Genomic DNA, 72,089 nt, shown 5'->3' on the forward strand with positions numbered 1-72,089 from the left:
GCTTTCATCCATGCTTTTAGTGGATCAGTTAAGTTTCATTATCATATCCCTCGGTGAAATTCTATCTCAAGTAATTAGGATGAGCCTATACTTTTTTATATCCTCACTATTTTTTGATGGAGTTACCCTATTGAGATATGATTTCATCCATACATATAGTTGATTGGATTGGTATAACCACTTCTGATCATCAGTGGAGTTTATTTGACCTAAGATGTTTGGTTGATGCACACATCTTTTGAGTCATCTGATCACTTCATCATTGGAGACAAATATGATGAGTTGGTATCATTTGGTTATCTCCATGATTTTGCATTAGTTGCCATACTAGGACATATTCCTCTTTCTTTTGTTGAGATGAGATCACAGGGGAGCATTACCTTTGAGCTTGAATATTTTCATGGATTAGAGATTCTCAATGGAGTATTTTGTGATGACATTAGTTTTGATGGAGTATTTTTTTGAGATTATGGTAGTCATCATGATTCCTTAGCAGAGTGTTTCTAAGGTGGATTGGTTCGATTGTTTTACATTCCAGTTCCTTAGTGAAGCATTTTTGAGATAGATCAGTTGATTATTTGAGTTGGAGATGGTCCTTAGTGGAGTTATCTCCCTAAGTGACCGATTGGCCATATTGATTTCTTAATGGAGTATTGATGAGCTAGTGGCATTTTGGTCCCTTAGAGTATTTTCGAATAACCTATCCTCAGAAAATTCTGGATGTTATGGTATTTCCATACTAGCAATACATAGACCTTGCATACTAAGGCATAATTTCTCACTCGTTAAGGTTATTGGGATCATTATTTGTTCAGCTTTTAGAGTAGAGGCATTCAGTGTCATCTTTTAGAGTACTGATCATGTGATTGATCAGGGGTTTGTGTATCACATTCTCCTTCATGACCGATTTATCAGCTTTCAGAGCAAAAACATTCAGTGTCATCTTTTAGAGTACTGATCATGTGATTGATTAGGGGTTTGTGCATCACATTCTTTTTCACGACCGATTTATCAGTTTTCAAAGCAAAGACATTCAGTGTCATCTTTCAGAGTATAAATCATGTGATTGATTAGGGGTTTGTGCATTACATTCTCTTTCATGACCGATTTATTAATTTTCAGAGCAGAGACATTCAGTGTCATCTTTCAGAGTACTGATCATGTGATTGATTAGGGGTTTGTGTATCACATTCTCCTTCACGACCAATTTATCAACTTTAGGGCAGACGCATTCAGTGTCATCTTTCATAGTATAGATCATGTGATTGATCAGGAGTTTGTGTATCACATTCTCTTTCATGGCTGATTTATCAATTTTCAGAGTAGAGGCATTTAGTGTCATCTTTCAGAGTAAAGATCATGTGATAGATCAAGGGTTTGTGTATCACATTCTCTTTCAAGGCCGATTTATCAGCTTTCAAAGCAAAGACATTTAATGTCATCTTTTAGAGTATAGATCATGTGATTGGTTAGGGGTTTCTGTATCATATTCTCCTTTATGGCTTCTTTATCAGCTTTTAGAGTAGAGATAGTTAGTGTCATCTTTCAAGGATACTTTCCAGATTAGCTTTTAGAGTCACTCTTATTAGTTTAGCATTCTAAGTTGCTTGGCTACCAGAGTCATCTTTTGATAAAGAGTTATGTTTGTAGTTTCGACACTCAAAGTCTTTGTATTGTCGTTCTAGTGTTCAAAGTCATTTATCTTCTTAGTATTGAGCATTCTCAAATTACTTCTATGATTTTATTGCCTATGATCTTTCTTTCTTGATTGTGTCTTTCAGAGTCATTTGGCCTCATTTGTTCAGTGTTTTGGATTCAGTGTTATCTCTACCTTCTTACTCTTTGATTTTGCTTGTCAGTTTATTAAGTCATGTGTCAGGGCAAAATTTTAGGATTTTTTCTATTCTTCGATATAGTTCACTTGGTTTCATTCATTTTTCACATGCTCATGATTAATTCATTATACTCGTGACTTTTATTGAAGAGGGGCATATTTGTAGATCCCTTATTTTACCCACGACACATATAGGCTACTATCTAAGTAAATCATTGTAATTCATCAACTTGTAGTCTCCGATTCTTCTTTGGAAGCTTCTTAGAGGATAAATTACGGAACTTTGATGTGATCACCTAAACCTCTGAATTTGTAACTTAAAGTTTTCTGATTATTCGAACTTATCATTGACCATAAACTAAAACAAAAATATTAAATAATTGTTTTAAAATAAAATAAAATAAGTTGTCTTCTTAAACAATAAACATGCCAAAATACTCATTTATTTATTTATTTTCTTTAATAATCCATAACCAAATAAATAATAATAATAATAAAAATTTAATAAATATAAACGAAAATAAAATATAGCAATGTTAAAATTCAAGTTTATTACTACTATCTAATTCATGTTTTAAAATATAAACTAAAAATAAATCTTGTTTTTTTAGTAATGAACAAATATCATGAACCTTAAATAAAAATAGACATTTGAGTCCATAATAACTAGCAAAATTTACACTTAAGATAAATTATTTTTTTAATAAACACAAAATTTATATATTTTCATATATTATTCTATAGTTACCATTCAAGGTTTTTTTTTCTAACTCATGCACCACTCATCTTTATCTTTATATATATATATATATATATATATAGCACCCCATCAATGTTATCATATCTCTTTACCACAAACCAATTTTGGCTACCTAAGACCACCTCAACACACATCCATCAACCTGTCCTATCCTCCATGTCGTAGCCATTCTTTTAGTTGCCCAAGACACACCTCAAATCAACCCCACCAAGCTGCCCATCTCCTGCAATAGTTTTTTTGTCTGCCCAAAAAACCCATCTCTATCATCCTCACTTTGTCCTTTATTCCTACCATAGCCATACTTTTTCTTAAGCTACCAAAACTACATCAACTCACTTTCTAGCTGGCCTACCCCACTATATGTGAACCATTAGCTCATCTCTACCAGTTGTAGCAGTCGTAATCAATAGCTCCTCCATGTTTAGCTTGTAGATTAATTCTAAAATATCCTATCTAAATTTTCAAAAGCCCACACCCATGCCTCTAGTCTTTGCATTAGTCATCATAACTTCACCGAATCCTTTACTTTCTCCAAACTAAGCACTTCCATCATAGTTGCCACTTTCCTTTCTCAAATCCGAGCACCATACAACACTATGTACCCCTACGACAATTTCATCTTCTTCCTACCACCAAACCGTTGCCCCACCTTACCATAGGCTCCACGATGACTTCATTTTCTTTCTTCCTTTAAGCTAAACATCACAGTGCACCACACGACCCACTACAACTTTGTATTCTCCTTTTCTTCAAGCCAAAGACCACAACAATTTCGATGTGTAGTAAGATGGCTCAAATATGGCTACCATGGAGAAGAGTGTCGGGCTTTTCGACAAAGAAGATGTTCAGATGACACCACTAGTGATTACTCCACATGCCTCGTCACCCTTGAAGTCCAGATAATTTGTTGTTGTTTATTTGTTTTCTTGTTGTGTTTGGACCCGGGACATGTATTTTTTATGAAGGCCATGTATGGTCATGCTTATTTTGTATTTATTTTGCTTATTTCATTTTTTGTTGCTTCGGTTTCATTTTTATTATATGTATTTAAGTTATATGAATATCAAACATTTTAAATTGGGTAGACATAAAAGGGGCAAGAAAATTAGTTTTTGACTAAGGCTTGTTTGGCCGAAAAAAAGGGGAATGATTTTGGAAGTTTAGGAGGTTTGCATTTGGGTGAGAGGGTGAGTTCATGTGAGAGGAATGGGTCGAGAGTCTTGGAAGAGAGGGTATAAAATCATATGCTCATTTTTTGTTAAAGGGGTTAGCATTTTTTGGAGAGCCTTTTTGAGATCTCTGTGGAGTTGAGAAAAAGTGAGAGAAAAAATAGAGAGAAAAGAAAAAAGAAAGAGGTAATTGGAAGGCTATGAGTTTTTTTTTTTTTTTTTCATTTCTTGGTTGATAGAAAGTTGGGGAAGAGAAGTAAAGATGGAGAGTTCCAGTGGAAGTGGCACTACCATTGAACTTTAGATCATCCGATTTCGCGAACTGCATTTTTTTCTCAAAAACGCTTGGAATGCAAATAAGGTATGTCTTTCTTTATTAAATTGATGAATTGTATTGATGTGCTTATTTAGTTTATAGTATCTATAAATTAACTAATTAATCCTCGCAATTATTTCATTTTACTTAGTAGAGACCTAACTTTTAGGGCTTAGAGGGGTGCTACAGTTCTTCACTATACCTTCCCGATAAGTAACCTAATCCCTGGACTTAGACTCAGGTTTTCAAAGACAGACTTTTCTAAAGAAAAATGAGTCATTTTTTAAGGGTTTTTCCTTCTTATTTTGTTTGCCCTTTTAAAAAATAAAACAAAAATAAGTAGTGACTCCGTTATTTATAAAATTGGTTTGTCACAAACAAAAAGCGAGTCTTGCTATCGAGTGAGAACGCATGTGAAAATGCGGGATCACATTTCCCAACACAACCAAAGGGAAACTCTATCTTAATCTTATGAGATATCATGGTACCTCTATTGAGAATACCTATTATTACCAACTTACTTCAATAGTGACCCAAACTATAGGGAATATATGATCATCTTACAATTTCATTCGTAGGTTAATTAAAACCATTGCTAACTTTAGCATAAAATTAATATTCTCTCAAGGTTGAGAGACAACATAATGAAGCAGCTTGGTGAATTCATGGCTACTTGATAACCATGTATGGTTACACATTAGATAGAACCTATGGTGAGTCATGATGTAAGCTGTCGGTTTGTTATAACTTCACTAAGCTACTATGTTATATTATCTCTTAACTTTGAGAGACTCTTGAGTCTATGCCGAAGTTAGTAATGACTATGAGCTATATATGAGATACTAAAATGATGATATATTCCTTATTGATTTGGTCACTATTGATAGAAGTTGGTAGTAATGGGTTATTAGAGCCAAAATATGTGCTCCAATCACACAAATATGACATGATTTATGTAACATAAAAAGCTCTAACTATCCAAGTTGACTCAAATTGATGCTAAGACTTTAACTATGGATATAAATTCTATTTTAAGCCTAATTCCAGGTTTATGGGATGAAAAGAATGCTAAGTGAAAAGTCATTTTCAACCAAGGAAATAGAAGAGGTTAAATATGCATAAATGAGAGACTTGGGACTAGTGAACTATGAAGAGTCCAAGAAGTGGCATTATAAGAAAACCATAGGCATGAAATACTAGCAAGGGGTGTTGTGTATTGAGATAGAGGGCAAGCAACCATAATAGAGGAGGGAAGCACATGCAATCAAGTTCACATGGAAATTTAGAACTCAAAATTTGGCTACAACATATACTTTGATTTTAAGGTAAAATTTAGAGCACTTACTAATGTCATTTTTGGGCATGCTATATATCATTTCTAAGCTCAAGAAGTCAAGAGTTCAATGCTTTAAAAGGTGTGCAAATCAGAATTGCCATGATAAAGTCATGCACGTTAGAAATAAACTAGTAGTGGGTGAGTTCAAAATTCACCGTGAATTTTGAACTCACCATGGTGATTTCGAATTTGGCACTTTTCCTCCACTTATGAGTTCAAAATTGATTTGGAACTCATCCCAACTTTAAACTTAGCTATTGATGATTTTGGGTTTTGAGCTCCAAAACATGTCAAAACGAGTTTCAAATGCCTTCATCTAATTCGGAATGCATGACACTTATTTAAAACTCGTAATATTTTCAATCTTTTAAGTTGTTTATGACTTTTCTTTGTAATAAGTGGCCAATGGAAGTATGCACATGTTAGGTTATTGAATTTATTATATAAACTCCTTTAGCTCTAGGTTTAAGGGAGAGAAAAAAGGATAAAATGTAGAGAGAGATTGATCTATTCTCTTAAAATTATTTAATAAAGTTTTAGGTTTTCTTTTCTTTTCTTTCATTTTTCAATCTTTATTTTTTATTTTTTTGGTAATTAAATATAGGTTGTGAGAAGAAACCCACCACCATGTTTAACTAGGTTGATTGATTTAGAGATGCTAACATGAAGGTGAAGAATCCAAAGGAGTGACAAGAAATGATAATGTATTAAATGGTTTGATTACGTTTTCCAGTTTTCACTAATAGGAATATATCTTCTATGTCAAATCACCTTAGATAAATTATATAGGATTCTTATCAAGATACTAGTAATTCTTGGGAAGACTTTGATTACTAGTTACTATAGTTTGATCCTACTGTTAACGAATCTAAGGGTTGAATCTATAAAGATGGATATGGAATTTTGATTGAATAAAATTGAAAATCAAAATAAACCATCATATCTAATTGATTTAGGAATTATGATAATGAGATTAATAATTGGTTGGGTTACAAATTATGAATATTTTGTCTTATCCTTGTAAGTTATACTAGGGAATGATATGGTAGGTTATTACTAGATACTAATGATTCTTGATAACTCTTGATCATTAGTTATCTTGGTCTTCCAAATCATTATTTACCTCAAAACAAAGCTACAAGTAGTAAGAAGGGTTAAAAAGCTAAACCTTAAATCAATAATTAATCTCATTCACTTGATGTTTTAGGAATCTATTTTAAGAAGGAAATATTAAGTTCTCAATGCAATATTGGTCTTAAGTTTTAATTTGGTTGCAGATTGACTTTGATCCTAAATCCTAGATTTGATAATTTTCTCTCTTTCTAAGGATTTGACATTGGATTGTGAAATTCTCTAAAATATTCTTTCTTTTATTGATTCATTTCATTAAATATTTTAGGGAATTTTTATTCATATTTATCCATATTTATTTAAATTAAGATTTCTTTATCTTTAGCAAATAATTACCCTTTTTCATCTAAAAACAAATAAACAAATTAGAGTTGATCCCAGAAAACGATAACCCACAACACTGCAAAGTCATGGTAACTCTATCTCTAGTTTTTCTTAGCTAGAGTTATCATATATTTAAGCTTAATTATTTTAATTACAATAGAGATTTGCAGTGAATGAGTATTCTCAATAGAGACACTATGATATTTCACGGACTTGAAGACAATATATGCCCTTGGGTGATCCTAAGGATATGTGTTTAGATAAACTATGGTTATAGTAGTGCCTTAAGCTCTTTGTGAGATAGGACATGTCAATTGATTACGTAATAAGAGGATTTGTAACTTAAGGATGGTAGAAGTAATCTTAAGAGGATGATAGTTTTTACCTTGTTAGATTATAGACATCAATTCATTGGGAGACTATATATAGTGTATAGTAGGTCACGAACCCGAACACTTATTGTCTTGTTGTAATATGCATAAGGTATTATAGTATAGTTAACTCAGTATAATGGGATATTGAGTCAACTTCAAAATTGAATTATGAGGGAGTCGATACCATCCTAGCAGTTCCAATGGTCCTCATTCAAACTCATATATCTTGATGACACTTTTTATGAGGGTTGAATTGGCTTTTGGTTCATTCATAAAGATGTTTTGGTAATTACGTTAGGTTGCCTGAGAATTAGCGGACAACATCTCTAGAATAAGTTAATTGATTAATTGGAGTTTTGATGGATTAATTAATCAATTAAGACTCTTTTTTGGGCTAGATTAAGTGACCCAAGCTCAAGGTAGGTTCAAGTCACTTAAGCTTAGTAGAAACCCTATAAATACCCCTTATAAAATTAAGGTTTCAAGTCTTCTTCTACCATTCTCCCTATGTTCCAAAGAGAGAACCTTAACTTCCATGCTCATGACTTCCACCATTTGTGTTCTTAGTTTCAAGAAATAGTCATTAGGTGGAAGATTGGAGGTTTATGAGATCACCTTTGACTACCACAACATCAAATAATGATTTCATCATAACGATTCAATCTACAAACATCCAAATCTAAGGTAAATATTCTAAACATGTAATCTAGATCTTGTGAATAGTTTTAAATGTTATATTTTTACTATGCATAGGATCTAGTTGCCCTAGTAGTAGTTTCATGCTCCTAACCTGATCCTTGGACAGGGAACAAAGTAATCAAGATTTCCCATCAGTTGGATGACCTTGTTGAAAAGAAAAATTGTTTTCATGCCTTGAAAGGTATGTCTTTCTAGGAAGCGTATGACCACTGGTATGGTGTAGTGATTATGTATGGTGAAAAAAAATTAAAAATAAATAAAATAAAATAAAAGAATGCAGTGGGCTGCGAGGCTACATAGTAGTGATTGTGCTGTTGGAAGAGATGATAATAATTTGGTGATGGTATAGATTATTGGGAGAAGTGAGAGTAGTGAAGTAAAATAAAATTGTTATATAAAACAATAAACAAAAACACAATTATGCTGGGCTAATAGCAATAAATTAATCAAATGGAAACTAAAGGAACATGACAACGGAATCTGAAGCAAAGACATGAAGAACAATAAGAAACTAAAAACATGAACCACCTTCCACACACGACACACTCAACTGCAAAACCCTAATTGGTAGAAATTAAAATTGAACCTAAAATGGGAACCATGACCACAACAAATTCAAGGGAAAGGATGAGAACTAGCACCACCACCAGGACCACCACCGGTGCCCACTCCACCGCCTAGGGTTCCGATACCACCGGTGCCACCCAAGCTGCCGATCCCTCCTGGCCCATCAAGTCCACCTGCGCTACCGATTCCTCCGGCAACTCCGCTGACTCCACCTAGCCCACCAAATGGCAGTCCAGAATCACCTACTCCTGCAAAGCCACCGAGCCCGCCAAAGGTGACGATGTTCTTTTGGTCATCGAGACCAGCATCACTAGGCACAGTCCTTGCAGTGGTGTGAGCCACTGCTAGGGCAAGCACTGCCATGATAAACCACTTTGCCATCTCTCTCTTTTCTCACTCACTCACTCACTCACACTCTAATGCTTCTTTTTGAGTGTGTACTCTGTTGCACCTGAAGGGTGTTGCGGGTCTCCTTTTAAAGGCCTAAAGGGAGGTGGGGGACAGTTGCAAGTAGTAAATGAAGTTAAATGCTGATCAGTCCACAGCTATACTCAGTCGATGGAATTGAACAGGATTTGTTGCGACTATGCTCCGAGCCTCAGGGCCTCAAATTGATCAACATCTAACAGATAAAAATGAAAATCACTTGCGTATCATCATGGCTTCCATACAGATATTATGCAATATGTATGGCTGTGCTGGGATTCAGAAAAATGCCCCTGCCAATATTTGCATGACAGAAAACCTAAAGTACATGAATATTAGGGGTTTCTTTTGACGTATGTAAAATTTGAATGACAGGCCACAAAAAATGTCTCTTTCTCTGGTAATTCTTTCGCGTTTTATTTTTCATATCCTGAATTTTTCAGATGATCTCTAAGAGAATGTATGGAAAAAATGAATAGCAAATTAGATAAATTGATACCTAATACTATATTAATACCTCTCTGGGGTGCATTTCGTCTTTTTGGGCTTACCATATGAGATAGAAAGGGATGCAAAATAACATTATAAGATGGAGAATTTAAGCCTTTGTTTGTATTATTTGATTCTTTTTAGTTAAAAAAAAAAAGAGTTATGCATGATGTTATTTATTTTGACTGGAATGGAGACTAAGTATTATATATATATATATATATATATATATATATATATATATATTTCCATAAAATTTTACTTCAGGGTGTAGGTAAGAAGATTATCAATCCACCAAACTGCTGATAATCTTTCAATGTTATGTTGGAATCCATCCAGTGTCTGGCTTTGTCATTATAGATGTGTCATTGTGAGATGGAGAATTAATCAAGCCTTGGTTTGTATTATTTGATTCTTTTTAGTTGAAGTCTTCACCAAAAAGAATTGACAAACTTTTGAGAACGTTATATATAATCATAATGCAATAAATAAATAAATAAATAAAATTATAGCTACACCCGTTTAATCAAATTAAGATTTTTCTTGTTAATTTGGAGTCATGAAAATTATTAGAATTTTTAGATAAGATGGCTAAGTACTTTATCCAAATAAAAATTAGTTAGGTCTCGTTTTTCTAGTCTGATGAACATGATGAGAATTTGGTGAGAACTGAAAGATAAAAGGGTTGCTGAAGCTCCACTTATTGGGCAAATACTAAGAGAGAAGGAGAGTGAGGTGATCAGTGGGGTAGGGAGAATCAATAACAGCTCCTCCAGCTGCCCTTGACAGGACTAGGGCTGAGGATGCTGACCTTGGTGGAGGAGAAAGTAAATGCATTTGTGGGGACGGTTTGTGGACTCCTATTAGGTCCCAAACAGATTTTTATTTTATAAAACATCAAATAGTAGTTTTAAAAAACTGTTCAAAAAAATTGTTTTCAATACTGTTTTTGAAAACAGTTATCTAACAAGGCTTAAGTATATTTTTTTGTTTTTTATTTTTAAAGTTAGAAAAATAGTGGGAATTTTCATGTTAGAGACAAGTACTTTTGGAAATTAATATTAAAAAATTAACAATTTTAAATTTGTTTAAAGATTGTAAGATATTAATAAAATTTTACTATTGAAAAATTTTAAAATACATATTAAGAATAGATATCAACAAATCCAACAAAATTGAAAAACTATACGGCATATAGTACTTCCACAAATCAAGACTTTTAAAAATGTGGAAAAAGAAATTAAAAAAAAAAAAAAACCACCACAGATACCTCTCCTTATACTGGTTTCCCTTGAGACTCCTAAATATAAATAATAATAATAAAAAACCATACCAGAAAATACAAATCACAAAAAAAAAAATCAGCATTAACTTTAAGATTTGACTTTCATGTGGATTGGATAAGTTGTTTTCCAAAAATGTTATTCAACATTTTGAAAGTTCCAACAACCGTGAAGTGATTGGTAGGGAAACACACTATGTTGGTTATGAAAAGTATTAAGGAAAATATATATATATGTTGTCGTATAAAAATGAGTAAGAAATTTATATATTTATAAATTATTTAATTTTTATGTGTAAGAGTTAAATAAATGAAGAAATGAGTTTGATGTATGATATAAAAATAATTTATTGACTTTAAATTTACTTTTTATTTTTCTTCACCCCTTTTTTCGTTCTACTTTTCTTCTTTATTTTCTTTTCTTCAGATTTTATGGAACCAAATGTATACTATATGACCTTTTAATGTAAAAAATGAGTTTTTCACGAGAAAGGTATTTCCCATCAAAAATTTTTATTTTTAATGATGAAAAGTTTGTTTATGATGAAAAAAAAATAATACATGTGATACATAATTTTTTTTTATTTATAATTTTTAGTTATGAAATTAATATTTATAGCAAAAAAAACATATTTAAAAACAATATTTATTAATTTTTTTATTTAAAATCTTTTTCAATAAATTAATTTTTAGTTTATACCAATAAATCCCATTTATACACAAAATCAATTTGTAATAAATGGTTCTCTATTTATAAAATATTTGATAATTTTTTTTAAAGAGATGAAATGATCAAATTGACAATAAAAATATTGTTTTACAGGTGAAATTGGTTAAACATGAGGATAATGATGGCGAAAACAGTTGAAGAATTAATAGAACAATATTTAACTGTACGTGGGGGATAATAAACTAAGATAATGCTCGGGCAACTTGTCTATACTTGGCCATTTGTTGGGATTAGATGCTTACATCTAGTGAGATGTAGGCGTTTGTATTTATAAATGTACATATAAGATGGAACAGCATATGTTCATCTAATTGTATTTTAGAGTGGAGAGACTAGTACCAAGCATATTGTTCTCTATTTTGCTTTCATTGGTGCGTAGTTAAGCTTGTCAATGAGTTATATATGGTAAAAAAAAAACATATTTTACCATGTGAGTAAAAAATAGTCTTTAAAAATTCATAATACTGTTTGACTATTGTTCTCTATTTATGATTTTGAAAAACAAGTGAAAATAAAGAACAATTTTTAGAGAATAAATAAAAGTTATTTTCATTAGTTTTTAAAAATAAAAGAAAAATATCAGGAAATTTTAAAAAATCATAAAAAACTAAATAAAATTGAACATCATATCCTTCTTTTTCTTTCTCACATATCTAATACTAATATTGAAAATATTTAAATATTATTTTCTTATAAATTACACTTGTTTTTCTAAATTTCTTTTAACTTCTCTAAAATTTTTCATTCAACAAATAAATTCTAAATCAAATTACACTTTATATATAACATTTATTAATTGTTTTAAATAATTTAAAACTCAAAAATTGATATAATTAGTACTAAAAGGTTGTAGAACTTAATAATATTAGAAAGTCATATACCAAAATTTATTTTAGGACATAGTTTCTTCTCTACATATATCATATTTTTACTAATTTTTTCATTCAACAAATAAATTTCAAATTAAGTAAGACCTATTGAGTTGGATTCATGAATGAGTTTAATAATTTTTAAAAATAACTTAAAACTCAAATAATGATCCAACAAATATTAGAAATTGATGGATAAAAAATTGGTCTAAAATGACTCTATTATTATTATTATTATTATTATTTTACATAGAATTATTATTTTCTGATTTTGTTTTATTAGGCAAATAAATTTCAAATTAAATAAGACTTAATGCATTAGATTCATCAATGAGTCTAGTAATTTTTAAAAATAACTTAAAACTCAAATAGTGATCCAATCAATACTAGAAATTGATGTATAAAAATTGGTGTAGAACGACTCTTATTTCACTTTTACATATAATTATTATTGTTCAATTTTTTTTTGCTAGGCAAATAAACTTTAAATTAAACAAAACATAATGCATTGGATTAATCAACAAGTCTAGTAATTTTTTAAAATAAATTAAAATTCAAATAGTAAACCTATTAATATAAAAAGTTTATGGATAAAAATTCGTTACAATGACTATTATTTCTTTTCTACAGATAATTATATTTTTATAAATTCTCTTACTAGAAAATGAACTTCAAATTAAGTGACGCTTTATATTAAATTTATTATTGGGTTTAAAAATTTTTAAAAATAATTTGGAACTCAAAAAATAGATCTAATCACTAAAAAAAACTAATAAATCAAAATTGATATATTATGAGTCTTGATTTTACTATTTCTCTATACACATAACTATATATATATATATATATATATATATATATATATACACTAATTTTCTCACTAGGAAAATAAATTATAAATTAATAAGACACAATTAATAATTTAAATTCTTTAATGAATTTTAATTTTTTTAAAATAATTTGGTTATTTAATTTTTAAAAATAATTTGGAATTCAAAAAACCAATCTAGTTAATTTCAAATTAAATCAAAATATCTTAGAATATTATGTTCATGATTGAATACTGTGTATGTAATAAAAAACTTGGATCATTTACATGTTAAAAAATTAAACTTTATTCATGATTCATCTTAAATAAAATATTATTAATAATTATTATTTTAAAATTATTGTTGTTCCCTTTTAACAAAAAAATTATAAAGATGTAAATATCCTTATATTTCTAACATGTACTATAATATTACTATTCATGTTTTACTAAAAACTATTTATTTATTAATCTATTTATAATTACAAAACTATTTTCGGTTTTAATAAGATTTAGAATAAAATTTAATTCATATTATATAAATTGAATTTACAATATTTTTACCATGTCAAAATAGAAAAATTATTTTAAAAAACGACTAATCCAAATAAAGTTTTTGGTTTTTATTTTTAAGAATTGTTTTTAAAAGCAACTTGCCAGACATGCTTATTTTTATAAAATATTAAAAAACTATTTTTTGTTCTTCAACTTAAAAACAAGTCTTTGAAAACATGGCAAATAAACCCAAAATTTGCATATCCACAACTTACATGAAGCCTTTTCATCAAGGATATCAAGGCCATTTTGCTTTATACTTGTTTTCTCTATTAGGTTGTGAAGAAAAACTTTGGAAGTGTACTAGGCTTTTCTTTTTTCTTTTTTCTGTTTACTTATTTATGGAAGTGGTTTTCTGTAACACCCCGACCTAGAATAAGGGCTATTTATGGAATTTAAAAATTAAGCAAAAAATAGAGAGAAGATATTTTTGGTTCCTATAACTACTTACTGTCTTTATCTTGTTATGGTTTTTTTCCTTTCCAATTCTTCATCCTTGTTATTAGGAACGATAAAAAAAATATATAAAGAGAATAGAGTTTTTATGATTAATCTTTCAAGGAAAGAATCTAACCTATAAATTTAATATCCGGTTCCATTTTCTTGGTTGTGTAAAATAAATAACCTTGAATCTTTTAGGTATTCTCTTGAAAAGATTTGAATTTAGGATTAATTTATTTTTTTTAAAAAGGAATATAGATAGGTTGATTTATTCATGGAGATAGGAAAATTGTATAGATCCAAGTCAATTAAAAAAATAAAATAAAAATCTATTGCAACATTAATTAGAAGAAAAAGTACAAACTTGATGGCCTATTGGTTTATTGTTACATGTTTGAAAAGAAAAAGAAAAAGAAAAAGAAAAAGAGATATTTTATGGGTTTCAAATTTTATGCCGTTAGTGTTAGGATAAAGACCTTAAAAACATGACATGATGTAATAAATTTGGAATTTATTATTTATTTAATTATATTTTAGTTGCACTTTTATCTATCCTTGTTCTATGCTTTATATTTTGAGTGTTTTAACCTATATTTCCTACATTTTACATGACTTGAGTGCATTAAGAGTTGCACAGAAGATCCAATCCATGTGTTTTTTGCAAGTAAATGATTTGTTCACAACTGAATTGATTCCACGTGATAAAGTTGAAAAATGAAGTCACAAGAAGTACAATAAACGAAAGTCTTCCACCCGATGACTTGTACCTTGATCTTGACACACTTCCGATGGGGATGGAAGAGAGGGTAGAGACTATGACCCTCTCTCTCTCTTTAGGTGGAAGACAACTCTCTAGAAAAAACTATGGAAACTCTAAACCCTAAGAAAGGTATTTATAGGATTTCCCATTAGGCTTAAGTAACTTGAGCCCACTAAGGCTTAGATCACTTAACGGGTCCTAATTAATTAATTAACCCAATAGACTCTACAAATTAATCAATTAGCCCAATCTAGAGACCTCATTCACTTACCCTTGTACAACCTTGCATAATTACCAAAATGCCCTTATGCACAAAAGTGAACTTAGAGTCAATCCAACCTTCATAACCTATGCCAACAAAGTATATAAGCTCAGAATGGGGACCATTAGGACCCATAGGAGTAGTGGCTCCCTTAAAATCCAATTCTGAAGTTGATTCAACATCCCACTACAGAGAATCAATTGAGTTCCAATATCCTATGTAAATAACAATGAGACACTATGTGCTTGGGTCTGTGAGCTATTATCCGTTGCATTCAATCTCCCTATGAAAATATATCCGTAGTCTAACAGGTGAAAGATATCAACCTTTCAAGATTACCTTTACTATCTTTGAGTTATAAACCTTCTTATTGTGTGTTTAACTTACATATCTTAGCTTTCCAAGAGCATGATGTCAAGTTCCACTTAAGAACTACTATGACCATAGTTTACATGAATGCACCTCTTTAGGATCAACCAAGGGGCACTCTGTCTCAATCTTATGAGATATCATGTTGCCTCTATTGAGAATACCTATTACTACTAGCTTTCTTCAATAGTGACCCAAACTATAGGGAATATATGATCATCTCATGATTTCACTCGTAAGTTAATTAAAACCATTACTAACTTTAGCACAAATTTAATATTCTCTCAAGGTCGAGACACAACACAATGAAATAGCTTGGTGAAGTCATGGCTAGTTGATAGCCATACACATTGGTGCAATGTGTAACCATACACACTAGTGCACTCATAATGGGAAACCCATGTCGATAACCAATACTAGTCATCCCTCTAATAAGGAGGTGGTGCACTACAAGCTTTAATGGGTTGTCTAAACCCCATGAACCAATTATGAATGAGTCATCTATTTACAAGGAACTTGTGACTTGGATCTTCTGTGCAATTCCTAATGCACCCAATTTACGTATAATGCAAAAGATGCAGGTTAGAGTGCTTACAAAGTATAATGTATGGAAATAAGATAGTTAAAAGTGAACTAGAACTTTATTAAACAAATAATAAAATTCAAGAGTTTATTACATCATGTCATGCTTTTAAAGCCTTTATCCTAACACTTAGGTCATCCATTTGAGGTTGTAGTACACTACGTACCGCTGTTGGGATTGAACTTCTAAACGCAAAACATGATGTAACAGTTAGACTTAACTATCCCCTTGCTATCCTTTTTGGTGTATTGACATTGATTCGAGCATTCAACTCATGTCTCTTACATTGTATATGACTTGTATGCATTAGGAGTTGCACGAAAGATACAAGTCATTGGTTCCTTGTAAGTAGATAAGTTGTCCATAGTTGGTTCATGGATTTGGGCAATTTAATAGAGATTATAATGCATCACCTCCTAATTTGAGGAATGACTTGTCTTGGTCATCAGGATGAGTTTCCCATGTTGAGTGCACTAGTATATGTAATGCACACTAGACAGAACCTACAATGAATTATGACGCAAGTTTATCAATTGTCATGATTCACCAAGCTAATATACTATATGGACTCTCAACCTTGAGAGGATATTGAGCTTATGCCAAAATCAATAGGAGACTTTGACCAATGGGTGAGACCCTAAAGTAATCATTTATCCCTATGGATTTGGTCACTATTGATGGAGGCTGGTGACAACATGTATTCTCAATTAAGGCACTATGATATCTCATGGGATTGAGACAATGTGTCTTTTGGGTGATCTAAAAGACATGTGATCATGAAATCTATGACCACCGTAATTCCTTTAGTGGAATTTGACTTATGCTCATTGGAGTTAGGCTATGTTAGTTGATCATATAATCAGTAAGATCTGTAACTCAAGGATTTGAGATGTAATCTTGATAGGTGATAACATTCCCTTGTTAGATTACAAACACCAATTCATAGGGAGTCTACATGTAATGAATAGTAGGTTATGGACCGAACTTTGTCTCGTTGTTATTTAAATAGTGTACTGAAGTGGAGTTGATTCTCTTTAGTGGAATTTTGAATCACATTTAGAATTAGATTATGAGGGAGCTAGTACTCCTATGGGTCCTAATGGTCCTCGCTCTGAGCTCATATACCATGATGACACAGTTTATGAGGGTTGGATTGACTCTAGGTTCATTCTTGTGCATAAGGGCATTTGGTTAATTTCGTAAGGTTGTATAAGGGATAACAAACCAGGTCTCTAGATTGGGCTAATTGATTAATTAGATGACCCTATGTGGTTAAATAATCAATTTGGGCTTGTTTTGGACTAGATTAAGTGACCCAAGCCTTGATAGGCTTAAGTCACTTAAGGCCAATGGACAACCCTATAAATGTAAATATTTGGCCATTTAAAACTCAAAAATCAATATAATTAGTACTAAAAGGTTGTGAAACTTAATAATATTAGAAAGTCATAGACCAAAATTTATTTTAGGACATGGTTAGTTTCTTCTTTGCATATATCATATTTTTACTAATTTTTTCATTAGACAAATAAATTTCAAATTAAGTAAGACCTATTGAGTTGGATTCATGAAAGAGTCTTATAATATTTAAAAATAAGTTAAAACTCAAATAATGATCCAATCAATATTAAAAATTGATGGATAAAAATTGGTCTAAAATGACTCTATTATTATTATTATTATTTTTTACATTAAATTATTATTTTCTGATTTTGTTTCATTAGGCAAATAAACTTCAAATTAAACAAGACTTAATGCATTAGATTCATCAATGAGTCTAGTAATTTTTTTAAAAAACTTAAAATTCAAATAGTGATCCAATCAATACTAGAAATTAATGTACAAAAATTGGTGTAGAACGACTCTTATTTATCTTTTCATATAATTATTATTTTTCAATTTTTTTTGCTAAGCAAATAAACTTTAAATTAAACAAAACATAATGCATTGGATTCATCAACGATTCTAGTAATTTTTAAAAATAAATTAAAACTCAAATAATAAACCTATTAATATAAAAAATTTATGGATAAAAATTGTTTACAATGACTATTATTCCTTTTCTACAAATAATTATATTTTTATAAATTCTCTTAATAGAAAAATGAACTTCAAATTAAGTGACCCTTTATATTAAATTTATTATTAGGTTTAACAATTTTTGAAAATAATTTGGAACTCAACAAATAGATATAATGATTAAAAAATGCTAATAAAACAAAATTGATAAATTATAAGTCTTGACTTTACTATTTCTCTATACACACAACTATACATATATATATATATATACTAATTTTCTCACTAGGCAAATAAATTATAAATTAAGTAAGACACAATTAATAATTTAAATTCTTTAATGAATTTTAAATTTTTTAAAATAATTTGGTTATTTAATTTTTAATAATAATTTGGAATTCAAAAAACCAATCTAGTTAATTTCAAATTAAATCAAAATATTTTAGAATATTATGTTCATAATTGAATACTAAATATGTGCATGTAATAAAAAAAACTTGGCTCATGTACCTGTTAAAAAATTAAACTTTATTTGTTATTCATTTTAAATAAAATATTATTAATAATTATTATTTTAAAATTATTATTATTCACTTTTAACAAAAATTTATAAAGATGTTAATATCCTTATGTTTCTAAAATTTACTATAATATTACTATTCATGTTTAACTAAAAACTATTTATTTATTAATTTATTTATAATTACAAAACTATTTTCGGTTTTAATAAGATTTAGAATAAAATTTAATTAATAGTATATAAATTGAATTTACAATATTTTTACTATATCAAAATAGAAAATTATTTTTAAAAAACAACTTATCCAAATAAAGTTTTTGTTTTTTATTTTTAAGAATTGTTTTTTAAAAACAACTTGTTAAACACCCTTATTTTTATAAAATATTAAAAAAATATTTTTTGTTCTTCAACTTAAAAACAAGTCTTTGAAAACATGGCCAAATGAACCCAAAATTTGCATATCCACAACTTACATGAGGCCTTTTCATCAAGGATATCAAGGCCATTTTGCTGTATACTTGTTTTCTCTATTAGGTTGCAAAGAAAAATTTTGGAAGTGTACTAGGCTTTTGTTTTTTGTTCTTTTTTTTTACTTATTTATGGCAGTGGTTTTGTGTAACACCCCGACCTAGAATCAGGGATATTTATGCAATTTAAATTTTTTTTAAAAATAGAGAGAAGTTAGATGTTTGATTCCTATAAGTACTTACTATCTTTATCTTGTTATGATTTTCTCCTTTCCAATTCTTCATCCTTGTTATTAGGAACGTTAAAAAAAATATATATATATAAAGAGAATAGAGTTTTTATGATTAATCTTTCAAGGAAAGAATCTAACCTATAAATTTGATATTTTGGTTCCATTTTCATGGTAGTGTAAAATAAATAACCTCGAATCTTTTAGGTATTCTCTTGAAAAGATTTGAATTTAGGATTAATTTATTTAAGAAAAAAAGAAATATAGATAGGTTGATTTATTCATGAAGATAGAAAAATTGTATAGATCCAAATCAATTAAAAAAATAAAATAAAAATCTATTGCAACATTAGAAGAAGAAGTACAAACTTGGATGGCCTATTAGTTTATTGTTACATGTTTGAAAAAAAGAAAGAAAAAGAAAAAGAAAAAGAGATATTTTTATGGGTTTCAAATTTTATGTTGGTGGTGTTAGGATAAAGACCTTAAAAACATGACATGATGTAATACATTTGAAATTTATTATTTATTTAATTATATTTTAGTTACATTTTTATCTATTCTTGTTTTATGCATTATATTTTATGAGTATTTTAACCTATATTTTTTACATTTTACATAACTTGAGTGCATTAGGAGTTGCACGGAAGATCCAATTCATGTGTTTTTTGTAAGTAAATGATTTGTTCACAACCGAATTGATTCCACGTTATGAAGTTGAAGAATGAAGTCACAAGAAGTATAATAAACCTGAAATCTTCTGCCCGATGACTCGAAGTTTGATCTTGACATACTTTCGATGGGGATGGAAGAGAGTGTAGAAACTATTACCCCCCCTCTCTCTCTCTGTAGGTGGAAGACAACTCTCTAGAAAAAACTATGGAAACCCTAACCCCTAAGGAGGGTATTTATAGGGTTTCCCATTAGGCTTAAGTAACTTGAGCGTACTAAGGCTTAGATCACTTAATGGGTCCTAATTGATTAATTAACCTAATAGACTCTACAAATTAATCAATTGGCCCAATCTAGAGACCTCGTTCACTTACCCTTGCATAACCTTACGTAATTACCAAAATGCCCTTATGCACAAAAGTGAACCTAGAGTCAATCCAACCCTTATAACCTATGCCAACAAAGTATATAAGCTTAGAACGGGGACAATTAGGACCCATAGGAGTAGTGGCTCCCTTAAAATCCAATTCTAAAGTTGATTTAACATCCCACTTTAGAGAATCAATTGAGCTCCAATATCCTATGTAAATAACAACGAGACACTATGTGCTCGGGTCTATGAGTTGTTATCTATTGCATTCAATCTACCTATGAATTGGTATCCATAGTTTAACAGGTGAAAGCTATCAATCTTTCAAGACTAACTCTACTATCTTTGAGTTATAAACCTTCCTATTGTGTGTTTAATTGACATATATTAGCTTTCCAAGAGCATGATGTCAAGTTCCACTTAAGAACTACTATGACCATAGTTTACATGAACACACCTCTTTAGGATCAACCAAGGGGCACTTTGTCTCAATCTTATGAGATATTATGATGCCTCTATTGAGAATACCTATTACTACCAGCTTTCTTCAATAGTGACCCAAACTGTAGGGAATATATGATATTCTTACAATTTCACCCATAAGTTAATTAAAACAATTGCTAACATTAGCACAAATTTAATATTCTCTCAAGGTTGAGAGATAACACAATGAAACAACTTGGTGAAGTCATGGCTACTTGATAGCCATACACACTAGTGCAATGTGTAACCATACACACTTGTGCACTCATAATGGGAAACCCATATCGATAGCTAATGCTAGTCATCCCTCTAATAAGGAGGTGGTGCACTACAACCTTTAATGGGTTGCCTAGACCCCATGAACCAATTATGAATGGGTCATCTATTCACAAGGAACTTGTGACTTGGATCTTCCATGCAACCCCTAATGCACCCAAGTCATGTATAATGCAAAAGATGCAGACCATGGAAATAAGATAGTTAAAAGTGAACTAGAACTTTATTAAACAAATAATAAAATTCAAGAGTTTATTACATCATGTCATACTTTTAAAGGCTTTATCTTAACACTTAGGCCATCCATTTGAGGTTGTAGTACACTACCACTACAAGGAAAAAGCTACATGGTGATGTTTGTAATGAGTCACCATAAACATAGGATGTCACTACAACATAGCGCATCAGTTGATCCACTAACACTGTAAAGAGTACCAATTGGTGATGTACTTGGAAGTGATACCAAAGTAGATAAATGATGACACATTTAGAAGCGACACCATATATTTTTGGTGATGATTATTTTGTGTTGTGTGAGATATATAGGGTGTCACATTAAATGCATCACCTTTGAGTTATGCTATCACATTAAATGTATCACTTTTGAGTTATGGTGTCACATCATTGTAAATGATTGTGGAAGATATGGTTGCTTTTGGTTGATTAACTATTTGTGGATTTTTGTAATGCTTATAATTAACAAGTAAGATTAACCCATGTATATTTTATCCATAAATATAATAATCATATTAATACATCGCATCATCTAATAATATTTGTATATCAAATGTTCACAAAAGAGTAGTACATCAAACATGTCAAACCCACCAAAATTAAAAAGGAAAAGTGAATACATACTAAAACATGATTTAGAAATGTTAAACATCCCAAAATAAATGTATACCCCATTTCATAAGCATAAAACCGGCTAACTATAAAATGACACAAATTTTTTATTTAAAAACCTAAAATTTTCACTATCAATTAAAGTAATATTTATGTCCTACAATGTATGATATAAGAATCACATTTAAAAACCCAAAATCTTGTTGTCTTCTTTCTTTTTATTCTCCATTCCATCCTCCCAAGAGTGTATACCTGCATTTTATAGTTTAATGAATTTTAGAGTTTTTATTGAAAATAAATATGAATTGATGTTATCATAAATGAATAAACCTAAGAACTATTTTTTTTCTTTCTTGTTTTCAAATAGAAACATTATTAAAAGAATAAGTAATACTATACAATGCATATGAAAAAAGTTCATATAGTAGCTAAGGGACTCACCATGCATGATCATGCTGCATCAACATGATTCACGATTAATTGTAACACAAAAATAGCCCATTCTCATATAATTTCATCAAATTCTACTTGAGAATATGTTTTTTTTATCACAAAATTGAAATCAAATAAGAAAATAACATTAATATAAACAACAATTGGAAGCCTAAACTATGTACAATTCACTAAATGAGTAATGCCTTTGACACAATAATTATAGGATCAACAATTATCTTTTTAATGAATCTCATAACAAAGTAGCCACATTTGATACCTCCTTCTTGTCTTGGATACTGTTGAGTTGAATTGATTTTTTCTTTGTAATATGTTGAAGCTATCCTTGTAAAACATGGGCTAAGGCTAAATGGGTTGAGTCTTATTGTTAAATGGGTTTTAGGGTTAGGGTTGGTATATGATAACTAGAACTCTTGTAAACTCTATAAATAGGTGGCTTGGGAAAACGTAAAAAGTGACTAGAAAAGGTGCATGAGCCGTCTTTCAATAGTGAAATAGAATTGCTCGCTCTCTGCCTGTGGACGTAGATCACTTTGATCGAACCACGTAAATATTGTGTTTGTTCTTGTGTTATTGTTTTCTTCCATTATTCCGCGATTCTATTGCTTGCTTACTTGACAAGTGGTATCAGAGCCCACAAACACCTGGGTTCAGATCTGCAGAAGGAAGATGTCTTCACAGAAATTCGAAGTTGAGAAGTTCAATGGGTCGAATGATTTCACCTTGTGGAAGCTGAAGATGAAGGCGCTTCTGGTTCAGCAGAAGTGTGCACAAGCAATAGAAGGGGAAGAAACATTACCTATAGGATTGACAGCAGCAGAGAAGGAGGAAGTTGTGTCTAGGGCACATAGTGCGATTCTGTTGAGTCTAGCAGATGAAGTTTTGAGGGAAGTAGCTGATGAAACTACTGCAGTTGGCTTGTGGAGGAAGCTTGAAAGCAAGTACCAGAAAAAGTCACTGACCAACAGGCTTTATTAGAAAAGACGATTGCATACTTTGAAGATGTTAGAAGGTATGCAGGTAAGAGATCACCTTGACAACTTTAACAGAATTATTTTAGACTTGAATGGAGTTGGTGCTAAAGTTGAGGAAAATGATCAAGCCATGATTTTGTTATGTTCTTTGCCTAGCTCTTATGAAAATTTTGTAGATACTATGATGTATGGTAGGGATAGTATCTTGATAAATGATGTTAAGGATGCTCTACAGTCTAAAGAATTGCAGAAATTAGTTTCTGGTTCTGGGGAAGGCAGTGTGGAGACTGGGTTAACTGTGAGTAGGGGCAGGAGCATGGAACGAAATGGTGGAGGACGTAGTAAGTCGCGTTCTAAATCAAATGCTGCAATGAGATGCTTTCACTGTAAAGAGAAAGGGCACTTTAGAAAGAACTGTCCACAAAGGCAGAAGGGAATTGGTCAGGGGTCGAATGGAAATGCGCAGGTTGTAGTAGCTCAGAAAGATTCTGAAAAACAGGATAGTTCTGACGAGGGAGAAGGAGGAGATGTTTTAACTGTTAGTACATCTAGCTCTGCAGAATCATGGATCTTGGATACTGGTGCTTCGTATCACATGGCTTATTCACAAGATCTGTTCACTACTTTTAAAGAGTGGAATGGAAGTGTAAAGTTGGGAGATGATGGGGAGCCGGGTGTCAAAGGCAGTGGTTCTGTGCAGATTAAAATGTATGACGGATTGGTTAGGACATTGAATGCTTGGTATGTTCCTGGACTGCGAAAGAATTTGATCTTTGTGGGTACACTGGATAAAAATGGGTACACATTCTCTGGGAGTGGTGGAGTTCTTAGGGTGTCAAAAGGAGCTCTTGTGGTGATGAAAGGCAGATTACAGCATGGGATTTACACATTGATGGGAAGTTCAGTGTTGGGAACGGCGGCTATGTCAAGCTCCATGGCTATTGATTCTGTAGAGAAGAAAGATAATTGTACTGAGTTGTGGCATCGAAGATTGGGACACATGAGTGAGAAAGGGCTCTCTATCTTGAGTAAGCAAGAGTTGATAAGTGGTGCTGAGACCGGGAAGCTGAAATTCTGTGAAACTTGTGTTATGGGTAAACAGCGTAGGGTGAAGTTCAGTATGGGTAGTCACACTACTAATGGAGTTCTTGAGTATATTCACTCTAATTTATGGGGTCCTTCTCCGATGGAGTCTCATAGTGGATGCAGGTACTATGTTACTTTTATTGATGACTTCTCTAGAAAGGTGTGGGTGTACTTTCTGAAAGCAAAGGATGAAGTGTTTGGGAAGTTCAAGGAGTGGAAGACTATGGTGGAGAAACGGACTGGAAAAATAGTCAAGACACTCAGAACAGATAATGGGTTGGAATTCTATAACAAGGATTTCAACGAATTCTGCAGAAAAGAAGGTATAGTGAGGCACCGCACTGTACGACATACGCCACAGCAAAATGGAGTTGCAGAACGGATGAACCAAACACTTGTACAACGTGCTAGATGCATGAGGATAGACGCTGGGTTGTCAAAAAAGTTCTGGGCTGAAGCAGTTAACACTGCTGCTTATCTGGTAAATAGATCGCCATTGACTGCAATTGATTTTAAGACTCCTCAAGAGGTATGGTCCGGTAAACCCTCTAATTATTCTGGCTTGAAAATATTTGGTTGTCCTGCATATGCTCATGTTAGTGATGGCAAGCTGGAGCCTAGGGCAATGAAATGCATATTTCTAGGGTATGCGACTGGGGTGAAAGGTTATCGTCTGTGGTGTACTGAAGATAGAACCCCAAAATTTATTATTAGCAGAGATGTGACCTTTGATGAATTTGCTATGTTTGGCCAGAGGAAGGAGTTTGGTGATCTTGCAGGTACTAGTAAAACTGATCTGGGTGCTAACCAGAAGGTGGAGTTTGAGGTCGATGCTCCAATGGAAAATGGTGTAGATGACACATCTGAAGAACAGCCCGTGATCGACCAGAATGATTCACAGAGTATAGCAGCACATAGACCAAGAAGGGAAATCCGGAGACCTATGAGGTATGTGGATTGTGTTAGTGCTAACATCACTAATCCTGTTGCTTTTGCTTTAGCAATGGCTGAAGAGATAGGAAGAGAGGAACCAAGGTCGTATAAGGAGGCGATGGAAAGTAAAGACTCGAAAAAGTAGCTAAGTTCCATGAATGACGAGATGGCATCATTGAGAAAGAATCAAACTTGGGAGCTTGTGCCTTTGCCTGAAGGAGTGAAACCTGTTGATTGTAAATGGCTTTTCAAAATAAAGGATGGGATTTCAGAGGATGAACCACCTAAGTACAAATCAAGGCTTGTGGCGAAGGGTTTTTCACAAAAGGAGGGGATTGACTACAATGAAGTGTTCTCACCTGTTGTGAAGCATAAATCTATTCGGGTCCTCTTAGCGATGGTAAGCGTTTTTAACTTGGAGCTTGATCAACTTGATGTTAAAACTGCTTTTCTACATGGAAATCTAGAAAAGGAAATTTATATGAAACAACTTGAGGGATTTGTTGATTCTGAAAAGTCTGATCATGTGTGTTTTTTGAAGAAGTCCTTGTATGGGTTGAAGCAATCTCCTAGGCAATGGTACAAGAGGTTTGATGCATTTATGGTTTCTCATGAGTTTATGCGAAATTAGTATGATAGCTGTGTTTACTTTAAAACATTGCCTGATGGTTCATTTATTTATTTGTTGCTATATGTGGATGACATGTTGATTGCAGCTAAGAATCGAGCTGAAATTAACAAACTGAAACAATTGTTGAGTAGTGAGTTTGAGATGAAAGATTTGGGTGCAGCTAAGAAAATCTTGGGGATGGAGATTTGGAGAGACAGAGATGCAGGCTTGTTGTATGTCTCACAGCAAAAATACATTGACAAGTTAATGCAGGCTTTCCATATGGATCACTCTAAACCGGTGAGTACTCCATTAGCTCAACATTTTAAATTTGATCATAGTACATTGCCTAGCACTGATGAGGAGGTGGAGTACATGAAGAGTGTGCCTTACTCTAGTATGGTTGGTAGTTTAATGTATGCTATGGTGTGCACTAGACCAGATCTTGCTTTTGCTGTTAGTGTTGTAAGCAGATTCATGAGTAACCCTGGTAAAGATCATTGGGAAGCCGTCAAGTGGATTATGCGTTATTTGAAGGGTTCAAGTAGTGTATGCTTGGTGTATGGGAATGGTGATGTATCTAGTGGATTGGTTGGGTTTACTGATTCTGATCATGGAGGAGATCTCATGAAGAGAAGATCATTGACCTGTTATATTTTCACTCTGTTTGGGTGTGCTATTAGCTGGAGAGCTTCTTTGCAGCCAACAGTTGCTTTGTCTACAACTGAAGCGGAATACATGTCCTTGACAGAAGGGGTGAAAGAAGGTATGTGGTTAAATGGTTTTCTTGGCAGCTTGGGTTTGAATTTGTCTAAGCCGGTTATCTATTGTGATAGTCAAAGTGCTTTGTGTTTAGCAAAGAATCCTGTTTATCATGAGAGGACAAAACATATTGATGTTAGGTTGAACTTTATTCGTGATGTGATCGAAGAAAAGTTATTCTCCATTGAGAAGGTTGCCACGGAAGTTAATCCTGCAGATATGTTGACTAAGCCAATTACTACTGAAAAGTTCAAGCATAGCTTGGACTTGGTGAATGTTTGCAAAGTTTGAGCTTGAGGCCCTTCGGGGCGTAGCAGATGAGTAGTTCTATATTCTGAATTGAAAGAAGAAAGAAAACTTAATTCAAGGTGGAGAATTGTTGAGTTGAATTGATTTTTTCTTTGTAATATGTTGAAGCTATCCTTGTAAAACATGGGCTAAGGCTAAATGGGCCGAGTCTTATTGTTAAATGGGTTTTAGGGTTAGGGTTGGTATATGATAACTAGAACTCTTGTAAACTCTATAAATAGGTGGCTTGGGAAAACGTAAAAAGTGACTGAAAGGTGCATGAGCCGTCTTTCAATAGTGAAATAGAATTGCTCACTCTATGCCTGTGGACGTAGATCACTTTGATCGAACCACGTAAATCTTGTGTTTGTTCTTGTGTTATTGTTTTCTTCCATTATTCCGCGATTCTATTGCTTGCTTACTTGACAGATACTAATTGATCAATTATAAAATAACATTAGTACTCTTATATATAAACGGTGCAAATTCATAATTTGAATATGTAAAGCAAAATTTTGGATCTCACTTGCAATAATTGCCAAGATGGCTCCCTTTTAAATGTTTTCTTCGCAAATATTCGAAGAGCCCTTTATTAAATAAGTTCAATGGTTAGTTTTTTAAAATAGGTAAATGTTACATGTTTTAATATATAGAAATAAAAATAAAATGTGTTTGATGTGAATGTCATTTTAAAAAAAAAATGCATGATTCATGAAAAACATGGTGCTATGAAGCCTTTTAGCTGAGTTGGTGGTTAATATATGGGGTGATGTCATATGGCTGGATGACTTATTGTGATGGTCGCATCACATCTAAATTTTTGTGACCATATTTTATATGAAAAGGACATTAAAAAAATATTATTTTATTATTTTAAGAATAATTAATAAATCACTTTATTCTCAAATTATCTAAACAAAAACTTAATAAAAAATATTTCATCCCAATTTTATTTTCAAAACTTTCTTATCGACAATTATCTCATATGTAAATTATTTTATTATACAAAGAAATTCTTATTCTATTTGTGAGAACAATATAGAAAAAGTCATCTTCATTATAGCGTAAAGCAAAACAACAATCTTCTACATTGAAAATTAGAGTTCAAAACAGAGCAAGAGTCTTCCATGTTTAATACACCTTTAGTGATAGAAATTGGAAGTCTAAAATTCAAAACTCATTAGATAATAATACGAAGAATTTTTCTACTTTTAATGCTCATTTATTTATAGTTTTCTTACTTAATACTTACAATTATTATTTAAAAGTTTTATATATGATTAATGTTAAAACCTGTAGCAAGTACAAGTTTAAGGGATAGTGGATAAGTGCTATGGTAAAGGTTTTGTCAATTGAGCCAAAAAGTCAAAATTGTATATGAAAACAAAAATTAAGCTTTAAAAAATAAATTAATTAACACAAATGATTTTATGTAAACTTGTTTATTAGACATATCAAAGAAGTCTATTTTTATATTATTTTTTAAATCCTCTTATTTTCATATGAGAAATTTTCATTTATACTTAAATTACTTTTAAAAAATTAATCATTGCAAAAACATTTTATTTTTAAAATTATTTTCAACATTCTTATTAAAAAAAAATTTATCATTTGATTATTTTCAAAAAAGATAAAGCCCTAAAAAACCATTTATAGCCCAATTTAAACTCAAAAATTATTCCCAGTATTATTATTTTTTTACTCTTAAATGCTTTTCAAGCAAAATAACAATTATTGATACATTGGTTCATTTTTAAATACTTTCACAAGAATATATTTTAACTATAAGTTATTTTAATTTATTAAAATATTTTCAGGAAATGAACTATTATCCATTTATTACTATCCTATTTTTTAGAAAATATTTTCAATCATTTCATACACGTTTTCAACTACTAAAATGATTTTTTTTATAGAATAAACAAAGAAGCATACACTTCTCCTCCACTCACTAAGTCAACTATTACAATCGCGCACCCTAATATTTTATTCACTTACCAATATTTCATTCCATTTAGGTGACTCTCAACAAAATCATATCTATAATACCCTTTACTCTCTTATGATACCGAGTATTTTATTCCATTTAGGTGACTCTCAACACAAAGAAAGTGGGGAACGTCTTCTTATGTTAATTGAACAAAGACCTTTTTGTTTTTGTTTTTGTTTTTTACTTTCTAATATGTATATAAAAAAAATTATTTATTACAAGGAATGTGATAGAAAGATCATTTTATTTTTAAAGATTTTTTTTTAGAATTTCTTAAGCATTTACAAATAATAGAACCTAACAATTTTATTTCTAAAAAAATGACCAATTAGAAAAAAAAAATATTATTTTAAGAAAAGTTAATAAATCACTTTATTCTTGAATTATCTAAATAAAACTTACCAAAAAATACTTTATCCCAAATTTATTTTCAAAACTTTCTTATTAATAACTGTCACATACATAAACTATTTTACTATACAAACAAATTCTTATTTTATTTTCTTTAGAGAAAAACTCACTTGTTTATTAGACATCAAAGAATGTATTTTTATGTCTATATATATTTAAATTCTCTTATTTTCATACAAGAAATTTCTATTTATGCCTAAAATACTTTTAGAAAAATCATTGCCAAAAACATTTTATTTTTAAAATTATTTCCAACATTCTTATTTAAAAAAAAAAAAGAAGTTATCATTGGATGATTTTCAAAAAAAGATAGTCCTAAAAAAATTAATCATTTATAGCTCAATTTTAACTCAAAAATTATCCCCAATATTATTTTTAAATTCCTAAATTATTTCAAACAAAATAACAATTATTGATATTTTGGTTCGTTTTTAAATACTTTCACAAAAATATATTTTAACCATAGATTATTTTTATTTATCAAAATATTTTTAGGAAAGGAGCTATTACCCATTTATTACTATCCTATTTTTCAAAAATATTTTCAGGCATTTCATTCATGTTTTAAAATTTCAAACACTAAAATTATTGTTTTTATAGAATAACAAAGCATGCAAATTTCAACTACTAAAATTATCGTTTTTATAGAATAAACAAAGCAACATACACTTCTCTTCCACTTACTAATTCAACTATTACAGTCATCTCAATATTTTATTCACCTACCAATATTTCATTCCATTTAGGTGACTAAAAAAAAATCATATCTACAATACCCTTTACCACTATATGATATCCAATATTCTATTCCATTTAGGTGACTCTCAACACAAACAAAGTGGGAAGGTTTTCTTTGGTTAACTAAAGAAAACCCTAAACAACTTAAGTGCTTTTGGATTAATTGGGCGTCATCTTGTAGCACTAGCCAATATGCTATTGTTAGACTTCATCCAAAAACTCCTAGCATGGTGGAAAAAAGTACCAAATGTAGTCAAGTCTTCAATAAAATATTTTCACATGTGAAAAATTACAACCAATACACTACAGTCAAGTCTTCAATAAAATATTCTCAAATGTGAAAACTTACAACCAACTAGTGTATCTCTCATTCTCAATTAGACAAAAATTTTAAAAATCACTCATTTTTCTTGTTTTCATTCGTTTTGGGTCTTATTAGCAATGAAACGAAAAATATGTTAGAATGTTAAACCTAGTTTTTACTTTCCTAAAACTCAATAAAAAATGTCATTCACAAAACCTACATCATAGATATACTAAATCAAGCAATATAAAACAATTATACTAATAAAGATTTTTGTAGTAATAAAAAATAAATAAAGATGATAGATAAGGGATTTTGACTTACTCGAGATTTTACAAAGCAAAGAATATCAGTTATGGGTGTGTCGACCGTGGGTGTGAGAAAAAGGAGAAGAAGACGATAGTTAGGGTTAAGATCTTTTATATTAGTTAATGTATATATGGAAACAATGGACTTTTCATAAATTTTTCCTACTCACTATTTTAAAAAAGGACCCATTGAGTTATAAAATTAATTTTTTTTTATATTTCATATGGTGTCACTTCCAAAAAATGATACCATTAATATAAAATTAGCATCATCTAACTACCCCAATTGAAGATTTTTTATATGATGTGTTGCCTTTATAAATTTTAAGCATTGTGGTGTCATTATTTTAAATGTGACACCATAAATTATTTTATAGTAGTGTACCTCTATTGGGATTGAACTCCTGAAAGAAAAACATGATGTAACAAAGTTAGACTTAACCATCCCCTTGTTATCTTTTTGGTGTATTGACATTGATTCGAACATTCAACTCATGTCTCTTACATTGTACATGACTTATGTGCATTAGGAGTTACACGAAAGATACAAGTCATAGGTTCCTTGTAAGTAGATAAGTTGTCTATAGTCGATTCATGGATTTGGGCAATCTAATAGAGACTGTAGTGCATCACCTCCTAATTGGAGGGATGACTTGTCTTGGTCATCGGGATGAGTTTCCCATGATGGGTACACTAGTATATGTGATGCACACTAGATAGGATCTACAATGAATTATGACGCAAAGTTATCAATTGTCATGATTCACCAAGCTACTATACTACATGGACTCTCAACCTTGAGAGGATATTGAGCTTGCTCCAAAATCAATAAGAGGCTTTGACCAATAGGTGAGACCCTAAAGTAGTCATTTATCCTTATGGATTGGGCCACTATTGATGGAGGCTGGTGACAACAGATATTCTCAATAGAGACACTATGATATCTCATGGGATTGAGACAATGTGTCCTCTTGGGTGATCCAAAGGACATGTGATCATGAAATCTATGAACACTGTAATTTCTTTAATGGAATTTGACTTATGCTCCTTAGAGTTAGGGTATGTTAGTTGATCATATAATAAGTGAGATCTATAAATCAAGGATTTGAGAGGTAATCTTGATAGATGATAACACTACCTTGTTAGATTATAGACATCAATTCATAGGAAGTCTACATGCAATGGATAGTAGGTTATGGACCGAACTTCGTCTCGTTGTTATATAAATAGTGTACTAGAGTGGAGTTGATTCTATTTAGTGGAATATTGAATCAACTTCAGAATTAGATTACGAGGAAGCTAGTACTCCTATGGGTCCCAATGGTCCCCACTATGAGCTCATATACCAAAATGATACAGTTAATGAGGTTGGATTGACTCTAGGTTCATTCTTGTGTATAAGGGCATTTGGTTAATTTTGTAAGATTGCATAGGAAATAACGAACAAGATCTCTAGATTGGTTTAATTGATTAATTAGATGACCCTATGTGGTTAAATAATCAATTAAGGCTTGTTTTAGGCTAGATTAAGTGACCTAAGCCTTGATAGGCTTAAGTCACTTAAGCCCAATGGGCATCCCTATAAATACCCTTTTATCGGTTAGGGTTTTCTAATGACTTTTGGTGAGAGTTGTTTTCCACCTCCAGAGAGAGCATAGTCTTCTCATTTCCAAAACCCATACTTTAGAGTGCTAAGATCGTGGTTCAAGTCATTAGACAAAAAATCTTGGGTGTACGAGACCTCCTTGGATGAAGGGCTACAACATTGGATGTGCACAAGTCACATACACGAGAAGCTCACAGGACATGGGACATTCACAAGCCCCATGCACGGGAATCACACGAGACATGCACATGGATAGCAGCATGAGGAGATAGACTCTCTAGTTTTTTCAAACATGTTTTTCAGCAAATGAATTCTATCTAGGAACATCCAGATCACAAGTATGAGTTTTGTATCTTTAGATCTTTATTCTAAAATGGTTTTAAAGCTATTATTTTTCATTTATGTTAGATCTAGAGAGCCCTGGGGATAGATGCATGCATCCTACGAGATCCTGGACACAGGAACAAAGTAATCCAAGGTTCCTAACAACCTCCTAATTTGAGGGATGATTGACCTTGACCATCGAGAAGAGGTCCCCATGGTGAGTGCATTAGTATGTATGGTTACACATTGGACAAAACCTATGGTGAGTCATGATGTAAAGCTATCGGTTTGTTATAACTTCAATAGGCTACTATGTTATATTATCTCTCAACTTCGAGAGAATATTGAGCCTGTGCTGAAGTTAGTAATGACTTTGAGCTATATATGAGATCCTAAAGTGATCATATATTCCTTATTGATTGGGCCACTATTGATAAAAGTTGGTAGCAATGGGTGATTGGAACCAAAATATGCACTCCAATCACACAAATATGACATGATTTATGTAACATAAAAAGCTCCAATTATCTAAGTTAACTCAAATTGATGCTAAGACCCTAACTATGGATCTAACTTTTATTTTGAGCCTAATTCTAGGTTTAAGGGATGAAAAGAATGCTAAGTGTAAAAGTCATTTTCAACCAAGGAAGTAGAAGAGGTTAAATATGCATAAATGAGAGACTTGGGACTTATTAACTATGAAGAGTCTAAGAAATGACATAATGAGCAAACCATAGGCATGAAATACTAGCAAGGGGTGTTATGGATTAAGATAGAGGTCAAGAAACCATAATAGAGGAGGGTTGAACCACATGCAATCAAGTTCACATGGAAATTTAGAACTCAAAATCTAGCTACAACATATTCTTTGATTTTAAGGTAAAATTTGGAGCACTTACTAATGTCATTTTTGGGCATACTATATATCATTTTGAAGCTCGAGAAGTAAGGAGTCCAACGCTTTAAATAGTGTGCAAATCAAAATTGTGATGAGGAAGTTATGCACGTTAGAAACAAACTAGTAGTGGGTGAGTTCAAAATTCACAGTGAATTTTGAACTTTCATGTTTTCACTAGTAGGAATAGATCCTCTCTGTTAGATCACCTTAGATAAATTATATAGGATTCTTATCAAAATACTACTAATTCTTGGGAAGACCTTGATTGCTAGTTACTATAGTTTGATCCTATTGTTAACGAATTTAAGGGTTGAATCTATGAAGATGGATATGGGATTTTGATTGAATAAAATTGAAAATAAAAACAAACCATCATTTCTAATTGATTTAAGATTTACAATAATGAGATTAATGACTGGTTGGGTTACAAATTATGAATGTTTAGTCTCATCCTTGTAAGTTATATTAGGGAATGATATGGTAGGTTATTACTAGATACTAATGATTCCTAACAACTCTTGATCAAGTTATCTTGGTCTTCCCAATCATTACCTGCCTTAAAACAAAGCTACAAGGAGTAGGAAGGGTTAGCCTCATAGCAATGCTACAAGGAGTAGGAAGGGTTACAAAGCTAAACCTTAAACCAATAATTAATCTCATTTACTTGATGTTTTAGGAATCTATTTTAAAAAGGAAAAACTAAGTTTCCAATGCAATATTGGTCTTAATATTCAATTTGGTTGTGGATTGATTTTGATCTTAAATCCTAAATTTTATAATGTTCTTTCTCTCTCTCTAGGAATTAACACTAGATTGTGAAACTCTCTAGAACATTCTTTCTTTTATTTGATTTATTTCATAAAATAGTTTAGGAAATTTTTATTCATGTTTATCCCTATTTATTTAAATTAAGATTTCAGTATTTTTAGCAAATAATTACTCCTTTTCATCTAAAAGAAAATAAACAAATTAGAGTTGATCCTAGAAGACAACAACCCACTACACTACAAAGTCGTGGTAACTCTATCTCTAATTTTTCTTAGCTAGAGTTATCATATATTTAAGCTTAATTATTTTAATTACAATAGAGATTTGCAGTGAATGGGTATTCTTAATGGAGATACTATGATATCTCATGGACTTTAAGACAATATATGCCCTTGGGTGATCTTAAAGATACGTGTTTAGATAAACTATGGTCATAGTAGTTCCTTAAGCTCTTTGTGAGATAGGACATGTCAATTGATTACATAATAGGAGGATTTGTAACTTAATTATAGTAGAGGTAATCTTAAGTGGATGAAAGTTTTTACCTTGTTAGATTATAGACATCAATTCATTGGGAGATTATATATAGTGGATAGTAGGTCACGAACCCGAACACTTAGTGTCTTGTTATAATATGTATAGGGTATTAGAGAATAATTATCTTAGTATAATGGGATGTTTTGTCAACTTCAAAATTGAATTATGAGAGAGCCAATACTATCCTAGAAGTTCCAATGGTCCTCGTTCAAACATATATACCTTGATGACACAGTTTATGAAGGTTGAATTGACTTTTGGTTCACTTATATGCAAAAGGATGTTTTGGTAACTACATAAGGTTGCCCAGGAATTAGTGGACAACATCTCTAGAATAGGTTAATTGATTAATTGAAGTTTTGATGGGTTAATTAATCAATTAAAACTCTTTTTTGAGATAGATTAACTGACTTAAGTCGAAGGTAGGCTCAAGTCACTTAAGCTTAGTAGGAACCCTATAAATACCCCTTATAAGATTAAGGTTTCAAGTCTTCTTTTATCATTCTCCCTATGTTCCAAAGAGAACCCTAACTTCCATCCTCATGACTTCCACCATTTGTGTGCTTAGTTTCAAGAAAGAGTCATTTGGAACATTGGGGGTTTGTGAGATCACATTTGACTACCGCGGCATCAAATAATGATATTCACCATAAGGATTCAATCTAAACATGTAATCTAGGTCTTGTAAATAGTTTTAAATGTTATATTTTTGCTACACATAGATCTAGTAGCCTTAGGAGTAATTTGATGCACCTAACCTGATCCTTGGACAGGAATAAAGTAATCTAGATTTCCCATCAGTTGGATTACCTTGTTGAAAAGAAAAATTGTTTTCATGCTTTGAAAGGTATGGTTTTCTAGGAAGCATATGACCACTGGTGTGGTGTAGTGATTATGTATGATGAAAAAAAATATATAAAAAATGAATAAAATAAAATAAAAGAATGCAGTGGGCTGCGAGGTTACATAGTAGTGATTGTGCTGTTGGAAGAGATGATAATAATTTGGTGATGGTATAGATTATTGGGAGAAGTGAGAGTAGGAAAGTAAAATAAAATTATTATATAAAACAATAAACAAAAACACAATTATGCTGGGCTAATAACATGACAACGGAATCTGAAGCAAAGACATGAAGAACAATAAGAAACTAAAAACATGAACCACCTTACACACAGACACACTCAACTCCAAAACCCTTACTGGTAGAAGTTAAACTTAAACCTAAAATGAGAACCATGATCACAACAAATTCAAGGGAAAGGAGGAGAACCAGCGCCACCACCAGGACCACCGAGTCCACCACCGGTGCCCACTCCACTGCCTATGCCGCCTAGGGTTCCGAGACCACCGGTGCCACCCAAGCCACCCAAGCTGCCGAGCCCTCCTGTCCCACCTAGTCCACCTGCACTACCGATTCCTCCGCCAACTCCGCTGACTCCACCTAGCCCACCAAATGGCAGTCCAGAATCACCTACTCCTGCAAAGCCACCGAGCCCGCCAAAGGTGGCGATGTTCTTTTGGTCATCGAGACCAGCATCACTAGGCACAGTCCTTGCAGTGGTGTGAGCCACTGCTAGGGCAAGCACTGCCATGATAAACCACTTTGCCATCTCTCTCTTTTCTCACTCACTCACTCACTCACACTCTAATGCTTCTTTTTGAGTGTGTACTCTGTTGCACCTGAAGGGTGTTGCGGGTCTCCTTTTAAAGGCCTAAAGGGAGGTGGGGGACAGTTGCAAGTAGTAAATGAAGTTAAATGCTGATCAGTCCACAGCTATACTCAGTCGATGGAATTGAACAGGATTTGTTGCGACTATGCTCCGAGCCTCAGGGCCTCAAATTGATCAACATCTAACAAATAAAAATGAAAATCACTTGCATATCATCATGGCTTCCATACAGATATTATGCAATATGTATGGCTGTGCTGGGATTCAGAAAAATGCCCCTGCCAATATTTGCATGACAGAAAACCTAAAGGACATGAATATTAGGGGTTTGTTTTGACGTACGTAAAATTTGAATGACAGGCCACAAAAAATGTCTCTTTCTCTGGTAATTCTTTCGCGTTTTATTTTTCATATCCTGAATTTTTCAGTTGATCTCTAAGAGAATGTATGGAAAAAATGAATAGCAAATTAGATAAATTGATACCTAATACTATATTAATACCTCTCTGGGGTGCATTTCGTCTTTTTGGGCTTACCATATGAGATAGAAAGGGATGCAAAATAACATAAAGAAATTCTTGGAATTATTATGTGTGGACCCCGCATTTCGATCGCTCGAATGCGTTTCCCACTCGATGGCGAACTCGATTTTTATTTTTGAAAAAATTGATTTTTATTGATTATTTGAAAATGACTTAGAGTCGCCACTTATTTTTGTTTTATTTTTAAAGGGTAAACAAAATAAGAAAGAAAAACCCTAAGTGTGACTCCTTATTTTGGAAAAGGTGGTCTGTGAAAAACCGGATCGGGTTCGGGGGTCAGGTTACTTATCAGGAAGGTACGGTAAAGACCGTAGCACCCTTCTAAGTCCCTAAAGTCGGGTCTCTACTAATGAGATGAAACTGACATGGCAATCAATGAGAAAATCAATAAATACTCGAATCAATCATGCACATATGAGTATCAGAATATGCAATAGAGGATAACTAAAGTGAAAGTGGATGCGTACCTGATCAGCAAACGGCAACGCGCTATCACAAAATGAGATTAGTGCATAGTAATGAACATAAAGTACATGTCACCAAAACAGAGAAAGAAGCACCAATAGCACGCATGATATTTCATTCAAAATTCATTGTTATTTTTAAAGCAAATTTATTTGATGTCGGGCCCCCACCAAAGCCCATTTATTTTTGCATGAATTAATTCCATAAATTCTATTATTCGGAATTACGGAATTTAATTCATACTTATTTTAAAACATTTTAAAACAAAAGAGATGTTGAAATTGTTTGCCAGAAGGAAAGATGGCAACCAAGTTTTATTAGAAAAAGAGACTTTGGAACCTAAGGGGTTCTAAGGATGAAGGAGGAGAGTTGAAATTTATCGGAAAATCAAAATTTGAAGAGTTGTTTACAAAATGGAAATTGAAAAATTATTTTTGAGGAATGAGAGTGTGAGAAATTATTTTTTAAAAATAGATGAAAGGAGGAAGTGAGAAGGACACATGGCCAAAGTAGTATGCCCGAAGGTGGCCATGTGATACATGCCCTGGAGGTTTGACTGGATGCCAGAATAGTCACTGAATCAGGCCACGATGCTATGAGCCTTGCTTGCCCTTTAGACCCCATCTTCAACTATTATTGACTTGGCGTGCCGAGCATAGAAATTCTTACTCACAACCAACCGACATATTCCCATCCATCTTTTCACAACAAAAACTCAAAACTCTATGGCAAACTCGCTGAACAGCATGTTATCCAAGAAGCTTGAATCGTAGTGACTCTCCTTTGAATCTCTGTAGCCAGCTTTCTCATCCTTCTTCCTTCTTACAGAGGTTATTTTGAGTCTGAGTGGCACAAATGAGAATCCCTAGGCATATTGAAATTGCCTTAACCCCAAAACCTGAGCCTCTGTTCTCAGCAAGTCTTCAGTCTGGGTCTGTCCGTGTTCGATTAGGTCGACTCCATCCTCTTTTGATTGTGCAAGCATGATAGTGATGAGTGTGTTGGCGGCACCTTGATATTCCCATTTTGATGCTCTGATATAGAGAACGTCCAGATCAGCCCTTTCTTTGGCTACAGTTATTCTTCATGCAATGACACCTTTGAACTAGTTGAAAAACTCCACAAATATCTATCAATGCGCCACGTGACGTCTACCTTGGAGTTTCCACGATTGATTTGTCTCTTTGCTGAATGCAGGAGAGTGGCATAAGCATGACATCACCCACAATCTCAAATGAGACTCTAAATGATAGACTTATCCCAAGTGACTTAGCACATTCCCTCACCTGTATCTTTTGAAGCAAGCGGATTCTTATCAAATCTAAATAGCCGGGATCACTTACATTCGGATCGGTGTTAATATTTCATAGCCTGCAGCTTCCTTTCACATAAATACCTTCCCATATTGATGTTACGATTTGTACAAACTAGAATAACAAGCTGCTCTGTGTCATAGACTACACTCGTCATCATATCTGACTAGTTCGCGCTGATCAAAGAGGTTTCTCACCATACTCACAGCTTCATTGTGACGAAGGCAGCAAAGAAGAATCTCATCACATGTGGCCAGTCAAGCTCTAGGCGCGCCAAACATCTCCGTGTCTTTCAAGAAGGTCATGCATGCGTTAAAACGATCATGCATATGGGTATGGTCTCCTCAATCGATGAGTGGACTGGGTGGTGGGGTTTAGTGAGAGAGATGGGGCAACGGTTTGAGTATAGATAGGTGATGGTGTAGAATCTATAAAGGTGGTATAGAAACGGAGTGGATTTGTAAGGCATGGTGACATGGGTATGGTAGCAGCTTCTTGGATTCCTCGGCATCTTGTTGAGCATTTCCTCATCGCCCTGATCATCAATCTTCTTTGCATCAGGATCTGCATATGGCTTAGACCTTCTGTAGGCAGTTATCATACCCAAGCATCCATTCGTATACACTTCCACTGAAGAGTAGAAAGCACCAGAAGCCCTATCCTCTGAAACGTCTTCACTTCAAACACATATTTTATCTCCTCCACCTGCAGGTCCAAGAGAAGAGAAGCATCGGTTTTACTGGAGCTTGACTTTCTCTTCTCACGGGCATTTTCTTCATGGGGACTCTCTATCTGATCTGTTGCTGCAGCTGCACTTTCTCCCTCATTCTCATGGCATTCTAATCTGCTTCCACGGATGCTGCAACTGACACCACGGCCTCTTGAATGCGAGTGGAATCCAGCTGACGATGGACCTAATGGAGGTCTCCCAATGGGTTTACTTTAAGAGCTTCTTGAGGGCTCAAAGGATATTGCAGAATCTTGGACTTAGGACGCCATCTGGAGGGATTATCATGATATAAAAGGAACACGTGGCAGTTATGCTGGATAAGCTGAAAGTTCCATGGCTTGAGGCTGCAATTTGGTGTCATTCTTGAACAGAGGAAACACTGAATCTCTTACCAATTAGATACTTTACATCAGAAACAGTGTTGATGGGGTCATAGGTATTTGACCGCTGAGATCACTAGACATCAGCTGAAGATTGATCCAACTATGAATACTTGAGAGCTAGTGATGGATCATTCCAATGAGGTTGTCCTGATTCGAAGTCAAAACCGCAGCTGCTTAAGATCACCAAGGCCAGATGCCATTTCGTCTATTAATCTGTCACTGCTCGAATGTAAGGTGGTCAGGTTCTCCGTCATGAACAGTCCAGCATCAAACATCCTCCAGAAATTCTTTTCAGTCAGCTCAGACGCTGCGTATTGTGGCTGGAATCCAGAGTTTTCAATCGATCAGTTCTCTATTCCGCGAACTGCTTCTGCACCATCAAACTGAGTTGTATTCTCTCCAACGAGATTGACAAGGACTCAGCAAACCATCCTTATTCTTCCTTGCTTAGCTCCTCTCCTTACTCTGCTTGTAACAACTTCAACCAGAGAAAACTCCCCTTAACAATAAACCCACTGCTATTTGAACTATATCACCACCTCCGGTTCCGATGGCTGTGAGGAATTCAGCCCTGTGTGCAAGTGAAACGCCTTCACCATGGCTCTCCTACTGGAACATAACTCAGATTAAGAGCAACTTTAACTTGCTCATAGGTGGCAAAATATGGGAAGGAAAACCATAGAGGACATGGGTTAAATGGGAAGGAGGCAGTAGCATTAACCACTACTAAAAGTCTCTCCTCTGGCAGGGTAACAAGCCTTGAACCAATTTCTATGAGCAGGACCTCAAATTCACTAGCCAAATGGGCGTGCTTGCTTCTAAGAGCCTCTGGGATATCCTTGACAGCGTCAAAAGCACTGGCAGCAGAAGATACCAAACCAAAAAAAACACCATTGCGCCTTAATGCATTTTGACCACCTTCATTAATGGTTGAAGAATTCTGTTGCATAGGTTGGTCATTCCCAGCATGTGCACTGCCATCAAATTCATGTCTCATATTCCACAAATACTAAGACAAAGCTTTCAAAGAATCAGGAATCATTGGTGGCTGTAGTTGCTCTAGAGTAGCATCATTTGGAAGCAAAGAAGCACCATTGAGAGAAACAGTTTGATTAATTGTAACAGCTTGGTTAAGTTGCTGTTCGCCAGAGTCTCTCAGGCCACTTAAACTAGAAGTTCCTATGCCCCTCTCTGAGACAGGATCCCAAAATTTTGAAGAGGATTTATCTTCATGTGAAGAAGAAACAGGGCATGTAGCATCAGTGAAGTCCCTAAACCATACAAGCCCATCCTCTGTACCACAGCTAGTAGTGATAACTCTTTGCATCGTCCTCAAATCGATTATGGAAACATAGGAACCAGCAGCAACAAAGAGCAATGATTCATAACATTTCATGTCCACAGGTGCATCAAGAACAGAAGTCATTCCCACGCAGCATGAAGAATGGATATTCATCTACTCCGGTCTCAATGTCTTCAGCTATTAGTCTTTCCAGAAGGTCCCTCATGCTGATTCTGGTCATTCTTGGAACCTCGGCTTCCAGCTATTGCTCTGACAGCGAAGCCAAAGCAAAAATAGTAGCCTATCTTATTCTTCACCAGACTGTAGAACCAGCAACTTTTCTCTGATGGGAGTGTGCAGCCAGACCTGGATATACCCTTTCAAAGCCATTGCATTGAGCAAGGCATAGAAACAAATAGTGGCCACAACAAAGAAGAGTCCATAGAAAATAGAACACAAAAGAAAATGAGTAAAGGGGATCTTCAGAGGCTTCACTTCATGGGTCATCAGTGAGCCCTCTGATCAGGTGAGAAAGACCATCTCAAATGCAACTATGAGCATTTTCACAATAGGAGCAAAACATACTAAGATTAACAGTGGTAAACATGTAGGCATGATTATGTTTCAACAAGCAATAAGTGGCCTTCATTATCCACCCCAAGCAAACCAACAAATATCCAGATATCAACAAGAAATGTAGAGGGATAGCAAGGATCCGAAATCAAACAATATACCTGTTGTATTCATACCTGAGAGTGCCCTTCTCTTGCAAGGTTCTGTTCAGCTTCAAACACCTCAAAACCTCTGTCAAAAAGCCATGAAAAACCTCCCTTTGCAGCTTCCAACTTCTTCCGTAGCAGCTTGCTCCTCCTTCTAGCAGCTTCCTCTCTCTTGCTTGCAACCCAAGCTTTTCTTTCTAGCTCTGTAACCAGTAACCTCTCCCAGAAAAAATACTGTCCAAAGCTCCCGGAGTCCCTCTCTCCCCCTCCAAAAAATCTCTTCTTTCTCTTTTTCTTTTCCTCTACCCCAAAATAACCAAACAAAAAAATCCTCTCCCAAAGATCTCTGCAGTCTTCCCCTCTAAAGATCTCTGCCCACTTTCCTCTAACGGCTGAGCCTCTCTCCCCCCACTACTCTGCACCACTACCTTGCTAATAACAGAAGACGCTCCTCAATACAACGGCCTGCAGATCCTCATGCCACTTGTCAACCTTCCATTGGCATCCTAAAAGCATCATCTGATTCTGCACCAGCCTCTCAAGAGAAGACACGTGGTGAAACAAGGCTCTTCCACGTGGCAAAATGAGCAGCTGCCCGAATGGCCCCAAATGGGGGGTCTACATTATGTTTTAAATAATTAAAAAAAAAAAAAAAAGAGTTATGCATGATGTTATTTATTTTGACTGGAATGGAGACAAAGTATTATATATATATATTAACTTTATTTGTTTTTTTCCATAAAATTTTACTTCAGGGTGTAGGTAAGAAGATTATCAATCCACCAAACTGCTGATAATCTTTCAATGTTATGTTGGAATCCATGCGGTGTCTGGCTTTGTCATTATAGATGTGTCATTGTGAGATGGAGAATTAATTAAGCCTTGGTTTGTATTATTTGATTCTTTTTAGTTGAAGTCTTCACCAAAAAGAATTGACAAACTTTTGAGAACATTATAATCATAATGCCAAAAAAAATAAAAATTATAGCTACACCCATTTAATCAAATTAAGATTTTTCATGTTAGTTTGGAGTCATGAAAAGGCTAAGTACTTTATCCAAATAAAAATTAGTTAGGTCTCGTTTTTCTAGTCTGATGAACATGATGAGAATTTGGTGAGAACTGAAAGATAAAGGCCAAGGGTTGCTGAAGCTCCACTTATTGGGCAAATACTAAGAGAGAAGGAGAGTGAGGTGATCAGTGGAGTAGGGAGAATCAATAACAGCTCCTCCAGCTGCCCTTGACAGGACTAGGGCTGAGGATGCTGACCTTGGAGGAGGAGACAGTAAATGCATTTGTGAGGACGGTTTGTGGACTCCTATTAGTTTCACTTGTTCTTAAAAATTCATTTTGTGACCTACAACTCTGATACACACATATTCATGCTCATGTATAATGCATGCGAGATATCTATCCCATATGCATCTTCTTAACTAAGCCTATTTAGCAACTGTTTTCTATAACAATTTTTGTTTTCTGGAAATGAAAAATAAAAAAAAATATTTTACAACTAGAAAACCATTTTCTATTTTATGTTCGAAAGTATAAAAAATATAATATTTTTAGAAAAATATCTTTTTAAATATTTTCGGTTGATTTCCAAAAATTACTTTATAAAATAATTATACAAAAATGTAAAATAATAAAAAATAAAGCATTAGATATAAAAATTATTTTTAAAATATTAAAAATAGGTTAAAAACATATTAGGTCCTAAACACATTTTTATTTTTCAAAACATCAAATAGTAGTTTTAAAAAACTGTTCAAAAAAATTATTTTTAAAATTGTTTTTGAAAACAGTTACCAAACAAGGCTTAAGTATATTTTTTGTTTTTTATTTTTAAAGTTAGAAAAATAGTGGGAATTTTCATGTCAGAGACAAGTACTTTTGGAAATTTATATTAAAAAATTAATGATTTTAAATTTGTTTAAAAATTTTGAGATATTAATAAAATTTTACTATTGAAAAATTTTAAATATATATTGAGAATATATATCAACAAATCCAACAAAATTGAAAAACAATACGGCATATAGTACTTCCACAAATCAAGACTTTTAAAAATATGGAAGAAGAAATTAAAAAAAAAAATTACCACCACAAGATACCTCTCCTTATACTGGTTTACCTTGAGACTCCTAAATATAAATAATAATAATAAAAACCAGACCAGAAAATACAAATCACAAAAAAAACCAAACATAACATTTAGGATTAAGTGTCAAATGAGAAATAAAAATTAAAAAAATTCAAAATAGATCACTAACAAAGATTTTGGAAATTGGCGGCTAGTTTGGCCTCAGTTCAAATTAAGAAATATACCATTTGAACCCAATCTAATCTCAAATCCAAAATACTTAATTCAAACCCAATTCAAACTCAATTTTTAAACTTTAACTAAACTTTTATTAATTGGATTAAGCTTGAGTTGGTTTGATTATATGATTTAAAATACATGTAAGAAAAAAAAATGTATATATTTATAGAAAAATGAAACAAGTATATAATATAATTCTAATTTGATATTTTTACTCAAAAATCTAAAAAAAATAATAAAAATGAATATTATTATACAATATATATTAATTCTAAATATTCAAAAAATATTAAATCAAATAGAAAAATGAAACAAGTTGTGGACCCCGCATTTCGACTGGCTCGAATGCGTTTCCCACTCGATGGCGAGCTCGATTATTTATTTGGAAAAATTGATTTTTATTGATTAAGAAAAATGACTTGGAGTCGCCACTTATTTTTTGTTTTATTTTTAAAGGGTAAACAAAATAAGAAAGAAAAACCCTAAGTGTGACTCCTTATTTTGGAAAAGGTGATCTACGGAAAACCGGATCGGGTTCGGGGGTCAGGTTTCTTATCGGGAAGGTACGGTAAAGACCGTAGCACCCCTCTAAGTCCCTAAAGTCGGGTCTCTACTAATAGAATGAAGCTGACGTGGCAATCAATGAGGAAAACGATGAATACTCAAATCGATCATGCACAATATGAGAAGTAAAGCATGTATAAAGAATAGGCGAAATATGAATAGATGCGCACCCGGACGGCAAACAGCAACGCGCTATCATGGAACAGGGTTAGTGAATTATGAACAGATATAATTAAGCGCATATCAAGAACAGAGCAAATCAATCATGCCGGGAAAGCCAATCAACTAATCAGTAAATCAATCAAACAATCAATCAATCGTCAATTCACATATGTGGGGCCCCCACCAAAGCCCATTTATTTTTGCATGAATTAATTCCATAATTTCCATTATTCGGAATTACGGAATTTAATAGATGCTTATTTTTTAAAACATTTTAAAATCATGGAAAATTCGAAAGTGGCTCGCCAAAAAGAAAAAGGCGACCAAATTTTATTGAAAATGGGATTTTGAGTCCTAAAAACTCTAATGATGAAAGCTTTGGAAACTTGAAGTTATTTAAAAACCGGAATTTAGGAAATTATTTACAAAACGAAGCTTGGAAAAATCTTTTTCAAAATCAAAGAGGATTGGAGAAAATGGAAAATGACACGTGGCCCCTTGGTTGCATGCCAAAGGTGGCCATGCAAAACGGGTCATGCTTGTGGGTCCAGTGCACAAGTGGGATAGCCATCTGTAGGTATCACTGATAGGGGTCTGAAGAAATCATAACCTTTCCTCTCCAACTTCTTCTACATGTAGTCCTTGCTATGCACAACTGACTTACACAAGGCCTGAATTACAGATGGGTCTCTTTCTTTATAAGGGAATCACCAACGTAGCAATGGAGCCCGGGTCCCACATAGGGATTGGTCAGGCAGCTGACCTGCGGAATGTTTAGTCTACTTCCATAGGGTGCTCGTCATATGAGAAGGTAAAGGCAAATGAGCAAGGATGCCATGAATTTCAGGATCATCATTAGTTTCTTCCTTAGGATCAGGTTTGCTACCCTTCAACTCTGAAGTCTTTATTTGATGAATCATCTCCATCGTTGCAGGTATGTCCCCAATCCCGTGTTCATTGATGGAGTATCGCCAGTACTCTCTTGAAGAAATTTTCTTGTCGACATGTTCCCTAGAAACCAAGCCACGAAAATTTCCAAGGAAAACATCATACCCTTGGTCAAGCCACTCCACCAGATTCTATGGCGATAGATTTTACCGAAGACATGAAGAGCGATGACGAAGCCAATAAAGCAAAGACTCATCACAGGCGCCACCATTGGAGTAATCTTCAAGCCATTAATCTAATCTCCCACTTTTTCATTTGGCCCGACGTCTCTGCCACCTCAGCATCAAAATCTGCCCAACTCAATGCCAAAATCTGCCCAGCTCAATGTCCCTGTCATCTGAGCATCTACCTTGCCCAGAACCTTTCTTCCTTTGACTGAGATACACCACCATGTAGTGCATAAAAGTTTGATGGACTATGCACTTACTACCCTGGACTTTGATGTATGCGTAGAAAAGAATTGCTTGGATTGAAGCCTTCAGCTGGGAGCCAGGAATCTGACTTGACTGCTGTAGCTTCTTCATGCTCAAGCATGGAGGTCGATGGTGAGGACCCTTGTTCAGAAACATCCCTAAAGGCATTCCTGAAGACCCTCCTTTGACTGAAACTGCATTTCAATAGTTGTAACTGTGATAGTCTCTACTGAATCTGTATGTCTTCTTGTTAGTGTTGGCCTTGCTTCGGTTCCAGATGGGGACTTGGTCTGCTTGTGATGTGGGCAAGGATGTAGCACCTGGAGCTCCTTGCTGCTGCTACTTTTGGTTCAAATACACACAAATTAGAAGTCACCAAAATCAACCCAGAATACATCGGAATGCCTTGTACTCCAGTTGAAGACTCACTCCATCAGATTGAATACAAAATCCACTCTCATAACATCCTCCCAGTTTGAGTTTCTGACACTGCACTAATTGCAACACCCAGTAACAAGGCTTTCATCACCAATTTCCTCATTGACATGCTCACCTGTTGCAACTTGTAATGCTCACGGAGAAAACCCCTTGAATTGCCCTAAGTGCACTTCTGGGTCGTCTTCAGCAGATACATCAAAGAACTGTTCTTGTGGCTTCCTCTGCCGCCACCATGCAAAACCAATTGCTAGTGCAGCAAACAGTAATGCAGCATCAACAACCCTTCGCCTATCATCCGGGAACGAACGGATAGCATATAGTACCGTCGCAGCCTCTTTCTCCTCTCTACTTTGCTGAAGAAAATATTGCTGCTCGTAGTGGTCACCAAGGCAAACTCCCATACAGTAGGATCAAAGTATTTTGCTTAAAAAAACACCGGAGTCGAATGTTGGTGCGACTGCAGACCCAGATGGAACTATGGCGAGAGCCAAAGCATTGCTTTCCTCAACACAGTCTCCATTGAAATCACGTGAATTGGGACAGTGCCCAACTACAAGAAACGGGTATGAATATTCGAGGGTGATGAGCCCGGAGATGGGTTTCGGGTGGCCTTTGCATGGTGTGGAAATGGGTATCAAGAAGTGGAGGCAGGGTGTTGAGACTGGGTGAAGTAAATTTCATATGTCGAACCTGAAGAATGGGATGATGATTGGCGAGGTAATTGCATGGGAATGGTGATAAGGTTTATGAGCGATGGGATGGAGATGATTATGACATGTGATGCATGGTGGTATGAGGCATAGTTGATGGGTATAGGACATAACAGAGGTGACCATTATATGAGATATTGGAGGATAGGATGGGTACACGGTGAGATGTGGAAAATAAATGAGGACCATAAGAAAGTCCGCTAATAATGCCATTTTTACCCCTCTCTCAATCTGAAATCAACCCAATGCAGGATGAAACAAAACCATGCTTATGAACTGCACAGCAACATGCAAGCATTGCCATTTCTAATAAATCCCAGGAATGGTCGTGCTTGGCATGGGCACTGCTAACCACAGATGTGTTCTTTCAGGTTCCTGTGCATGAGTGTTTCAGCCACCATGAGATCTAATTCCCCCAACAGATTGATCCCTTTGAAATTGTCACCAGATTACTTTTCAACTGATAGAGCATCATCAAGATCAGTAGCAGTAGAAGAAATAATAGTAAACAAGCACAAACTTCTAGAATCTCTTCTTCTTCTTAGTCTCAAATTCAGGTACATCTCCTTTAAAATATATTGAGTTGTAGTGAACCTCTGCCCAAAACTCAAAGCATTACTCGCTCATCGGTGATTTTTCATAAGGGTGAACCGCTTCCTATTTGCAACATACCATTCTTCACTACTGGAAGCGCAGATCACAGCAATTGGTTGAGCCAGTGGTCATTGAAGAAACTGGAACAGCCTTAATGGAACTAGCAACAATATCACAAATACCGAAGCCATCATGAGGGCCAGATGAGATGTTTCCACTCCTGAACGTGGTCCATGTTATAATCAGCATCAAAACACTCCCTTCTCAACCTTTGAACCCTTTTGAAGTCGCCAAACCTTGTAGGGTTGACAAATAGCGTCATCAATTCCAACTTTATTTGCAATTCCCACATTTGTACCCACAAACTGCCTGTAACCTCTCCTATCTAATATCATCCTTCTACAATGACTGCAAGACTTGTAGAAGTATATGGACACACTTGGCTCCACCACATAATACCATAGATAAACACCAAAATACAGAGGAGTGCAGAGGGAAAAATTGATAAAACAGAGCAAGAATAGATGAGATGAAAGTGTATTAAGCAAAACCTGTTCTCACAAAGTATCAACAGGCTTACCAGCTGGTGGGAGAAAGAAGGGATTTAAATTAAAGGATACGAGAGTGACCTTCAGACATCACACAATAAATCTGGACTATACTCATGTTATTTCTTCCAACACAAACACAGAAAAATCAGATGGTGATGCAATCATAGCAGGTCCAGGGGATGCTCAGAAATCAATAAAAATGGTCATAGGATATCCGCACACAAATAGCTAAATGATACTCAGCAATACACAGAGGAGAGTGGATAGCAAAAGAACTATAGAAACAGATAAGAAAACTCCCTGGAAATACCTCTCTACCTCCTCTGTTTTGCTCTTCTCAGCCAAAAAATCTCTCCTCTCTCCGGTTCCTCTAAGCTTTCTGAAATCTGCCCTCCTTTCTCAGCTTCCTTCCTGAAGCTCCTCCCAAAAAGAACCAAACAAAAGCTCTCCCCCTCTCTCTGTTCTCTCCTTCTCTCCGTAACTCTCCCTCTCTCTCTGTTCTCTCCTTCTCTAGTTGCTCTCCAGAAATCCTTCTCTCTAACCTCTCCAGCTTGCTCCCCCCCTCTAAGTTCAACTATCCTTCTCTCAAGCTCTCCTCCCACTCTCACCTTTCTCACCAAAGCCACTTTTTCTCCAAGCCACCACACCAAAAGCTCCTCTTTTTCTCTAGCTAAACTCCTCTAAGCCTTCCCTCCGTAGCAGCCTAAGCTCCAGGAATCCTCTCCACAAAAAAAAACCAAAAAAACCCAAAGCTCTCTCTCTAACGGCCTGCTAAAAGCAAAACCCCCCCCTCTCTAGAAGATCTCTGCAGCCTTCTCTAAAAGCTACCACCACCTGCAGGAGACGTTCCCCATAACAGAAACGTACCTCTTCTGCAACTCCCCTCCAGGTGTCAACCTCTGATTCGTCCCTCAATTCCACTATTTTGATCCCATATTGCCTAATCCGGGAGTGACACGTGGCCATGCAAGATGGTGACACTTGTCAAGCATCAGCTGCAAGAATGACTCCCAAAATGGGGTTCTACACAAGTATATAATATAATTCTAATTTGATATTTTTACTCAAAAATCTAAAAAACAATAATAAAAATGAATATTATTATACAATATATATTAATTATAAATATTAAAAAAATATTAAATCGAATTCAAGTAGATTCAAGTTATATAAATCTTAGCCTTAACTCAATCCAATCAAAATTGAGTTTGGATTAAAAAAACTTTCACAACTATTAACAATGATTATTTAAATTAATTCAAAAGTCAAATTAAGTTTGGACCCGGTCCACACAAATTACGATGCTTACCTATGACCCATGAAATTGTATACTTTATTTAAGTAATTTTAAAATTTATAGTTAGTTATATTTAATGTTTATTTCTAATTTTTCACTTATTTATATAAAATCTTTTATGATGTCCCATTGGATAAAGGAAAAAAACTTCTGAAGTTATTTTTGTAGATGCATTTTAAAAAGGGCCACAATGATGATGTAGCATGGAGATGTTTTATGATATCCCATATTAAATTAACATGAAAATTTCAAAAAGAAAAAGGAAAAAAACTTCTAAAGTTATTTTTGTAGATGTATTTTAAAAATGGCCACAATGATGATGTGGCGTGGAGATGTTTTGTGATATCCCATATTAAATAGGGGAGAGTAGGTTTCGCTACATTTTTACTCTTTTAAGTATATTTATCTTAGTGAAAGTATTCCTAAAATCCTAATACGTATCTAACATGAAAATTTCAAAAAGAAAGAGTATGTACACATATAATCGCATGAATTCGTCGTCGTTAATGCAAATTGGTGGACTTTTTTCAATAGTACAGTAATTTTAAAAAGTTATGCTTAAATTATTGTAGTAGAAGAAGTTATTACAAATATATGGTAGTTTTTGCTATATAAAAGAGAGGGTGAACGGATAAATTCTTTTAAAAAAGGGAACTCGTCTCTTCAAGAGACGAGTTCCATGAAAAAAAAATATATATATTTTAAAAATTCCCCATTTACTCAAGGGAACTCGTCTCTTCAAGAGACGAGTTCCAATTAAAATATATATATATATATATATATATATATATATTTTAAAAATTCCCAAATTAAAAAAAAAAAAAAAAAACAATTCCTCAATGGAACTCAACTCGGAAAGAAGAGACGAGTTCCCATGGAAAAAAAATATTTTTTTAAAAAAAAAATATATATATATATATATATATATATTTTAAAAATTCCCAAAAAATAAAAATAAAAAAAAAAGAATTTCCTCAAGGAACTTGTCTCTTCAAGAGACGAGTTCACATGGGAAAAAAAAATATTTTTTTTAAAAAATGTATATATATATTTTAAAAATTCCCAAATAAAAAAAAAAGAAAAAAAAAAAGGAATTTAAGGGAACTCGTCTCTTCAAGAGACGAGTTCCCATGGAAATTTTTTTTTTTAAATATATATTTTTTTTAAAAAAATTCCTAATTTAAAAAAAAAAAAAAAAAGAATTTCCTCAAGGAAAAGAGACGAGTTCCCATGGAAAAAAAATATTTTTTTTAAATATATATATTTAAAAAAATTCCCAAATTAAAGAAAAAAAAAAGGAATCTCTTCAAGAGACGAGTTCCCATGAAAAAAAATATATATATTTTATATATATATTTTTAAAAAATATTTTATAAAAAATTTTTTTTTTTTATAAAATATATAAAAATAATTTTTTTTTTCATGGGAACTCGTCTCTTGAAGAGATGAGTTCCCTTGAGGAATTTTTTTTTTTTTTTTAATTTGGGATTTTTTTTCATGGGAACTCGTCTCTTCAAGAGACGACTTCCTCGAGGAAATGTTTTTTTTTTTTTGGAATTTTTTATATATATATATATATATATATATATATATATATATATATATATATATATTCATGGAAGTTCCCTCGAGGAAATTTCTTTTTTTTTTTTTTAATTTGGGAATTTTTTTTTCCATGGCGAATTGTTTTTTTTTTTTTTTTTATTTGGGAATTTAAAAAATATATATATATTTTTTCATGGAACTCGTCTCTTGAAGAGACGAGTTCCCTTGAAGAGACGAGTTCCCTTGAAGAAATTCCTTTATTTATTTATTTTTTTATTTGAGAATTTTTTAATATATATATATATATATTTCCATGGGAACTCGTCTCTTGAACAGACGAGTTCCCTTGAGGAATTGTTTTTTTTTTTTTTTTTTTTTTTAATTTGGGAATTTTTTTTAAATAAAAATTATATTTAAAAAAAAAAAATTTCCATGGGAACTCGTCTCTTCAAGAGACGAGTTCCCTTGAGTTGCTTTTTTGGGATTTTTTTAAAAAAATATATATAGTTCCTTTATTTATTTATTTTTAATTTGCGAATTTTTTTAAAAGAAAATATATATTTTTTTAAAAATATATATATATTTTTTTCATGGGAACTCGTCTCTTGAAGAGACGAGTTCCCTTGAGGAGTTGTTTTTTTTTTTTTTTTTTTTTTAATAATTTAGGAATTTAAAAAAAAAATATTTTTTTTTTCATGGGAAGAGACGAGTTCCATTGAGAAATTGTTCTTTTTTTTTTTTTTTTTTTTAATTTGGGAATTTTTAGAAAAAATATATATTTTTTTTTAATGGGAACTCGTCTCTTCAAGAGACGAGTTTCCTTGAGGAATTGTTTTTTTGAGGAATTTTATTTTATTTTATTTGGGAATTCCATGGAAACTCGTCTCTTGAAGAGACGAGTTCCCTTGAGCAACTGTTTTTTTTTTTTTTTATTTTATAATTTGGAAAATTTTAAAATATATATATATATTTTATAAAAAAAATATTTTTTTTTTCATGGAACTCGTCTCTTGAAGAGACGAGTTCCCTTGAGTAAATGGGGAATTTTTTTAAAAAAATATAAATTTTTTTCATGAAACTCGTCTCTTGAAGAGATGAGTTCCCTTTTTTAAAAAAATTTATCCATTCACCCTCTCTCCTCTCTCCTCTCTCCTCTCTCCTCTCTCCTATGTGGTAAAAGCTATCATATATTTGTAATAATTTTTTCTACTATAATAATTTAAGTATAACTTTTTTAAATTACTATACTATTGAGAAAAGTTCCGCAATTGCGACCGCCCTCGGTTAAAGAAGGAAACAAAAAACTCCACCGGCTATTAACGTCAAGATGACATGGATGGATAAGAATCAGAGTGGATACGCCTGTCGCCAAACATGCCAAACCACTGGCGGTTCTTTTGAAAGCTTCTCGGCCATCGATCTTATTGACTTCTCATCTCCATCACATGTTCTCCTACGCCCACTGCTCCTCACCACACTTGGGGTGGCTTCCCATTTTTCCCTTTACTCAATTATTGATTTCATCTGGGCCCACATAAGAGGCTATCCAATAACCTTCTTGGATCATTAACTTTGGGATTTGACTTTCATGTGGGTTGTATAAGTTGTTTTGCAAAAATGTAATTCAACTTTTTGAAAGTTCCAACAACCGTGAAGTGATTGGTAGTGAAACATGCTATGTTCGTCATCGGAAAGTATTAAGGAAAGAAATTATATATATATATATTTATGTTATTGTATTAAAATGAGTAAGAAATTTATATATTTATAAATTATTTAATTTTTATATGTAAGAGTTAAATTAGTGAAATAAGTTTGATGTATGATATAACAATAATTTATTGACTTTAAATTTACTTTTTATTTTTTTAACCTCTGTTTTTGTTCTATTTTTCTTTTTTATTTTCTTTTCTTCAAATTTTATGGGAACCAAATATGTACTATATGAACTTTCATGGTAGAAAATGAGTTTTTCACGAGAAAGGTATTTCTCATCAAAATTTTTTATTTTTAATGATGAAAAGTTTGTTTGTGATGAAAAAAAAAATATTTAGTCACCATATATACATGTGATACATAATTTTTTTTATTTATAATTTTTAGTTATGAAATTAATATTTATAGCAAAAAAACATATTTAAAAACAATATTTATTAATTTTTTTTTAAAAATCTTTTTCAATAAATTAATTTTTAGTTTATACCAATAAATCCCATTTATACACAAAATCAATTTGTAATAAATAGTTCTCTATTTATAAAATATTTGATAGAATTTTTGAAAGAGCTGAAATGATCAAATTGACAATAAAAACATTGTTTTATAGGTGAAATTGGTTAAACATGAGGATGATGGTGGCGAAAACGGTTGAAGAATGGAACAATATTTAACTGTGGGGGATAATAAACTAAGATAATGCTCGGACAACTTGTCTATATTTGGCCATTTGTTGGGATTTGATGCTTACATCTAGTGAGATGCTTACAGCATATGTTCATCTATTTGTATTTTAGAGTGGAGAGACTAGTACCAAGCATATCGTTCTCTATTTTGCTTTCATTGGTGCGTAGTTAAGCTTGTCAATGAGTTATGGTAAGGTGTTAACCCAAGTGGACAAAGAGAGAGAGTGAGAGAATCCGCAAAACTTAAAGAGTCTATTTTACCATGTCAGTAAAAAATAGCCTTTAAAAATTCATAATACTATTTGACTATTGTTCTCTATTTATAATTTTGAAAAACAAGTGAAAATAAAGAACAATTTTTAGAGAATAAATAAAAGTTATTTTCATTAATTTTTAAAAATGAAAGAAAAATATAAGGAAATTTAAAAAAAATCATAAAAAACTAAATAAAATTGAACATCATATCCTTTTTTTTTTTCTTTCCCAGAGATCTAATATTGATATTGAAAATCTTTAAATATTATTTTCTTACAAATTACACTTGTTTTTCTAAATTTCTTTGAACTTCTTTAAAATTTTTCATTCAACAAATAAATTCTAAATCAAATTATACTTTATATATAACATTTATTAATTGTTTTAAATAATTTAAAACTCAAAAATTGATATAATTAGTACTAAAAGGTTGTGGAACTTAATAATATTAGAAAGTCATAGACCAAAATTTATTTTAGGACATAGTTTCTTCTTTACATATAGCATATTTTTACTAATTTTTTCATTAGAAAAATAAATTTCAAATTAAGTAAGACCTATTGAGTTGGATTCATGAATGAGTTTAATAATTTTTAAAAATAACTTAAAACTCAAATAATGATCCAATCAATATTAGAAATTGATGGATAAAAATTGGTCTAAAATGACTCTATTATTATTATTATTATTTTACATAGAATTATTATTTTCTGATTTTGTTTTATTATGCAAATAAATTTCAAATTAAATAAGACTTAATGCATTAGATTCATCAATGAGTCTAGTAATTTTTAAAAATAACTTAAAACTCAAATAGTGATCCAATCAATACTAGAAATTGATGTATAAAAATTGGTATAGAACGACTCTTATTTCACTTTTACATATAATTATTATTTTTCAAATTTTTTTTTGCTAGGCAAATAAACTTTAAATTAAACAAAACATAATGCATTGGATTCATCAATGAGTCTAGTAATTTTTTAAAATAAATTCAAATTCAAATAGTAAACCTATTAATATAAAAAATTTATGGATAAATATTGGTTTACAATGACTATTATTTCTTTTCTACAGATAATTATATTTTTATAAATTCTCTTACTAGAAAATGAACTTCAAATTAAGTGACGCTTTATATTAAATTTATTATTGGGTTTAACAATTTTTAAAAATAATTTGGAACTCAAAAAATAGATCTAATCACTAAAAAAAAAACTAATAAATCAAAATTGATATATTATGAGTCTTGACTTTACTATTTCTTTATACACACAACTATATATATATACTAATTTTCTCATTAGGAAAATAAATTATAAATTAAGTAAGACACAATTCATAATTTAAATTCTTTAATGAATTTTAATTTTTTTTAAATAATTTGGTTATTTAATTTTTAAAAATAATTTGGAATTCAAAAAACCAATCTAGTTAATTTCAAATTAAATCAAAATATCTTAGAATATTATGTTCATAATTGAATACTGTGTATGTAATAAAAAACTTAGATCATTTACATGTTAAAAAATTAAATTTTATTCATGATTCATCTTAAATAAAATATTATTAATAATTATTATTTTAAAATTATTACTGTTCCCTTTTAACAAAAAATTTATAAAGATGTAAATATCCTTATATTTCTAACATGTACTATAATATTACTATTCATGTTTTACTAAAAACTATTTATTTATTAATCTATTTATAATTGCAAAACTATTTTCGGTTTTAATAAGATTTAGAATAAAATTTAATTCATATTATATAAATTGAATTTACAATATTTTTACCATGTCAAAATAGAAAAATTATTTTAAAAAACAAATTATCCAAATAAAGTTTTTGGTTTTTATTTTTAAGAATTGTTTTTAAAAACAACTTGCCAAACATGCTTATTTTTATAAAATATTAAAAAACTATTTTTTGTTCTTCATATGAGAAAATTCTTTATTGTTTTTTTTTCAAAACATTAGATTATGTATCGAAAGAGAAGTATGAGATAAAGGGTATTTCCGATTTTATCTTATCTATCGGGGGTCCGTTTCAGCGTCACAAACTTTTTGTTTTCACACCAGAAGGCTCTTAACAATCTTTATGTTATGAAAGGATACGAAAATAAAAAATAATCTTATTTGGTTCTTATTTTATTTGATCAGATCAAAAAGAAACTTTGGGATTGCTGAATCATAGAGGAAATAAATATATAACGTAACAGAGCCATCATAGTATTTTTTAACTTCTCCGAAAGGAAGGGTGGTAATTGGATCATTTACTGATCTGGATCTAACAGATCCTACATTTTTCGATGGCAGGTAAAAGTCAATTCCATTGTAGAGTCGTATGCAATTCGCAAAATTAAAAAACAAGTCTTTGAAAACATGGCAAATGAACCCAAAATTTGCGTATCCACAACTTACATGAAGCCTTTTCATCAAGGATATCAAGGCCATTTTGCTTTATACTTGTTTTCTTTATTAGGTTGTGAAGAAAAACTTTGGAAGTGTACTAGGCTTTTCTTTTTACTTATTTATGGAAGTGGTTTTTTGTAACACCCCGACCTAGAATAAGGGCTATTTATGGAATTTAAAAATTAAGCAAAAAATAGAGAGAAGTAAGATATTTTTGGTTCCTATAACTACTCACTGTCTTTATCTTGTTATGATTTTTTCCTTTCCAATTCTTCATCCTTGTTATTAGGAACGATAAAAAAATATATATAAAGAGAATAGAGTTTTTATGATTAATCTTTCAAGGAAAGAATCTAACCTATAAATTTAATATCCGGTTCCATTTTCCTGGTTGTGTAAAATAAATAACCTTGAATCTTTTAGGTATTCTCTTGAAAAGATTTGAATTTAGGATTAATTTATTTTTTTTAAAAAAGAATATAGATAGGTTGATTTATTCATGGAGATAGGAAAATTGTATAGATCCAAGTCAATTAAAAAAATAAAATAAAAATCTATTGCAACATTAATTAGAAGAAAAAGTACAAACTTGATGGCCTATTGGTTTATTGTTACATCTTTGAAAAGAAAAAGAAAAAGAAAAAGAAAAAGAGATATTTTATGGGTTTCAAATTTTATGCCATTAGTGTTAGGATAAAGACCTTAAAAACATGACATGATTTAATAAATTTGGAATTTATTATTTATTTAATTATACTTTAGTTGCACTTTTATCTATCCTTATTCTATGCTTTATATTTTGAGTGTTTTAACCTATAATTCTTACATTTTACATGACTTGAGTGCATTAGGAGTTGCACAGAAGATCCAATCCATGTGTTTTTTGCAAGTAAATGATTTGTTCACAACTGAATTGATTCCACGTGATAAAGTTGAAAAATGAAGTCACAAGAAGTACAATAAACCGGAAGTTTTCCACCCGATGACTTGTACCTTGATCTTGACACACTTCCGATGGGGATGGAAGAGAGGGTAGAGACTATGACCCTCTCTCTCTTTTTAGGTGGAAGACAACTCTCTAGAAAAAACTATGGAAACCCTAAACCCTAAGAAATGTATTTATAGGATTTCCCATTGGGCTTAAGTAACTTGAGCCCACTAAGGCTTAGATCACTTAACGGGTCCTAATTAATTAATTAACCCAATAGACTCTACAAATTAATCAATTGGCCCAATCTAGAGACCTCATTCACTTACCCTTGTACAACCTTGCATAATTACCAAAATGCCCTTATGCACAAAAGTGAACTTAGAGTCAATCCAACCTTCATAACCTATGCCAACAAAGTATATAAGCTCAGAATGGGGACCATTAGGACCCATAGGAGTAGTGACTCCCTTAAAATCCAATTCTGAAGTTGATTTAACATCCCACTCACAATGGGAAACCCATGTCGATAGCCAATACTAGTCATCCCTCTAATAAGAAGGTGGTGCACTACAACCTTTAATGGGTTGTCTAAACCCCATGAACCGATTATGAATGAGTCATCTATTTACAAGGAACTTGTGACTTGGATCTTCCGTGCAATTCCTAATGCACCCAATTTACGTATAATACAAAAGATGTAGGTCAGAGTGCTTACAAAGTATAATGCATGGAAATAAGATAGTTAAAAGTGAACTAGAACTTTATTAAACAAATAATAAAATTCAAGAGTTTATTACATCATGTCATGCTTTTAAAGCCTTTATCCTAACACTTAGGTCATCCAGTTGAGGTTGTAGTACACTACATACCTCTATTGGGATTGAACTTCTAAACGCAAAACATGATGTAACAGAGTTAGACTTAACTATCCCCTTGCTATCCTTTTTGGTGTATTGACATTGATTCGAGCATTCAACTCATGTCTCTTACATTGTATATGACTTGTATGTATTAGGAGTTGTACGAAAGATACAAGTCATTGGTTCCTTGTGAGTAGATAAGTTGTCCATAGTTGGTTCATGGATTTGGACAATCTAATAGAGATTATAGTGCATCACCTCCTAATTTGAGGAATGGCTTGTCTTGGTCATCAGGATGAGTTTCCCATGTTGAGTGCACTAGTATATGTAATGCACACTAGACAGGACCTGCAATGAATTATGACGCAAGTTTATCAATTGTCATGATTCACCAAGCTACTATACTGCATGGACTCTCAACCTTGAGAGGATATTGAGCTTATGCCAAAATCAATAGGAGACTTTGACCAATGGGTGAGACCTTAAAGTAATCATTTATCCCTATGGATTTGGTCACTATTGATGGAGGCTGGTGACAACATGTATTCTCAATGAAGGCACTGTTATATCTCATAGGATTGAGACAATGTGTCTTTTGGGTGATCTAAAGGACATGTGATCATGAAATCTGTGACCACCGTAATTCCTTTAGTGGAATTTGACTTATGATCATTAGAGTTAGGCTATGTTAGTTGATCATATAATAAGTAAGATCTGTAACTCAAGGATTTGAGAGGTAATCTTGATAGGTGATAACATTCCCTTGTTAGATTACAAACACTAATTCATAGGGAGTCTACATGTAGTGAATAGTAGGTTATGGACCAAACTTCGTCTTGTTGTTATTTAAATAGTGTACTGAAGTGGAGTTGATTCTCTTTAGTGGAATTTTGAATCAACTTTAGAATTAGATTATGAGGGAGCTAATACTCCTATGGGAACTAATAGTCCTCGCTCTGAGCTCATATACCATGATGACACAGTTTATGAGGGTTGAATTGACTCTAGGTTCATTCTTGTGCATAAGGGCATTTGGTTAATTTCGTAAGGTTGTATAGGGGATAATAAACAAGGTCTCTAGATTGGGCTAATTGATTAATTAGATGACCCTATGTGGTTAAATAATCAATTAGGGCCTGTTTTGGGCTAGATTAAGTGACCTAAGCCTTGATAGGCTTAAGTCACTTAAGGCCAATGGACAACCCTATAAATGTAAATATTGGCCATTTAAAACTCAAAAATCGATATAATTAGTACTAAAAGGTTGTGAAACTTAATAATATTAGAAAGTCATAGACCAAAATTTACATGGTTAGTTTCTTCTTTGCATATATCATATTTTTACTAATTTTTTCATTAGATAAATAAATTTCAAATTAAGTAAGACTTATTGAGTTGGATTCATGAAAGAGTCTTATAATTTTTAAAAATAACTTAAAACTCAAATAATGATCCAATCAATATTAAAAATTGATGGATAAAAATTGGTCTAAAATGACTCTATTATTATTATTTTTTACATAGAATTATTATTTTCTGATTTTGTTTCATTAGGCAAATAAACTTCAAATTAAACAAGACTTAATGCATTAGATTCATCAATGAGTCTAGCAATTTTTTTAAAAACTTAAAAGTCAAATAGTGATCCAATCAATACTAGAAATTAATGTACAAAAATTGGTGTAGAACGACTCTTATTTATCTTTTACATATAATTATTATTTTTCAATTTTTTTTTGCTAAGAAAATAAACTTTAAATTAAACAAAACATAATGCATTGGATTCATCAACGATTCTAGTAATTTTTAAAAATAAATTAAAACTCAAATAACAAACCTATTAATATAAAAAATTTATGGATAAAAATTGGTTTACAATGACTATTATTTCTTTTCTACAAATAATTATATTTTTATAAATTCTCTTACTAGAAAAATGAACTTCAAATTAAGTGACCCTTTATATTAAATTTATTATTAGGTTTAACAATTTTTTTAAATAATTTGGAACTCAACAAATAGATATAATGATTAAAAAATACTAATAAAAAAAATTGATAAATTATAAGTCTTGACTTTACTATTTCTCTATACACACAACTATATATATATATATATATATATATATATATATATATATATATATATACTAATTTTCTCACTAGGCAAATAAATTATAAATTAAGTAAGACACAATTAATAATTTAAATTCTTTAATGAATTTTAGTTTTTTAAAAATAATTTGGTTATTTAATTTTTAATAATAATTTGGAATTCAAAAAACCAATCTAGTTAATTTCAAATTAAATCAAAATATTTTAGAATATTATGTTCATAATTGAATACTAAATATGTGCATATAATAAAAAAACTTGGCTCATTTACATGTTAAAAAATTAAACTTTATTTGTTATTCATTTTAAATAAAATATTAATAATAATAATTATTTTAAAATTATTATTATTCACTTTTAACAAAAAATTTATAAAGATGTTAATATCCTTATGTTTCTAAAATTTACTATAATATTACTATTCACATTTAACTAAAAACTATTTATTTATTAATTTATTTATAATTGCAAAACTATTTTCGGTTTTAATAAGATTTAGAATAAAATTTAGTTAATATTATATAAATTTAATTTACAATATTTTTACTATATCAAAATAGAAAAATTATTTTAAAAAACCAACTTATCCAAATAAAGTTTTTGTTTTTTATTTTTAAGAATTGTTTTTAAAAACCAACTTGTTAAACACCCTTATTTTTATAAAATATTAAAAAAATAGTTTTTGTTCTTCAACTTAAAAACAAGTCTTTGAAAACATGGCCAAACGAACCCAAAATTTGCATATCCACAACTTACATGAGGCCTTTTCATCAAGGATATCAAGGCCATTTTTTTATACTTGGTTTCTCTATTAGGTTGCAAAGAAAAATTTTGGAAGTGTACTAGGCTTTTGTTTTTTGTTTTTTGTTTTTAATTATTTATGGAAGTGGTTTTGTGTAACACCCCGACCTAGAATCAAGGATATTTATGTAATTTAAAAATTAAACAAAAAATAGAGAGAAGTTAGATGTTTTTGATTCCTATAACTACTTACTATCTTTATCTTGTTATGATTTTCTCCTTTCCAATTCTTCATCCTTGTTATTAGGAACGATAAAAATATATATATATATATATATATATATATATATATATATATATATATATATATAAAGAGAATAGAGTTTTTATGATTAATCTTTCAAGCAAAGAATCTAACCTATAAATTTAATATTTTGGTTCCATTTTCATGGTAGTGTAAAATAAATAACCTTGAATCTTTTAGGTATTCTCTTGAAAAGATTTGAATTTAGGATTAATTTATTTAAGAAAAAAGGGAATATAGATAGGTTGATTTATTCACGAAGATAGAAAAATTGTATAGATCCAAATCAATTAAAAAAATAAAATAAAAATCTATTGCAACATTAGAAGAAAAAGTACAAACTTGGATGGCCTATTAGTTTATTGTTACATGTTTGAAAAAAAAAAGAAAAAGAAAAAGAAAAAGAGATATTTTTATGGGTTTCAAATTTTATGTCGGTGGTGTTAGGATAGAGACCTTAAAAACATGACATGATGTAATACATTTGAAATTTATTATTTATTTAATTATATTTTAGTTACACTTTTATCTATTCTTGTTCTATGCATTATATTTTATGAGTATTTTAACCTATATTTTTTACATTTTACATAACTTGAGTGCATTAGGAGTTGCACGGAAGATCCAATTCATGTGTTTTTTTGTAAGTAAATGATTTGTTCACAACCGAATTGATTCCATGTTATGAAGTTGAAGAATGAAGTCATAAGAAGTATAATAAACCTGAAATCTTCCGCCCGATGACTCGAAGTTTGATCTTGACATACTTCCGATGGGAATGGAAGAGAGTGTAGAAACTATGACCCCCTCTCTCTCTCTGTAGGTGGAAGACAACTCTCTAGAAAAAACTATGAAAACCCTAACCCCTAAGGAGGGTATTTATAGGGTTTCCCATTAGGCTTAAGTAACTTGAGCCTACTAAGGCTTAGATCACTTAATGGGTCCTAATTGATTAATTAACCTAATAGACTCTACAAATAAATCAGCTGGCCCAATCTAGAGACCTCATTCACTTACTCTTGTACAACCTTACGTAATTACCAAAATGCCCTTATGCATAAAAGTGAACCTAGAGTCAATCCAATCCTTATAACCTATGCCAACAAAGTATATAAGCTTAGAATGGGGACAATTAAGACCCATAGGAGTAGTGGCTCCCTTAAAATCCAATTCTAAAGTTGATTTAACATCCCACTACAGAGAATCAATTGAGCTCCAATATCCTATGTAAATAACAACGAGACACTATGTACTCGGGTCTATGAATTGTTATCCATTGCGTTCAATCTCCCTATGAATTGGTATCCATAGTCTAACAGGTGAAAGCTATCAATCTTTCAAGATTACCTCTACTATCTTTGAGTTATAAACCCTCCTATTGTGTGTTTAATTGACATATATTAGCTTTCCAAGAGCATGATGTCAAGTTCCACTTAAGAACTACTATGACCATAGTTTACATGAACACACCTCTTTAGGATCAACCAAGGGGCACTTTGTCTCAATCTTATAAGATATTATGATGCCTCTATTGAGAATACCTACTACTACCAGCTTTCTTCAATAGTGACCCAAACTATAGGGAATATATGATCATCTTACAATTTCACCCGTAAGTTAATTAAAACAATTGCTAACTTTAGCACAAATTTAATATTCTCTCAAGGTTGAGAGATAACACAATGAAACAACTTGGGGAAGTCATGGCTACTTGATAGCCATACACACTAGTGCAATGTGTAACCATATACACTAGTGCACTCATAATGGGAAACCCATATCGATAGCTAATGCTAGTCATCCCTCTAATAAGGAGGTGGTGCACTACAACCTTTAATGGGTTGCCTAGACCCCATGAACCGATTATGAATGGGTCATCTATTCATAAGTGTGGACCTCGCATTTTTAATGATGCGTTCCCACTCGATCGGCGAGACTCACTTTTCGTTATTTGGGTGAAAAATATGTTTCTCAGAAAAGACTTGGAGTCGCCACTTACTTTTATTTATTTTTAAAGGGGAAAACAAGTAAGAACAAAACCCCTAGATGGACTCCTGATTTTGTTTTTGGAAAGTTGCCTGCGAAAAAACCTGAGTCTGGGTCCGGGGATCAGGTTACTTATTGGGAAGGTACGATAAAGACCGTAGCACCCCTCTAAGCCCCTAAAAAAGGGCCTCTACTAAATAAGGTGAAGCAAACATGGCAATTAACTAGGAGATCAATGGATACCAAAATGATCATAGTTAAAAAATAAGTCATGATAACGAAATAATAAACAGAGTGAGAGTGTACCTTATTAGCAGCTAATAAAGTGCTGTCATGAAAACAAGGTTAGTGTACAATGACAAGTGTAAAAACAATCTCATACAGAACTAAATCAAAATCAAACAGAATGGAGAGCACAACTTACTTGAATTATTTTCGAAGAAAACGTTATGAATGTCAGGCCCCCACCAAAGCCCAATTTATTTTTGCTATGAATTAATTCTCATAAATTCCATTATTTTGGAATTATGAAAACTTATTCATTTCTAAATAAAAAAAAATTTGAAAAAAGGAATTTAGAAAATTAAATTTGAAATTTCGGAAGTGTGGAATTTTATTTTAAAAAAAAATGAGTTTGACAATTTTGGAAATCTCTTTGAGAATGGTATTTCAAAATAAATAAATAAATAAAATAATTTGAAATGGAATTAAATAAAAAAACGAATAAATAAATAAATTTTGAATTTTGGAAAATGGAATTTTGAGAATGGAATTTTGAAAAATTAAATTAAAAAATTGAAAATTTGGAAGGATTATTTTTGAAAAGTGAAATTTCGGAAAATTAAATTTTAAAAATTGTAAATTTGGAAAATTGGGACTTGGAGAATGGAATTTCAGAAAATTAAACTAAAAAAATGAAATTTTGGAAAATTATTTCGAAAATAGAAATTTTTGGAAAATTGGAATTTTTGAAAATCGAAACGTGAAGATCAAAGTTTTGAAAATTATATTTTTTGATGTATGAGAATAAAAATAAAAAATAATAAATAAAAAGATGGTACGTAGTCGGTGGGACTCGCATCCCGAAAGTGGCCATGCAAAGCGTGGGCCTGGGATGGAATATCTTATAACATAATAATAATAATAATAATAATAATAATAATAATAATAATAATAATAATAATAATAATAAAACAATCTCAACCTCACATACTTTAATACTATTTACACATGAAATATTGAAAACTAACAACTGAATATCAGAACATGAGAAAATTAGTTAAGGGAAACTAACCCTAAAATTATTAAGAGTATATACTAACATGAAACATTAAAATAAATCGACAACTAGGGATGCTAAAAACCTAAATTAATGAGGAACAACCAAACTAATGCTAGAGATAATAAAAAAAAAAACATGAACTAATTTAGGTTCAACAAGAATGAATAATTGGAAAATAATAAAAACTAACATCTAAGGATATTTAAATCCCAAACTAATAAGAGGTAAATAAATACTAAAACCTTAATATTTAAAGAAAACTATTGAACAACAATGGATCAACCGAAATATCAATTAATCATTCAAAGAGCAATATATGCCAACATGGATCAGCCCAAACCAAAGACTAAAAATTCAAGAAGTAATATATACTAACATGAGTTATTAAAATCAACAATTAAAAACTCCTAGGTATATACAAATTATCATAGGCCATCAAATTAAAAACTAAAAATTCAAAGGACTACAAAGAATTAACATGGGTCAACCAAAATAACAATTCATAATTTTAATGACAATGTAAATTAATGTAGATTGACCAAAAATAAGAATAAAAATTTAATGAGCAATATAAATTAACATAGATATTTAAAAAATTAACAACAAATGATTTTATGAAAATGAAGAATAATAATAATAATAATAATAATAATAAATAAGCAAACAAAATTTCATGAATATTATAAAGCTACATAGATATTAGTTTTCATTTCTTTCATTTTAAATTTATAACAATGTAAACCAATAACATATGATCCACCATATTCACTTGAATTTTTAATTCAATGAAACAAACCACTAACATGAAACATCTCATGGCCGGCCATTAATCTTACTTTGAGTTTTTTTTATTAAAAAAAAAAACAATGCTCAAGCTTCCACTATTATTCGAAATTAGCCAAAATTAAGGAAAAAATAAAATAAAATCCTATTATTTAAAAAAAATCTAATTTTCCATTATTATTAAAATTGATCAAAACTAAATTTATTTTTTTTTAAAAAAAATTCCAATTTTCTACTATTATTCAAAATTTGACCAAAACTAAAATTAATTAAAAGAGAAAATTTATGAGGAATAAAACAAAAATTCTTATGCCGTGAGATCAAATCGAACACTTAAAATAAAATGATAAACACGCAATAGCTTAGAACCTAAAATACAAGAGCCTATAAAAATAATAAACATTCATGCATATTATAATACAAGTCCACACGCAATGCTATATCCACTATGCATCAACAATTCTTTAAACAATAAAAGTTAGTGGACTTTGAATGTCATGCAATACCATAATAATTAATAAACATTGACAATGGTCATTTGACGCATGCTGGAAAACTTTCTTGTGCCTGTTGCCAAAAAAAAAACTTTAAAACAAGGATTTTAAAAACACTATTTGGGCCAGAAAAGTGAATAAAATATATGGTTTAATAGTTTTTTTTCCTTTCTTTCTTTTTGTTTCCTTTTGACCTTGACAGAGAAGCAAAGTGAATGGACTGCATAAAGACGAGCTCTTGCATGCGACGCTGGGAAGCAGTCAGTTTGCTACCGCCAACGAGACTCACATCTAAAGACTACCCGAACAATCCTATATATTCCGGCGAGGGCAAAGGAAGTCACTACAACCGCTAGTAGGGCTGCAACCAAGGCCGGCCACCAGAAAAATAAGTTGCAGCCCCCCCTATGCGCAGCTGAAGCGAGCACCTGGACAGGGTTTCATCTCCAGCTTTCAGCCGCCGCCACCAACAGTATAGCCACCCCGTTCAGACACCGCATGGCTGGTTTGAAGAACATGAACCTGCCTAGCCCCAACAATGAAGAAAACGGTGCCTAGCTCTTAACGTTTTGACATCTTGTTCAAACACTACATGGATATCATCTCATGATCATCCACGACTTCTCAACATCCCATATTCACAGGGTCCAATTCTCCATGGTCAGACATCCGGAAACAAAGGTCAAACACCCAGAAAATAGAGCACATAACGAAAGGGATGGAATGAACTACCCATAATAGCGTTTCATGTCATAGCCAATGAGCTCAGATTGGTGGGATGGAAGCAGGTGAGTCCAAGGTCAAATAGAGACACAAACCAGAAAAATGTCCAACAACCAAACTAAGACTGCATATTCATATTGTATTTCTGAGCAAGAAGATGAAAGTAAAAACAAACATGCAACAATGGTAAATAGAAATATCAGAACTAGATTCCCACGGACAACAAGCATTCTTCACTGTCTATTCTCAAGTAATTTAAAATATCCAGGAATCATGAAAGAGAAAGGAGAGTGACATGGCATGCAAATTAAACAACAGGAATAATATACCTCGGAAGTCATCTCTGGCTGTATGAAATATCAGTTTCCAGCTACTCCCTTTTTTGCTCAGATTCCTCCTGTTAGCTCTTTCTTTTACTTTTCTTTCTTTCTTTCTCAAAACCTTCCCTCTTACTCCTTTTAGATTTCTCTCAAACTCCTCTCAGACTTCTCTCAAACTCCTCTTTTCTTTCTTTTTTTCTCCTTTTCCCGTTCTTTCTCTGTTTTTCTCAAAACCTCTCCCCTTCATTTCTCTTCCTTCCTCCCAAAAAAACCCCTCGAGAACCTCCTTTTCTAGCCGATCATTTTCTTCTTCTTCAAGACTTCCCTTCTCTGCATTTTCCCGTGCCAAACTCTTCGAAAGTCCCCCTAACCTTTTTTCCAAGCTCCTCTTCATTCCATGCAGCCCGCTGACCCATCCATTTTCTTTTCAAACCCTATTCCACCATTTTATTTTATTTTTTTATGTGGCTGCCCAACTCCCATACCTTTCCATTTGCTTATTATTATTATTATTATTATTTCTTTTTTTTAGTTAATAAAATAAGAAAATAAAAATAAAGATAAAGATAAATAAAGATAAAAAAAATGAAGCTAAAATAAGATGAATAACATAATGATAAAAAGAACATACAATAAATGAATACTAATAATAATAATAATGATAATGATACTAACAATAATAATAATACTAATAATACTAATAATAATACTAATAATACTAGTAATAATAATAATAATAATATAAGATCCCCAATCACCTGCAAATTTTTTTTTTTTTTTTTTTGAGAATAAATAAGTAGATGGATAAGTGACTAAAGCAAGAAAAATAAATAAGTGCCCAATGCACGTAACAATAATCTAAACATTAAACTATAACACAGATAAAACTAAAAAATAAAAATAGACAAGATATCAAATTGACACAATCAAAATAATTGAAAATTCATCTCAAGCAATCCAAAAAATATAAAAAATAAAAATCAAGCCAAATACTCGCCTAATCTTAAAAATAAATCAATCAAGAAATTAGTCTTAAATAATTAAGCCTAAAGAAAATATCTAAGTGACCCAGGTAACCTAAGTGGAAAGTGTCAAGGTGAATTAGGTGCCCAATGGGTCATCAGAGAATTATCGTAAAGTATCAAATGGACACATAATAGAACATGTGCTAGTAGGACAAAATAAAGGGTCTACAATAAGGAACTTGTGACTTGGATATTCCATGCAACTCCTAATGCACCCAAGTCACGTATAATGCAAAAGATGCAGGCCAAAGTGCTTACAAGGTATAATGCATGGAAATAAGATAGTTAAAAGTGAACTAGAACTTATTAAACAAATAATAAAATTCAAGAGTTTATTACATCATGTCATACTTTTAAAGGCTTTATCCTAACACTTAGGCCATCCATTTGAGGTTGTAGTACGCTACCACTACAAGGAAAAAGCTACATGGTGATGTTTATAATGAGTCACCATAAACATAGGGTGTCACTACAACATAGCGCGTCAGCTGATCCACTAACACCGTAAAGAGTACCAATTGGTGACGTACTTGGAAGTGATACCAAAGTAGATAAATTGTGACACATTTAGAAGCGACACCATATATTTTTTGTGATGATTATTTTGTGTTGTGTGAGATATATAGGGTGTCACATTAAATACATCACCTTTGAGTTATGATATCACATTAAATGTATTACCTTTGAGTTATGGTGTCACATCATTGTAAATGATTGTGGAAGATATGGTTGCTTTTGGTTGATTAACTGTCTGTGGATTTTTGTAATGCTTATAATTAACAAGTAAGATTAACCCATGTATATTTTATCCATAAATATAATAATCATATTAATACATCGCATCATCTAATAATATTTGTATATCAAATGTTCACAAAAGAGTAGTACATCAAACATATCAAACCCACCAAAATTAAAAAGGAAAAGTGAATACATACTAAAACATCATTTAGAAATGTTAAACATCCCAAAATAAATGTATACCTCCATTTCATAAGCATAAAACTGGCTAACTATAAAATGACATAAATGTTTCATTTAAAAACCTAAAATTTTCACTACTAATTAAAGTAATATTTATGTCCTTCAATGTATGATATAAGAATCACATTTAAAAACCCAAAATCTTGTTGTCTCCTTTCTTTTTATTCTCCATTCCATCCTCCCAAGAGTGTATACCTGCATTTCATAGTTTAATGAATTTTAGAGTTTTTATTGAAAATAAATATGAATTGATGTTATCATAAATGAATAAACCTAAGAACTATTTTTTTTCTTTCCTGTTTTCAAATAGAAACATTATTAAAAGAATAAGTAATACTATACAATGCATATGAAAAAAATTCATATAGTGGCTAAGGGACTCACCATGCATGATTATGCTGCATCAACATGATTCACGATTAATTGTAACACAAAAATAGCCCATTCTCATATAATTTCATCAAATTCTACTTGAGAATATGTTTTTTTGTTTTGTATCACAAAATTGAAATCAAATAAGAAAATAACATTAATATAAACAACAATTGGAAGCCTAAACTATGTACAATTCACTAAATGAGTAATGCCTTTGACACAATAATTATAGGATCAACAATTATCTTTTTAATGAATCTCATAATAAAGTAGCCACATTTGATACCTCCTTCTTGTCTTGGACACTAATTGATCAATTATAAAATAACATTAGTACTTTTATATATAAACGGTGCAAATGCATAATTTGAATATGTAAAGCAAAATTTTGGATCTCACTTGCAATAATTGCCAAGATGGCTCCCTCTTAAATGTTTTCTTTGCAAATATTCGAAGAACCCTTTATTAAATAAGTTCAATGGGCAGTTTTTTAAAATAGGTAAATGTTACATGTTTTAATATATAGAAATAAAAATAAAATGTGTTTGATGTGAATGTCATTTAAAAAAAAATGCATGGTTCATGAAAAACATGGGGCTATGAAGCCTTTTAGCTGAGTTGGTAGTTAATATATGGGGTGATGTCATATGGCTGGATGACTTATTGTGATGGTGGCATCACATCTAAATTTTTGTGACCATATTTTATGTGAAAAGGATATTAAAAAAATATTATTTTATTATTTTAAGAAAAATTAATAAATCACTTTATTATCAAATTATCTAAACAAAAACTTAATAAAAAATATTTCATCCCAATTTTATTTTCAAAACTTTCTTATCGACAATTATCTCATATGTAAATTATTTATTATACAAAGAAATTCTTATTCTATTTGTGAGAACAATATAGAAAAAGTCATCTTCATTATAGCGTAAAGCAAAACAACAATCTTCAACATTGAAAATTAGAGTTCAAAACAAAGCAAGAGTCTTCCATGTTTAATACACCTTTAGTGAAAGAAATTGGAAGTCTAAAATTCAAAACTCATTAGATAATAATACGAAGAATTTTTCTACTTTTAATGCTCATTTATTTATAGTTTTCTTACTTAATACTTACAATTATTATTTAAAAGTTTTATATATGATTAATGTTAAAACCTGTAGCAAGTACAAGTTTAAGGGATAGTGGATAAGTGCTATGGTAAAGGTCTTGTCAATTGAGCCAAAAAGTCAAAATTTATATGAAAACAAAAATTAAGCTTTAAAAAATAAATTAATTAACACAAATGATTTTATGTAAACTTGTTTATTAGACATATCAAAGAAGTCTATTTTTATATTATTTTTTAAATCCTCTTATTTTCATATGAGAAATTTTCATTTATACCTAAATTACTTTTAAAAAATTAATCATTGCAAAAACATTTTATTTTTAAAATTATTTTCAACTTTCTTATTAAATTTTTTTTTATCATTTGATTATTTTCAAAAAAGATAAAGCCCTAAAAAACCATTTATAGCCTAATTTAAACTCAAAAATTATTCCTAGTATTATTATTTTTTTACTCTTAAATGCTTTTCAAGCAAAATAACAATTATTGATACATTGGTTCATTTTTAAATACTTTCACAAGAATATATTTTAACTATAATTTATTTTAATTTATTAAAATATTTTCAAGAAATGAACTATTATCCATTTATTACTATCCTATTTTTCAGAAAATATTTTCAGTCATTTCATACACATTTTCAACTACTAAAATGATTGTTTTTATAGAATAAACAAAGAAGCATATACTTCTCCTCCACTCACTAAGTCAACTATTACAATCGCCCTAATATTTTATTCACTTACCAATATTTCATTCCATTTAGGTGACTCTCAACAAAATCATATCTATAATACCCTTTACTCTCTTATGATACCGAGTATTTTATTCCATTTAGGTGACTCTCAACACAAAGAAAGTGGGGAACGTCTTCTTATGTTAATTGAACAAAGACCTTTTTGTTTTTTACTTTCTAATATGTATATTAAAAAAAATATTTATTACAAGGAGTGTGATAGAAAGATCATTTTATTTTTAAAGATTTTTTTATAGAATTTCTTAAGCATTTACAAATAATAGAACCTAACAATTTTATTTCTAAAAAAATGATCAATTAGAAAAAAAAAAAGAAGAATATTATTTTAAGAAAAGTTAATAAATCACTTTATTCTTGAATTATCTAAACAAAACTTACCAAAAAATACTTTATCCCAAATTTATTTTCAAAACTTTCTTATTGACAACTGTCACATACATAAATTATTTTACTATACAAACAAATTCTTATTTTATTTTCTTTAGAGAAAAACTCACTTGTTTATTAGACATCAAAGAATGTATTTTTATGTCTATATATATATATATATATATATATATATATATATTTAAATTCTCTTATTTTCATACAAGAAATTTCTATTTATGCCTAAAAT

At 31.7% G+C, this 72,089-nt stretch overlaps 2 protein-coding genes across 2 annotated transcripts; both read right to left on the reverse strand.

Annotated features, from left to right (window-relative positions):
* Positions 1 to 8,367: 8,367 nt before the first annotated feature.
* Positions 8,368 to 9,130, reverse strand: LOC104879827 (glycine-rich protein 5). The gene has a single exon (XM_010654158.3). The coding sequence runs from the start codon at positions 8,889 to 8,891 to the stop codon at positions 8,559 to 8,561; it is 333 nt and encodes a 110-aa protein (XP_010652460.1). The 5' UTR covers positions 8,892 to 9,130; the 3' UTR covers positions 8,368 to 8,558.
* A 26,866-nt stretch (positions 9,131 to 35,996) lies between these two features.
* On the reverse strand, positions 35,997 to 36,788 carry LOC100255543 (glycine-rich protein 5-like). Its single transcript, XM_010654159.3, has one exon. The coding sequence runs from the start codon at positions 36,568 to 36,570 to the stop codon at positions 36,211 to 36,213; it is 360 nt and encodes a 119-aa protein (XP_010652461.1). The 5' UTR covers positions 36,571 to 36,788; the 3' UTR covers positions 35,997 to 36,210.
* Between the last annotated feature and the right edge of the window lie 35,301 nt (positions 36,789 to 72,089).

Source organism: Vitis vinifera, chromosome 7, assembly GCF_030704535.1.
Source record: "Vitis vinifera cultivar Pinot Noir 40024 chromosome 7, ASM3070453v1".
Taxonomy (NCBI): domain Eukaryota; kingdom Viridiplantae; phylum Streptophyta; class Magnoliopsida; order Vitales; family Vitaceae; genus Vitis; species Vitis vinifera.

Excerpts from the sequence above, each read along its gene's own strand:
- LOC100255543 (XM_010654159.3), bottom strand. The coding sequence starts at position 36,570 with ATGGCAAAGTGGTTTATCATGGCAGTGCTTGCCCTAGCAGTGGCTCAC.
- LOC104879827 (XM_010654158.3), bottom strand. The coding sequence starts at position 8,891 with ATGGCAAAGTGGTTTATCATGGCAGTGCTTGCCCTAGCAGTGGCTCAC.